Genomic DNA, 72,089 nt, shown 5'->3' with positions numbered 1-72,089 from the left:
TAAGTGTCAAGTGATTAACTCATTTCTTCCTATGATTTATTTATTTAGTTATGACGGTGGGTTCTTTGTATTCAATTTTATGCGATTATGGGATGGCCATCGACTGATTCGCTGGTTTTCAACTGCAAGTAATAATTCCTAGAGATTTAATTTTGATTGGAATGCATATTCAGAATACTATTATCATACATTTAATTTGTACACATTGTCTTGTTAGGAAACGATGGACATGCGGAAGAGCTTTCTAGCATGCATACTCTCCAGCAAAAATAATGATGCCACCATGCCTACTAATGTTTCTGAGTTGATCAAAACGCTCTCAGGTTAGACATAGAGAGGTTTTCTATGTGTTTGTGACAGCACAAATAATATCTTTAGGATATACTATCACAAATGAAATTAATTGAAATGAAGAAAGAAAAACATTAGAAACATTAATGTATAATTACGAACATTAATTACATTCAAGAAAGAAAAATAATAAAAACATTGTATAATTCCAAACATTTGGAGCCCCTAAATACCGGAAAGGAAAAAAATTATATACATGAGTACGTGAAATCAATTAAAAAAATAAAAAAGAACATAACTTTACGAGGACATGCATCTTTGAGTCGTAAATAAAGGTTTAGTGGCATTTAACAACTCACGCTTGAATCTAATGGCACGAGAGCAATTAGGCGAAATTGACTGCAAGTTGACAATTAGATCATACACCAACATAATGTACAATTGTTTTATTAAGTCATTCCCAACATAATGACTTGAAAGGTGTCCATAGCACTAAATAAACTGACACTTAGAATGAAAAACGATGTAGCAAGTGAATAAATGAGGAAAGAGAAGGAAACCATGTCTTGCATGAGACATGGCTTCTACACAACATCCAAGACATCATGTGAGATAAGTAGCATTAAATTAAAGTATGAAATAGTGGTGTTTGCATTGGAAGAGTAGTGTCTAATACTAATTTCTTAATGATGTGGAATTTATAAAAACTATGTGTAGTGTCTTGGGTTGGGAATGGTTTTATACAACGACTAATGCCATTAATATTTCTAATTTAAGGGGAGGCCATGATAACTCCTGAATTGGTATAGGCTACGAGGCAGGGCAATACAAATGCATTTAGGGAACTTAGATGTCCTGCACGAAGGGAGGGATCATATGGAGGCCATACCTCAATAAGTATTAATAGAGCCGCTTGCTGTTCTTGTGTTCTTTTTGAGAGCACATCATCCCGCTGTTCTTGTTTCCGTTTAGATTGCAAATCCTCATGCCGTTCTGATGAGCAAGAGAATCAGATTATGCGGAGTCCATTGCGCTTAGATGCAACATCAACAGTTACTAGTGATAGAGGTCCACCTGAGCCATACTCTATCCGGGGTGTGACGGTTGACGGGGACGGGGTGCTCCACATTGCTGCAAGCATCTGCCATTTCGAGCTTGCCAAATCCATCTTGGAAGGGCAGGAGGACAAAGCCCTCATAGTTATGCTACTACAACAAGAGAACAAGAGAGGAGATAGGCCCCTGCACTGCGCAGCTGCCACGGAGAGTAAAGAAATGGTTCAACTCATTGTGGAAAGAGCGAAATGTATCACAGAGCCGTCCAATTTTACTACCAGTCTGCTGCGTGCGAGAAATTTGGAGGGCCAAACATGCTTGCATAAGGCCATTCTACTCGGTCACACGGAGATCGTCAAGTATTTGGTTTCACAAGATGAAGGATTGGCGCAAATAGTGGACAACGAGGATATTTCTCCCCTCTATTTGGCCATCGCATTACGAAGAGGTGACATTATCCAAGAACTGACAATAAAAGCATCGTGTGGGCCTGCAGGTGCCGTGTCGTATTGTGGGCCCGCAGGGAAAACAGTTTTACATGCTGTTGTTCTCTTCAGTGAAGGTACAGACGCAATCTCAAGTTTTGTTGTCAAGTTTTGAAAGATTTACTAGTACTTGATATCTCGCCGTTTGATTTAGATTAAATTTGCTCCGAACGATGACTAACTCACTAACATTTTACAGAACTACAATTCTAAAGAAAGTCTGCTGCATGCACAATTTTCTTAAAATCTGTCTTTTCTTAAAATTAAAAAACAATATAGATTTGTATTAAAACAACTTCAGTTAAGTTTCTATTGCTCCAAATGCAGCCAATATATTTATAATTTGGGAATTGCTAGATTTTAGTTATATGAAAATCCTTAAAAATCTCAATCAAATTAAATTTGCCTATTATACTATCCATGCAAGATAATAGGTGAACCTCTCTATTTAAGAGATATTCTAAGACATAGTCCGACTTTACTTCTTTCCTTATACTTATAACTCTAAGTCCTAAATCATAAACAACTACGTACACATATTTAACATAAACTCTAATATCCTCGGGGTGACGATGGGGACAATTCAGAGGGGCTCTTTAGGCTTTTGCGGGATAAACTGGGAGGCAACAGACCATGGTAGGGTTGGTGGTGGGGGATGGAATTTATACACTGCGTCCTATAAAAAACCAACCGTTAGATATAACACATCCTAATACAACGAATTTAGACATGTGTCACATCTAGTTTTAGATTTATTTTTTCTGGTAGTGAGGGAGTATGGTGGTTAGGACTAGGAGGCAGGGGTGACGGTGACAGCTGGAGCTACCAATGACGAGGAAAGCTAGTAGGGTGAGGCACCTCACTGTCGTTTGACTTTAGGAAAATAAGTGGCCTGACTTCTGGGCCTGCCGTTCTCGGTGAAGCTACTTGGTGGTGCACGGGTGAGACCGTGGAAGGTGGCCATGAAAATTTCAAGTTGAGTAAATTTCATAAAACTATAGGTATTTTGATCAAATTATCATAAAACTTCAGATTTAAAGAATTGTATCACAAAATTACATATTTAACATAAAATTTATCACAAAACTACAGATTTTAGGTTAAACTAGGAAGCTGGCCCGCGCATTCGCACGGGCATGCATATTATTTTGTTTCGGAAATAGTTCTAACAAAATAAGTTGAAATTAAAGTAAGGTATTTTTCATTCTTAATCGAATTCTCATTGTTTACTTTTTCCTCAAGAAGTCTCGAGAAAGTTTTCATTGCTGGTAAGTTTTTTTACTATCCTGCTAGCCCTCTTTTTAATTGATCAAATATATATCTTATATAGCGCTTCTTTTTAATATGTGAGACCGTACGGTATTTTAAATATTTTAAAGAAAAGATCTAGTCAACATGAATCTTAAAATAATAATTTATTATGAAAAATATAACTTTTAATCATATTATTATAAGAAAGGCTACTTATTTTGTATTGCCACCTTAGAGGTTTATACATGCAGATTGTGGAGAAACCCATGGAGCTACTTTAATGTTTAATATGACTTGTATGAAGAGAAATATAAAAATTTTGAAAGAATAAAACATCATTATGATGTAAAATGAGCTATGTTTTTCTATAACGAAAGGAGTAGATTGATTCAATACTATCTTACGGGTTAAGCGCTCCACTACAATAGTTTTATGTGTAAAAGCTTCAACAATACATTGTGGTTTAAGCACTTCACTAAAAATGTTCCGTGTAAAAGGATTGCAAAAATTATTTTCAAAGATGACCCATGAGTTTGATTCAAGAGGCTCACCAGATAGGAGGCTGCACATTTGAGCCACATGTGAAAAGATGCTCGCAAAAATCATTTGTATAGTTGTGATGAAAATAATTATTCATACAATTCAAAAGTTGGAAATCCTTGTGTGAAAATAATGGTACTTATGCCCATATTATTGTTTGCCAACAATCGATAGAACTTGATAGTTCTTTTTGGTATCTAGTAAAATTGGCTAGATATTTTACAAAGATGCACCTGCTAATTTTTTTCTATATGTTGCATTTTTAATGGGTGCCTTTGTGCATGTGACACTATATATGTTCCAAATAAAAATGTCTAGTGTAGTTCAAATTGTTTTCGGACTGTGGGAAACAACTCATTGTTTCGTGCAAAGTGTATGAGACCTCACATAACCTACAAATAAAATTTCATAGCTAAATATAACTCCGCAGGCGCGATTTACTGCAGTGTGGACTTTTCATGAGTGTCGTCATGATTTAAATATTTTTACTCTAAAATTTATAATTAAGCATTAGGAATTTATATACTTCAAACAATCACTCTTTGTAACTTTTTTTTAGCTAACGTGCATTAGGCATTTAGCATTACACTTTTATGTAAAGTGTTACTCTTAAATTCATCATATTTTAATTGTAACAAAAATAACAAAAATTCTGACGGCCTTAAGAGTATAAATGTCTTTTTCTTGCCCTCATGTGTGTGTGTGTTAGTTGGTTTACACGGTGTGTTCACGTAGCTTTTGCATAATCTTCAATGCGAAGCCTGCAATACCTACCCTATTTTATTTTCTTTGTTTGAAAGAATTAGGAATTTAAACTATCATGGTAGTTTATATGTCTATTGCTATAAGATGGCCTACATGCATTTATAGAGGTATACTGAAAATAAAAGTTTTACTCATAATGACGTGGATAAATCTCAAACTTTTATTTTTATATCATGTGATAAGTTTTAGAGTTGCAATATATGTGGTTTCTACTACATATTTTTCCTCCTGATTAAACCTATGTTTATATGCATCGCGCCGCCATCGGTCCTAGCGGTGCACATGTAAAATCGGTTTACTTGAACTTGCCGGAAAATAAATTCACCCTAAGTTGTTTGTTGCTTATATATGGTATTATATGTCTGGCATGTTTTACAACTATGATCCAGTATATATCAATTGTTGGTTTGTTCTAGGCAATGAACAATTTTGCACAGTACAATATGAATGGGACATATATCCATCTTCATAAAGTTAAAGTTGTGTTGTATACAACATAAATTTGTAGCTCATCAGAGAAACTTTACACGGTGATAGCGATCTCCTGCAACCGCCGCAGGTCCATTGTAGAATTTTTTTCTTTTTATTTTAATTTTGAGGCTCTGATTAATTACATCAATCTAATCTATTAGAGCATCATGTGATGTCTTAGGAGTGTATGTAGGATGCCACGCGATGGTTTAGAAGCGTTTGTAGGAAAAGTTTAATGGGCGTTTATATAAAGTTGTGTGTTTGTGCAACTATATTTTCTCACAATAATAATGAACAACGTACAAATGTGTTTGTAGAACATTTTTGCACTGTGGATATAACGTTATCACATTAAACTTTTTTTTGTAATTAACGAAATAATTTGTTATGACATCACAGGGGTGCGGAGTGAGGTTTGAATGTTTTTTTAAAGAAAAAATAGATCTAACAACCTAAAACTGATTTATGTAGAAATCGATGATCGAATTTTATTTTTTTTTTGGATTTTCTCTAATTCAAGAGTGCTAGGTAGTTATGTAGAAATATTTGTATGATGTTTAGTGTACTATAAAGAGAGTACAAAGAAAGAGCTTGCTCGATCCAGAAGGTTAATATCTATCTATGGATATTTTTAGGCCCATAAAGAAAAAATAATAATTTTAGTTATCATGGAAATAAAAAAAGAGAAAGGAACGGAGGAAGGGTAGGTTAGGTACATGCGTGAGAACACAGCACAAAGGCATGGACAGAGGGAGATTTTTCTTAAGATAGATCTCACGATTTAAAATAATGGGTTCATTGATTTAAATGAAAATCGATGGTCAAATTTCTCCATTTTATTATAATGCCACGTGACGACTCGAAAGTGTTTATAGGGTGCCATGTGTCGGGTTAAGAGTATTTCTATGAAGTTTAATGTTCTATAATTATGATCATCAAGGTATCTATAAGCAATACGTATTTACATGCGTAAATATTGCTAAGATAAATGTAATAGTAGAAAATAATTGATCAACCATATTTAAGTGGAAATTGATGGTTTTTTGTTTTTCCTTCATAATTTATATGATTTTCTCTAATTTATTGGAGTGTTACTTGGTGACTTAGAAGCTTATTTAGTTGTCAGTTATTAAAACACAAAGGAAGTAATTATTAAGACTATAGTTCCACATGACAACATTTTTAATTAAAATATAGGTAATATGGATGTTATATTTTTTATAGATAAGATACATCGTATATTTTATAAAATTTTAAATAGTGAACAACCGAAGAAAATAAAGAGCACTTCTTTTCCCACCGTGAGTGCAAACGTGCATACATAATTTCTTTTTTTATTTTTTCCGATGTATATTGTTTTATTTGTTTTCCTTTAGCAAACCGATTCTGCTATATATTTGTCATCAAATTTCTCCCTCTAATATTTGTCAGATGTAATTATAATACAATCGTAGTGTAATTACACTGTAACTTGCATGTAATTACACTGTAACTATAATGTAACTTGTATGTAGCTTTCAAGAATCTCTCGGTAACATGTTATTTTAGTAAAATAGAGGTCGTGGGAACAAATCCTTTCACATATGTGTGTGCTGTGATTTTTTTCTTCCTCACCAGAATAAATCTTGTAATAGATCTAACAATTCAAAATTACGTGAAACTTATATACAAGTTATATATACTATAGTTACATGCAAGTTATAGTGTAATTACATACAAGTTACAGTGTAATTACACTACGATTGTACTATAATTACATCTGTCAAATTTTTAGTAGAAAATTTGTCGACAAATGTATAGGTAGTCCCTTAGCAAACAGTGTGTACATAGTTTCCTTACGTACGTTCGTACATACGTACGGGGATGCTTGGATGTGGGCCCGTGGGAGATAGGAGATAGGAGATGGAGGTGGAAAAATAAATCTAATATACTAATTAAAAATAGTGGGTCTAGTTGCTTATTAAAGTGACACGTGGCATTTTAGGAGTGTTTTTAGACTCCCATGTGGCGGCTTAGGAGTGTTTGTAGGAAGTTTCATGGACTTTTAGTATATAATAGATAGATATCACAAAAATGCATATTTAATATTGAACTTATCACAAAACTACAACTTTTGGAGTTTAAATCCTTAGCACCATTGTTATGGTGGAGCTATAAACATTATTACTTTGTGATTAAATTGGTTCTAAACCTGTAGTTTTGTGATAATTTAGTTACTAAACTTGTAGTTTTGTGAAATTTACTCTTTTAAGTTTGAGTGTAAAGTTTTAAAAAAATTTGGTTGGAATTTTTTGAAATTTGAACTAAAAGTTTCAAATTAGATTGAAAGTTTGTTTGGTGCTCCATGGTGTCCGGGCTCCATGATTGAAATTGAGTATATACCCAATTCAAATGAGAGTGTGTGTCTATATATATATACACACACATACATACATACATTTATATATATATATATATATATATATATATATATATATATATATATATATATATATATATTGTGAGGCCTATATATTTTAATATGATCTTCGATGATATACTTTGACCATTAATTTATTCCAGGTTATGTTCTCAACAAATATGAAATAAGGATCACATAAAAGTACTTTAAAATACAAATATAGTGATATAACATGCACAATACTTAGCATATATATGATTAGTATGATTATTAGTCAAAATTTATTGAGTTTGATTTTTCTAAAAAAGAGGGCATCCTGTAATTTGGGACGGAGAGAGTAGCACCTTTGAGGTAGCGGTGCATGTGTTTTCCCGATCTAGTAGAGCGCCTGATGTGCACATCTGGTGGAGATGAGGAAGGGACGGGGAAAAATTACGGATATACTTTTTTTTTCAATGATTTATGTTTATATACATATATGAGAAAGATTTGTAAAAATATACCCGTCCAGCGGGGTGGATACGCGGGACCGTGACGGTCCAGCATTTTGGAGCTGTGGGACCATCACGGTGCCGTAGGACCGTCGGTCACAAGTTGCAGATCATAGCGCCATGCAAATGTAATTTAAATTTGTGGGATATTTGGGTGACTGAAGAATAGAGACAATCCATTAAATTTTAAAACCAACTGGGCGGTGAATGTGAAATTTTGTGGGATTTTTGCTCTTTTGATCAACTGCTCTTGTTTCTCTTATATTTCTTTATATCGTTTTACAGATTTTCTTCTACGTTACTCGTGCATGCATGGTTACTTCACATAGGAACAATCAAATGTATGACGGTTGATTAATAATGTAAATGTCATTTGCAGAACTAACCACCATACTGGTGAATTGGGAATGTAGTCTCATAAAAATCCCAGATGAATCTGGCAGGACCCCACTTCACTATTTGGCCGTTGGATGCTTTGGCAGATCATCACACCTGCTCCTCGACTATTTGTTAGTCGAATGCGTTGGCATATTATCACACCTGATGGTCCGGCTCCTCGACTATATTTCAGTCGACAACCCCATTATCGCTGGGCCCTTTTTCAGTATTACTGCCACTAAAACTCTCCTTGCGAAAGATCCATCGTCAGGCTATTGTGCAGATTTAGAGGGATCATTGCCCATTCACATTGCTGCGTTGAATGGAAAAGTTGGTGTCATCCATAAGTTGATACAAATGAGTCCTGGCTGTGAATTATCATGCAATACGTCCGGCCAGACTATCCTACATGTTGCTGTCCGAATGGGAAGACGTAATGTTGTGCGCTATATTTGTTTGAACCCAAACTTGTCAAAAATGATTCTGAATACAAAGGACAAGGATGGAAACACGGCGCTTCATTTGGCTGTACAGAAAGGATGCAGCTGGACTTTCGGCATATTAGTGGGACGCAGCGACGTCTATTTAAGCTTCAGAAACAATAATGGGCACACGCCTCTTGATCTTGCGGTACTGGGCAGCACAAGCCGACTGAAATTTTGGCCAGTATGTTCTATTAACCCCTTGCTCCTCTCCTCCCACACCCTCTGCACTTTCAAACACTATCTAATATATTCCTATTATATCATATACTTTCACACAATATATGATATTGTTGACTTTTTAAAATATGACCATTCATTTTATTTTAAAAAAGAAAAAAAAGTTCATTTTACTCTCCCGAACTATTTCACAAGAACACTTAATCCCCTAAACTATTTTTTTACTCATATTTATCCCCCCCCCCCCCTCCCCCGTCCCCCAACTATTGAAAATGGTTAAATTTACTCCTTATAATAGCATTTCTTTTATATGTTACGCTTTATACAAGTTGTTTTCTCAGCTGAATTTTATTAGAGCCATAGATGACACAATTATCTAACTTGAAAAATATTTTCAATTTTTTTCATAACTGTTTGCTTGAACATTAAAATCATGATGTTTGAATCAGTTTTAACTATTTCCAACCTATGTAAACAGTGAGAAAAAAAAATCTTTAAAAAATACTGAGAAGTGAGTTATAACACATCTATCATTCTTCTAAAATTTCGGTGCAAAATATAACTCATACAAAGAAAAAACGAAAAAGAGAAATGGCGTAAAGAAGTAAAGTGAACTATTTTAAGTAGTTTAGGGTGCAAAATAGGCCAAAATATAGTTTAGTGGGTTAAGTTCTCCAGTGAAATTGTCCATGGGAGTAAATTGGACTTATCAAAAAAATATATAAATACCATTTATTTTGTTTGGGATTTTTTTCATTGTTAAATGTACTTAAAGCATGACTTACAATTTGTACACACTTGAAAAAAAACTGAATAAGATAAAGTATTTAAAAAGTTAACGCCACATATTGAAAACAAAGGCACTACTGTATAATCAAACTAGATGGGTACCCACGTGTTGCTGCGAGAAAATTATGTGATAAAATGGTAGATATGCGTTATAAAATTTTCTTTCTTACTTACTACACGATTTTATTTGATGTGCTTATATATTTTTGTACCTTGATTAATTATCCAAAGATTATAAATGATTGGGTTGTATTATGTTGATTTTAGGGGGGAAGAGTTCAATTTACACCCTTAGTGGGGTTGAACTTTATAGATACTACTCCCTCCCTTCCATATATTGATCATCATATAAGTTTTGTACCAAGACTAAGAAAGACTTAATTAAGATGCATTTTATATAATACGAGTATGTAGTGAGAAAGAATCAAGAAATATACAGACTTTAACCCCTCATATGCACAGGAAACGAGCACTTACCTACCCCGAAATGCCTGCATGCATACTCAATTTGCATACATAGATGCAAAATGTTGCACGTCAAATGAAGGGTCAAGGATTATATGATTATATGATGATCAATTTAGAATTTCTATCTTTGATTATGATGATCAATATGGAATAGAGGTAGTAGTTGGCACCCCATAAGAATGGAGGGAGTAGTTGGCATCCCACACCTTGCGACGGGATTTGTTAGTTTTATTGTCAAACAAATCAAAGTTTTAGATAATTAGGTGCAACTCTATGTATATAAAAAAAGTTGATAATGTGGTTTCATATATAACCTTTGTTATTACAATACTATCCATGCTTTATTTTTGAAAGCATGATTGTTTATTGTTAGGATATATGAATGTTATTTTCATGCACATGGCAATTAGATAGTTTGCACTCTCTGATTCATGTTAGGATTATTCTTCTGAAAATGAGTTTTGTTTTATGATGTGAAAAAATTATATGAAATCAAATTGTTCATAATAAAATAAAGCTTAGTTAAGTAATAATTTAAGTTGTATTCGGGAAAAAAAACTTTAAGTTAGCATTAGCTCTGATGACTCGGGAGGAAAAATATGGTAATTATCTATAGAATGGATAACAGAGCCATGAGGTGGAGTAAAGGGAGGTCAATGGATGACTAATCAATGATGGAATGAGATGAATAGGGAGCTTCTTGATTCAACGGTTTTTATCTTCATACTGATCTGCTGATTTAGAATTATTGATGATGTGGCTTTTTACATAGCTTGATTTATAGGAGTAAATGTCCCTTAGTGGATATCAATTATATAGGAAGATAGGATATAGGATATGTGGTTTATGTACGTCTAGATCACAAGTGCAGTCAGCTCTTTCTTTGCAGTCCTGAATGTATCGATTCAGGGCTGGCTCGTCAAATTTGGAGGCCCTGTACAAAGTCGTAAAGAAGGATAAAAACTTAGTTGATGATATAATATGACAATAATTTATACTCCATAATATATATTCATAGCAAATGTAAAATGGTCTAAAATGATGTACATGTGTATAATATTCACTTGAAAAGTGAAATGATATACCTGCTATGGCAACCGCAAGCAGAATAGAAAGCTCTAGGATTTATATCCAAAAGTTTCTTTTGTACCCCTTGATGTTTTCCTTTCATATTTGACCCATTGTCATAGCCTTGTCCTCTTACATCATCAATATCTAGATCAAGATCCTTTAGTTCTTTCTCTAGCACATAAAAAAATTCCATGCCCGATTTTATCATTTATATCCAAAGAAAACCTAGGAAAGATTCCTCAATGGAAACATTACCTTAGATAAATAACCATATCTTATAATTAAAGACATTTGTTCTTGGTCGCTTGTATCAGGAGTACAATCAAGTATGACCGAGAAATATTTTGCTCAATTTATTTTCTTCATAATTTCTGCCTTAACATCACAAGCAAGCAAATGTATCAACTCATTTTGAATCCTAGGTATGAGATAATGAACATGGGTTTCTTCATTTGTAATACGCCGAATATGTTCTTGAATAAGCAGGTCAAACTTAGCCAACGTTTCTACCATGCCCAAGAAATTTCCGTTGCTATCTTCATACAGTTTGCTATTAGAACCACGGAATGCTAAAAGATTATGCTTAGCTAGGAATTTTACAATGGCAAGAATTCTGAACAAAACCTTTCTCCAATGATCCTTCTCTTTCTTAAGTTGTCGTTGGGCAAATTTATCAATAGTTTGATCCTTCTGCAATCTGTTACGCAATTCATACCAATTGGTCATATTTAAAACATGATCTGGACTTGTTTCATGTTCTCTAAGTCTAGAACTCAAATGCGACCAATCATTGAACCCCTCATTTGTTAATTGACCTTTGCGATAGCGATACTCTCTTCCTTTTGTAAATAATTTGCAATAGAAGCATAATACGCTATCAAGTTCCTTGGAATAAACAAGCTAATCTCTATCATACTCATCTCCGTTTGATAGGTTTCTAGTGTAGAATAATGCAGAAAACCCTCTAGACAATCTATCTTTAGGACCTTTCTGAATTGATAAGTCCCTTTTAGGACCTAATTGAGCAAGAATGTCATTAGGTTCAACAACAGTGGTTTCTATCTCTGTTTCACTATCATTAGGTTCATTGGCAACATCACTATCAAGTGTCTGATCACCGGATGGACCTTGTGATTCTTTTGTAATATATCTAAACATAGCCCCTCTCTGAGATTAAGTTAGATCTTCTATTATTTTTTCTTCTTATGTTCATAACCGGAGTCATATTTTCTATTCCGATTTGTTGAAGACATATCTTCAAAATTAAAATACAGGTTGTAAGGACAAAAATTGATTTAGCGTATATAGTAGATAAACCAAAAACTTAATAATCCATATACTACAACTAGGGAATAGGGATTACATTAACATTACCTGATTAGGACAGGCGACCAGCCGACTAGACTAGGCGTAGGGGACAAGGGCGCCGGGGCTCAGGCGCTGTAGCCTGCAGCCGGCAGGTACTCAGGTAGGCAGGTAGGCTGGGCGACGGCGTCAGGACTCAGCGACAGTGCGGTACAGTGGCAAAGCGCCAGACGCCAACGGAGAGATAGGCGAGACATCGTTTTCTTTCTGATTGGCGCGATGCCGCGATCCAGAGTGCCAACGCGCAATCCCGCTATCGAAGGTGAAACGACAAATAACTGATTTTCAGGGTTAATTGGGCTATCAGTTTACTTATTATATATATATATATATATACATATATATATATATATATTTCAATCACCATGTAAATTTTGGACAAATTAAAACACATCAATTGAGCCCTACCTAAATTTTTTGTAACTTCTGGCTTCTCTCCATTGATTAGAACCGAGAGAATAAGTGCAGAGATGTAAACTGTACATTTGTTCATTGGAGAACCTTATGGAAATCATTCCATGCCTAATGTAGTTATTTTCCATGACATCTTTGAAGGGTGACCATGAGTGGATGCGCAATAGCTTGCTCGACGTTGGAGCTGAACTTGGTACTTTTGTTTGGGATCACCTCTCCCGCGAGATAGCCAAACCTTACAAAGCCGAAGACGAAGCACTGTCCGAACAACTGGACAAATCTGCCGCAGTGATGGCTGCAATCGCGGCGCTTATTTTTAGTACGGCACTTAACATCTTTTTCAACGTGGAATCAGTCTACCACAACGCTGCAAATATTGCATTTCAGGAGAACCATCAGGCAAATGTGGTAAAAACACTCACTGGGTTCTCGCTCGTTGGATCTGCAGCTGCCATCGTTTTATGTGGACTAGCTGGATTTCCCATCTTACATGCCAGACTCCGAATGCCTGGTCTTATTCTGGGATTATTTATTCTCATTATATCATCCGTGTGTACACTGATGGCATTAGCGGCACGGCTGCACCTGGCGAGTACTCCTCTTGCATCGGCCTTTACATGGTCTTTAGTTTATATTTCTGGTTTATGTGTAGTATACTGCTACATGAAAGCCAGTAACCTATTTTCGAGGTTCGACGTTCATGTACGTGCACGATATAACAGGCTTGGTTTCGTCGCATTCTGCCGTAGCTTATTTAAGCACAGATCTCTACATTCTACCGTTCCGATGATCCAAGTCGGAGTCTACGTGGAACTCACCATTTTGATAGCTGCTATTGTTTCCTTGTGGACGTTGGTCGGCATCAATGTTACTCCCTACGTTTTCCATTGATTGTCAGAGTTAGCTTCTGGTTATACTTTGAGCTGTAATATCTTTCATGTGATTAATTTTTAATAAGAGATCAGCGGATGATTGCTCCCAATAGCTTCAGGTTATACTTTGAGCAGTAATACATTTTAAGTGGGTAATACCAACAGCCAAGTGTGATTAATCATCACCAATCATTAGTTCCAGCAACACCCGCGTCGCTCCGCGTTAGGGGCGACATAGGCGGTGAACACCCTGTCACGACTGAAAATAACCCAACAGATTCTCCATTCGTGCGTGTATTATTTCTCGTCCCAGGAGACGATGTACATAGAAGTTGATACAATATCTATCTATTATATACTAAAAGTCCATTAAACTTTCTATAAACGCTATTAAACCGTCAAGTGGCGCTCCTGCAAACACTCCTAGATCGCCACACGGCACTGTTTAATCTCACCGTCGATTTTTACTTAAATTGGTGGACCCAATATTTTAGACCATTAGATTAGATGTATTATTTTAAAAAGTAATACTTTCCTCCTACGTGGTCCGGAAAAAGAAAAAGAAGTATTCAATATGTACGACGTACATCTGAAAGAAAAACGATTAACCTTACCTACTGCTCACTGGATGAGAGAGGAAAGACCATGTACAGCTTATATATATGATGAAAGGTCATTTTCAACCGTTATATTAGATCTATTTAAAAAAAAAACTCACTTCTTCTAATCTCCCGTTCACTACTGCTCGTAAAAAAAGCCCAGAATACCAAGTACATACATAACGTACTATAATAAAAGTAGATTACAGAAAAAAACATAAAAACACAAATTATATACATCAATTTAAAAAATACACCCGCTTCTCTCTCCTTTCCACCTTTTTCCATGTATATGTGAGAACATAATTATATTACTGAAAATAAATTTAAAACAATTATAATTTTACAAACATAGACTATATATATATCATCATAAAGTAACTCTTTACAAATAAGTATAACTGAAAATTAACTCTACAATGTTTAAAGGAGAAGTTTATAAAATTAGATTTTTAACCCATTAAATTAATAATATAAGATAATATTTTACTTTATTTCCAAATAACACATTGTCTGAAGTTTACACCATTATCTTTTATATCTATTAAATTAACAATTTATAATTTATATTGACTAATTTATACTTAACAAACAAGTGGACCCATTATTTGAGACTATTTTTTAGTTAAAATATTTGACCATCGATTTTCATTTAAAGTGATGGATAATAAACCCCCACACATATATATATATATATATATTAAAAAATAAAGCCTCCAAAAACCCCTCTCTCTCATCCTCTACACAACACACGCATGCGCTTGCCTTCTGCACGCACGATAATGCGATGCACCAGATCGAGGCAACTAAGGTGATTTCATAAGGTGATTACGATCACCACAACGCTACCAGTTTGCCAAGGTGGGGACACATCAAATCATCGATGGATAATGATTGTTTTGTTAATAAAGTGAAAACAAATTAAACGTGTGTTGCAGAAGGAAATTAATTAAGTCCAGTGGGTTAAGTTTTTTCAGCATGCAACTCTATGTAAGCTAAAACAAAGGGTTGATTACCCAATTGTAGTTATAATACAGTGGAGTCTTACTCCCTGTTTTTCCTTTCAATCTAGATTTTGGATTTTCATTTGCACGTTTCCCAAGTTTCTAAATGATGCGTTTCGGGAAAACAATTTCTATATATTTTGTTCTTAAAGCGCTTTTTCTATAACAGGGGTGAAACTAGAACGTAAATTACCCTATGTCCCGCACGTATATAATATGTAGTTAATGTTCTAGCCACATGTACGGTTAATGAAGAACATGCTTTGGGCAAATCATTTTGTACTCTACGACCATGGATGAGAAAGGAGCATTGTGGTGTTGCCCTTTATGTTAACTAAACAAATAGACAAATATTGTCTATATGACTTTCACAAGATGATTGGTAAGTGGAGGACACTACTGAGCAATGAGTGGACATAGAGTAACGATAAATAGCGTATAGCTATATATAAGCTATGGCATGATGTGTCACTTTTTCTTTGATTCCGAGTAATAACAAAGGCACCAGTACGTAAGGAGAAAAAAACAAAATAAGCAAACCATTGTTTTTAAGTAATCATATTTTTTAACTAAGTTTTGTTAATTATGATGATAAATCATACTGGACTGATTGATTATAATTTACATGATAAAACTATAGTCTTTGATATAATTGGATTACATGACAAGAGCACACTTTACTACAGAAAACTTCAAAATTTATAAGTACACTACACATACTAATCAATTTATACAATTTTTGATATTTTGCATTACCAAACCAAGCAATTGTGTGGGTGATATGTATCCTAACATACCTTTAAAGTTCTTCAAAACTGTGGAAGAAAAATGAAACTGTTGTACTTCTACAGAGTAAAAAATATACAACATTTAATCTATCCTTAATTTGGTTGTCACTATATCATGTGCCTTCATGAGATGATTCAATCCAAAGAACTTTGATTTCCTTGGTCTCACAAGTTTTGCTTATAGCCATATTACACATTATGTGTACGGATGGTACAAATGATAATTAGCTATGTCAGTTTATTATTAAGTCAATTCAAAAGTCATGCGACCTTAATACATCAACTATTCAAATGTCGATGAATGGTTTTTAAGATGCGTGTGACCTTGAGTTGCCCTTAATTTATACGACATATATCCTATCTTACTATAAAGTTATCCCCCACTAACTCCTTAAGCTTAACATGCAAAGATGCCACATCATCATCCACTAACAAAATACCATATCATCATTCACTAATTAACAAGATGCCACATCATCATCCACTAACAAAATACCACATCATCATTCACTAATTAACAAGATGCCACATCATCATCCACTAACAACCATCACATTTAAACATCATACAAACATGCTATATCTTTATAGTTTTTAATTTAAGAACTTTTTAAATACAAACATGTTAAATTATCATCCAACATAATTCACATAATATTTCAATGTATATCTTTATTATGTTTTATGATATCCTATATACTTATATAGTTCATCCTCACTTAGTTAGTGCTTAAATGATTAATCTATGGTCCAAATTATCTTTCTCCTTTTTTTCCTCTAATTAAGTCATATCACATCAATTGTTTTTAGCCTTTAGATGATTAATCTACGGTCCAAACTATCTCCCTACTTTTCTTCTTCCATAAAGTCATACAACCTTACTTTTTACGTTTGAATCACCATTCTACATACTATTTAAATTTAAGTTATCATAAACCATATTAATTTACTTAATCTGATGTTATCTAGCTATTTTACACGTTATTTTTTTATTGTTATCATATAAATTCCCGCAGCAATGCGCGGGGTTTCACCTAGTTATAAACAAAATATAATCTTACATTTAAACAATATGGATGCCCGTGCATACACGCGGGCCACCTTGCTAGTTAGTTTAACAAAGCAGAAGCGTAAATAATATTTTTATTATATGGGCGAGCGAAGGCCCAACACACTAGGGCGAAGAACATAGGCACGAGCGGACTTCAACTAGTAATTAAATAATACTTAGTGTTCTGCTCTGACCGATTCCAGTTAAGCCAATCAACACCTAATCCCATTCGGCTAGTTTTTTTGGAAGGGCGGGTGATCGTGGTGCGCAATCGGTCCACGCCCGAAGCGCACACGACTCCCGCCATAGCTCCGTCCCCTCCGATAGTGCAACTTATAACAAATACTTCCTCCATCCCATAATATAGTAACCTAGTACTGTATGGGACATTTCATAGGACAATGAATCTAGACATCCTTCTATCCAGATTCGTTGTACTATGAAAAGTCTCATCCAGTGCAAGGTTGCCATATTATAGGGCAGATGGAGTATATTTTAGATTAATTTTAAAAAAATGTTTAAAACAAAAAAAAATAAAAAAATCAAATGCGCTAAAAATATACATGGGTATAGACTTTATACATCGAAATTTATACATTGTAAACTTTGCAAGTACAAACCTTTTTAATAATAAAAATATTTAAATTCATATATGAATTTGAACTGGACATATAAACTTTTGACTCTGAACTTTAAGTGTGCAAACTTTTGGTATATAAAGTTTGGATGTGGCTTCCCTGTTCCTCTTTCCTGTTCCTTGCCAGATGACTATCACTTATTGGTTCGTATTTTCTAGTAGCCTCCACACCCTTGCGCCTCCTTCTCAGCCACGTATAGATGGCCAAAAGGCCCGAGGCCCGACGGCCCGGCCCATGGCACGGCATTTTGGCCCGGCCCAAGCACAGCACGGCCCGACGGAGGTCGAGCCCGCGCCGGCCCGGCCCGACCACCGGGCCGTGCCTGGACCCCTCCACCGGCACGTTGGGCTGGCCCGGCATGGCACGATACAAAAAAAATAGGGGAGTAAAAATAGACATATTATATGCCATGGACGAAAGAATAGGGATGTATATATATATATATATATATATATATATATATATATGTCAGCCCAAAGAGGAGGGACTGAAAATAGACTTATTTTATCTATACATATGTCACCCCAAAGAGGAGGGACAGAAAATAGACTTATTTAGCTATACATATGTAACAGCCCAAAGAGGAGGGAGGAAAAATAGACTTATTTTAAAAAAGGCCCAATGTCCCACCTGTGCCTTCGGGCCGGTACGGCACGGCCCGACAGCTTTGTGGGTCGTGTCTGGGCGGGAGGTGCATCCCATGGGCACGGCTCGATCGGCATGCCCGGCACGAAGTGCCGATCGGGCCGTGCCGGCCTGATGGATGGTGGGTCATGCCTAGCCGTGCCAGGCGTGCCTTTTGGCCATCTATACAGCCACGGCGTTACGTCTCCGTTTCAGCCACGGAAACGTCTCCATTTCCTCCGTCTCAGATACTAGAAATGAACAAAAAAAACCCAGTTCTTCGATGCTTCCCTCATCCCATCAGCCATGGTCCTGAAGCTTCTTGATGGCGGTGGTGGCAGCAGCGGAGGATTCGGTCCCTTTGCTACTGAGCACAAGCGACATGAGCAGATCGGCAACCTCGCCGTCGAGCTCAAGCACCAGCGCGTTGCTTCTGAGCCATCAGCTATGGTACCGAGGTAAGCTAGCTTCATGGGACTCCCTTGCAGTCGAGCACAAGCGACGCGCGAGTAGATCTGCGACCTCGCCGGCGTGCTCGAGCACCACGCAGTGCTTGTCTCTGATCTGCAAGAGCAGATCAGTGATTTGGTCTCTTGGAACTAGCAGGTACTTGTCTCTGATCCTGATCTTCTTTTGTGGTTTTGCTTTAAATCTGTTCTTTTGGTACAGTATCACAATGATATTTTGTAGCTTAACAACATTGCAAAATTATTTTATAGCTTGAAGAAGTGAAGATAATATTTGCAATGTCAGATCCCTACAATGTATAGTTTAGTAACTTGCAAGTGTAAATTGTTTCTATACTTAATATATTAAATAAATCAATTGAACATATAGGGAAAATCAGTGTCATATTGCTGAATCGGCCTCCCTTGATGCAATCCTTGACTTTCTTGAGTCAGTAACAGAGGAGTATGAAATGAATCCAGAACAGCGCTATACTCTGATACGTGTAAAAAAGCGTGGTTATTGGGAACCTCTAGATGATCCTAACCCAAGAAAAAGTAATGGAAAAAGATCAGCGACAATAATCAACGCAAGCAGTTTCTTTTAAGAAAAACGATTATGTGATGAGTATACCGTTACTGTATTGTATGTACTGGTTGTGGTTGCGCTCGCATCTCTACAGGTTGAGGATGCGGTGATTGGGCTGAGACATCATTGATCTTCTTTCTTTTCCTCCGTGATGAAGCTCTGTCTAAGCCGCCAATAGGTCTTACTGATCCACGAATTTCCTTTTTCTTGAGTTTAATACCTAATGGCTTCATAGGCTTCTGATTTTCTTTCGCACCTGCAAAGACAAATTACAACATGCATATTTCAAACAAAAAATATGTGTCGGGTCTCAAAACTAATAACTTGGATCCGACTGAGATTAATGTATCAATCCTTGGATCAGTAAATATTGATACATATAATACAACTGAATTTTCATTGCATATGTTAAATTTTACAATACTATGGGTTTTACAAGAGTAGGTACTCACTTAACTATACTTAGACCTAATGTTATACAACGGAAACTTTAATATATTTTAACTAGGAATGAATAAACTCTAGGGATTTTCTAGGTTATCGGGGTCATCATAGTAATAGTTATAGGGGTCCTCCTCTTGACCCAAATCTGAAAAAAGTGGGTAATAGGAGCAAGGGTGAGTATTCGCAATACTCAGCAAGTTATTGTGGAAACATGTCATGCATTGGTATAAGTATGGAGGGGTTCCTTTGCACAAAGCAATAGTAGACAATTTGGTCAATTAAAGCAAGAATTTATAAAATAAATTATTCAAGTTTCTAACCAAAGTACCATATGAGTCCCGATGCTCAAATCCGTGAGCACGGCTATTCAAATAGTTTCATAATCATTCTATTGCAGTAGATGTACGCTTTACCCGTAATCCATGACTTGCCAATAAACATTAGCTTAGTCATGACCAAGTCATTAGGTTACTAACAACAGTGGCACCTATTCCATGAACTCTAGTCCCCATGTGCTTTGAACGTACGTTATCAGCAGTGTGAAGAGTTCTGGTGTTTCCGGGGTATTTAGAGAGGATTGATTGTATGACACTATGTCATCGCAATCAGGGTTTAAATAAAATCACACACATAGCGCGCAATATATTTACCCTTGCTCGATAAATATAACATTTGCCCTCCTCGGCATAAACTTGCCTCATGCTCGTGGACTTAAAAACAAGAACCACTATACAGAGGTACCACTTTGTTAATTAACATAATAGCTAGGTCTGTACCAATTCGAGAACTGCGGTCGTACAAGTACGTTTGTCACAAGTACTTGGTAACATTTATGGCGACTGAGACAGTACTAGCCACCCGAAAATCAACCCATTCTTACGTACTGTCTCAATCTAAGTATAAAGCATTTTAATCAGATTGTAAGCAAAATAAGCAAAGCTAAATTATCTGGGTTTCTATGGTTGAGTTATGCATATATAAAAGAGAATATTTGAATAGAAGGGCTATAAATAAATAATTTGTAAAATATAGGCTTAAATGAGCAAGAGGTGAACAATAACTTGCCTTGCTCGATGTCCTAAGATTGACTAATATTATCTAGTGTCAGAAAAATCCTCAAGACCTAGGGTTAAATATATAAAATTCAAGTTCAAAAGGGATTCGAATGAAGTCCAAAAATAGGAAAAAATGAAATAAAATGAGAAAATAGTAAAAATAGCCTCAAAAGATAGAGAAAGATTTTAGAAGAATTTTGGTCCAAGTTTCACTAGAATTGGTTTTATATTTTAAAAGATATGGGCTTCTAAAGATTAGGATCTGAATTAAATCTAGAAATTGTGAAATAGTGGTGTGCTGGGGCCCACCTGTCAGTAACTTTCTTTCCCTTTTCTTTTTCTCTCCTTCTTTCCGGAAATGCTTATCATCATATATCCGGGCAAGGAAAAAAAATCGGACACCCCAAAAGAGTGGTAGGTGCATGCAGCCAGCATGCATGCAAGTAAGATAGATCTAAAATTTAAATGATCTTTTCTGTTGAACTATTTATCCGAACTACGAACTAATTATACCATTAGATTTGTGACAATTAACTCTTTATAATGAGATCTCACATGACTATGTTCCGATGATTTTTTTTATTCCAATGTTTCAATAAGTATTTACTGTTGTTTCACTGATTCATTTATAATGTTGCACGTGGTCTTTTTATATGTTTCAGTAAATATATTTTTTATTTTTAAAAATTTCAACAAAATAAAGTATTTTCAAATATGTTGTATCATATTTTTTATGTTTCTCTAGTTGGGATCTAATGTTTCATGTAATGGTGGTTATTGTTGCAGTCTGTAAATTTTATATAGTTATTGTTGCACCCTATATTTCTATATGTTTCAGCAAATAATTTTTTATGTTTTAAAAATTACAAGTGGACGTTTCAATAGTGATATAAATTTTAACAAAATCAATGTTTACAAATATACTGTATCATACTTTCTTTTTATGTTTCACTATTTGGGACATAATGTTTCATGTAACATAGGTTCTTGTTACAGTTTGTAAATTTTATAAGTTACATATCACTGGAACATTTATAAAGTGGGCTGAAACATTCGCATCTATGAATGGTGCAACAAAAGGTTGATTTTTCTATAACACATATATTTTCTTAATCAAAATATATTCGTGTAAGATCTTGTTATAAAGATTTAATTATAATAAATAAAATGGTATAATCAAATTATAGATTAGATACATATTTTAGTTGAAAATTTTGTTTAAAATTTGATTAAACAAAAAAGAGAGAGAGAATGTAGAGTCAAACATATATGTGATGCTGTGCCAAACCTCTGTCACCCCTACCACTCGCTGCACCGCTACTTCTCGCTGCAGGCATGCACACATGCAGTATGCCATGCAAATAGATAGGCAGAGTGTGAGCGGCGTCCGATATTTGGAGAAATAACGGACGTCCGATTCCTAGCTTGCTCGCCTTCTTTCTCCCGTCTTCTTCTTTCTTCTTTCTTCTTCCAACCGAGCAACTGAGAGGAGGGGAAAGAAGGGGCGCCAGGGCTCTGGTGGCTGGGAGGCGGCGACGCCGGCGGCCGGTGGTGTTTCAGGGAGCGGAGCACCTAGGGTGGGCAGTGGCCGGCAGAGGGAGTTAAGGGAATGGCCGGAACGGCGAGAGCAAGACTGTGAAGTGTGAACCGGCAAGAGAGAGAGAGAGAGAGAGAGAGAGAGAGCTCCGGTGGGGCTTGACATGGGACGAAAAAGAAGGGGAAAATTGGAAAAATGGGTTCGCCGGAGTGAGGCAAGGCTGGTGGTGAGAGGATTTGGTTAGTGGTGCTCCGGTGAGGGAGATCGGCCGATGGTGGCGGCAGCCGGTCTTGAGGAAGAGAGAGAAAGACAGAGCTCGAGGGGCTCGGATTGTGAGGAAAAAGAAGGGGTTTCGCCGGCTATTTATAGGCGGCGAGGGGCGGTGGTCGATGGCGGTTCAGGAGGAGGTCGATGGCTTGGCCACGGCGACGGCGGCGCAAAGGAAGAGGAGATGGCGCCGGCTCTGTACTCCGATTGGATGTCGATGGCGGCGCGCACACGTGGTGGCTGAAGGGGATTTGGACGGCGGGGAGGGGGAGCACGGCACGGCGGCGGCGGCGGCGGCGGCGCAAACCGTGGGCGGCGGCGCTCCCATGGCGCACAGCAACGACGGCTGCAGCGCGTGTGTGGCGTCACGCGCGCCCACAGAGAAGAGAAAAGAGGCGGCTGCCTCTTGGACCGACTTGGGCCAAGACAGGGAGAAGGGCCGGAAGGGAGAGAAACGGATTTCAGCCCAAATGAATTATTTAGGAATTTTTGAATATTTTGGCTAAGGAGAAGGAATTAATCTAAGGCCTTTGAAATGTTTTGCAAGGGTTTTAGTACTATGGTAAGGTCTCACAAATATAAGGGTGAACTAAGGAAGTTCTCTAGGTTTTGAATTTGAAAGAAATTTGCTAGAAAATAGGTTAAGGGAATTCTAGGGGCAATACTTGAACCAAAATCAAGAATAAAAGGGGAAATTTTAAAAAGGATTTTGATTTTGCTAAATTAGGGTTAAAATCAAGTCAAAAGCTAGCATGATGCGTCAAATTTTAATTTTATAATTTGAGGATATTACATTGTGATCCAATCATAGGACTAATAATTACTTTATAGAATTGTTAAACGAACCTTCTGAAGACGAGCTCTCTAAATCTGGATTGCATCTAATTTCAAGCATTTCTCTATGTCTTCTGCCAATTTTTCAGCACAATTAGTAGATATGGAATATGTTTCTTCAAACTATGTAGCTCGGGAAGCAATTCTAACGAAACATTCTGCACAATGAGAAGTATCGATCTGATAACTTTATTCTATGATCATCATGCGTGTTACCACTGCCACTTATATGTAGTACTTTTGCATCAATTGTCCATCTTTTTAGTATATACATTTGAGGAACCGATATGATGTTATTGATGTCAAGTACTTTCAGGGCATGAGAGCACAGGATGCCAGCAAATTCAAACTTCTTGCAGCTGCATTTGACACTAGATTCCGATGGTGAGAATTTAACAATGAGCCTTTCTTAAGTGCAATCAGCATAAAGCTGCATAAAGGTAGGCGTGACCAATGAGGGAGCGCCACCCGTCAGCTGAGTAAATAATGAGGTTAATTTACCCCAGGGGTATTACGGTCATTTGGACATTGGCGTAAACTCTAATCGTTAGTTTACTCTAGTCGTGATTCCACACCGGAGGAACGTACGCAGTGTTAGAGTTCGCCGGAGAGGACAAAGGAATCCCTGGAAAGCTAAGAGGCGAGTGGAATGTTCAATTATGTGCTAGTTTTTATGGTTTACGCTCTATATCGCACCGCTATTGTAGATCGCGTTTAGAGAAAGCCATTACATCGGCACACGTAAATAGTGGTACAAATGATCTAATGTAGAAGATCCTAGCTAAAACCAAGCAATTGTGGTTACATCCGTTTACGTTGGTCTATAAATAGAAAATACAAAGTACATAGCCACATAAGATCGATAGCACTCCTCTGGTATACAATATGGGAACGAACAAATTTTATGGTAGGCCAGGCTCACCTAAATTTTGCAGGTAATCCTCTCAACCGTGTACTGAATAACGATAGGAGTAAATCCCAAGGTCAGTCCATTATGAAGCCCATTTTGGCACTAACCGTTTTATATAATAGTCCTTTATATTTCCACTATTACGAGCCAAACACAGCATCGATTTTATTGTTAGCCCCTTATTATTATCCAAAATATTGAAAATGTGATATATATAATTTATAATTTTGTCAAGGTCTTGTCCTCGGGTCACCACCATCCACAGATTGCGGACGTAAACACATCGATTCTACTCATACGTTCAACGTGCCTGTTTATGTGCGCAATCCCATGGTGTGCGTAAACCATCCACGTACGTTGTGAACGCCTAGCGTTAAAGCCTTGTAGGCACGGGCAGGGGTGAACCTTGTAGGCACCTAGCGATCTCTGCGTACGCATAGAGCGTGCATGACTCGCGAAATAGCATATCAGCCATCACATACGTGTAAACCGTGTTGTAGGCGGTACGCTCTATGTACGTTTTTACATCTAAAATCCCGACGTAGGCGTAATGCACACAGCTTGGGCACACTGATGTTGTATGGGCGAGACGTGCGTGAAGGTTTACACGTACGCGTGCTGGGATCGCGAGTTGCCTACATATGGTTCATGCCTGCCCATGCATCGTGGACGTAAACTCCTCCTTCGTGCGCGTACATTAACCTTTCGAGAGTAGCATGGATGTGTTTACACCTGAGATCTACACATGGGCGTGTAGCATGTAGGGCACCTCGCGATGCCCACATACGCATAAACCGCGCATGGCTTACGTCAAATTGACAGGCCGGTCCTTAGTCGTACTGTACGTATGTGCGCGACTGCACCTTCCTCGCGGCCTATTTCCCTGCATCCTGGGCCTGGCTTGCACGATGGGCCTAATGGGCTGATGGGTGCCGGCTGGCTGGGCTGGGGCATGGGGGTGGGGTCGATACATCCAACATCCAAAGTACTTAACACCAGAAATATATAATTGCTAGTTCAACTATATAAACTACAATGTACTTGCATTTTTTCTGCTTCTTCCTCGGTGGCAAGTCTCCAGATGAACTGTCATCCTCGTCCTCGTCTTCGTCGTCGTCATCGTCATCATCATATGATGCGAGCGGAGGACTTCATGTCGGCATTTCAGTCGTCCGATATGTAAGCGCAGGGGGATCGCGAGTTGCCTACATATGGTTCACGCCTGCCCGTGGATCGTGGATGTAAACTCATCATTCGTGCGCGTAAATTAATTAACCTTGAGGACAGGGAGGACTTAAGTGCTCTTGAGGGTTGTCACCACCTTTACACCTACCTCAAACGATATGTGGGATATGCAGTCACTGGAAATTAACTACCTAAACACCACGTTTAAGCAATTAACTACTACTCTAGTGTTTATAACTCACTAAAGTGATCACTATAAATAAGAGAATAATAGTGAACAATGATCCAGTATACTTATAGGAACTAACCAAGAATAATTCTCATAAAGTAAATCTTAATTACTTAGAAGGATATTACTATTAAACTAGAGTAATTAAAAAGGTACAAAAATAAGAGGAGAATTACGACAACTCTGGAATTCCTTCGACTTCTTCTACCTTACTCTATCACTAATCTAGTATACAATAAAGTACAATAGAGACTCTTATAATTCAGCTCAAGCTTGGAGTGTGTGTTGTGAAGTGAGAGAGTGAGGTCCTTACATAGGCAGGTAATGATGGTTATAACAATGTAAAATGTCTGAATGGCCCCGCAACCACCAGCAGGACAACATCTGGAGCGTTCATGCCAAACCTCAGGATCAACGGTGGAGATCAAGGTTCGACCAAACCCTGGCTTGGCCCAACTGGCCCAAGATTTGGTCTGGGCCTCCTCGTAAGTCCCTTATCCATTTCCATAGTACCAACTCATGTATGGTTGAATTTCTTATTCAGTTAAGTCTTAATTTCCTCCCAACTTTGATGGTTTATTACATGCATCCAAATATACACCAACACTCGTGGAATATGGTAAAATTAAATCCTACCACTATGTTGGATGTTTCATTATCTATATATTATGCGGGTATCAGCAGCATAAAATTGGCATTTAACAGCCGCCAATAGTAAGTTACTTTTATCATATATATAAATTACTTTATAATGCTCTAAGTTGATTATTTTTATTATTGTTTTATAAGTCAATTCTTTAATTTATGGACTTTAAATTTAATTTTTACATAGACCATACTTTTCTCTCTACAACGAATTTACTTCTAATGTTGTAACTACTTACCTTCTTTTTGTGCTAAGTTACTTTTATGATTGATGTATATTACTTTTCGACTTTATTCAATTTACTTTTAGACTTTATTAATTTTACTTTCATAAAAGCATTTTCTTATAAATCTTCTCTACACTTTACTTGTGAATTTACTTTACATGGTTTCTTATTTTAACTCAGTCACAATATAATTACTTTTACTACATAGAGTTACTTATGTTGCATAGCTAAATTATTTTTATAATTTAATTAAATTATTTTTAAATTAATAAATTATTTTGATATATTCAACATGGTTCTTGTTTTGTAGAGTACAATGATGCAAATAGATATTGAAAATAATACGTGATTTAAAATATATAAGTTATCAAATAGGTCAAATCTAAAAGTAATGTATATATATGATAAAAGTAACTTGCATCTATAATAAAAGTAATTTACAACATAGATTTTTTTATGAGAATATAATAATGTAAGATCTTGTTGCAAAGATTTAATTGCAACGAACACAACAGTATAATCGGATTATAGATCGGACAAGTAGTTTAAGAGAAAATTCATTAAGAAGAAAAAAATGCATGGACTATTGAGTGTACTAGTAGCAACCAAAGTGAGGTTGCCGGATATGCCTAACCAGTCACGTTCAAATTTTATGCGTATAAATTTACCTAAAAAGGAAAAATATTAGGTGCTAAAAAGGAAAAAACTAATTAGCAAATTCGGTTGTCGTGGGCCGTAGGCATCCGATTCGGTCTTCCGTTTATAGGAAATAACTAGAGAGAGATGTATATGGAAGTCGGGCTGGGAGAATGAGCTGCTGCCGAATCGACCGACCGAGTCCGACTGGTTCTAGGACACCTAGCTTGCTCCAAACTCCCAAACTCCCCATATATGTTGTACTCCTACTATATCGGAGAAACAAAACTAGCTCCACTCCTGCCCAGCCAAGAATCACCGATCCTGCCATGGCCGACGCCGACGCCGACGCGTGCCCCGCCGTCTTCGCCTCGCGCCACCCCACCGAGCAGGAGCTCATCTCCTCCTACCTTCACCCTCGCCTCCTCCTCACCACCACCAAGCCCGCCGCCGCCGTCGCCGCTGGCGGCGTACCGAGCTTCATCCACCACGCCGACGCGTACGCCGCCGACCCGGCCGACCTCACGGCGAGGCACCTCCCGGCGCGCGCCGCGGACGGCTCCAGGGCGTGGTACTTCTTCTCCCCCGTGCGGACCACCACCGAGCGCGGGACGCGGCGGGCGCGCGCGGTGGAGTCCGGGGACGGGTGCTGGCACTCGGAGTCGGGCGTCCGTGCCGTCGTCGACGCCGCCGGCCGCCGCGTCGGGCACCGGCAGTTCTTCTCCTTCGTCAAGAAGAGGGAGGAGGACGGCAAGCGGGTTCGCACCGGGTGGCTCATGGTGGAGCTCGGCGTCGACAACGATGCTGCTTCAGCCTCCTCCTCCAATGAGCTGGTGCTGTGTAAGATTTACATGACGCCACGCATGCCGCCGCCCTCGCCGCCGAGCGCCGTGACGTCGTCGGCGGCGGCGACCATGGAGCTGATGCCACGCGCGCCGCCGCCGTCGGCGCCGAGCGCCGTGACGTCGCCGGCGGCGACGACCATGGAGCTGATGGCTGGAGGAGTACACAAGAGGAGGAAGATATCCGATGAGATTGCAGCTGCCGCAACACCGCCGCATCCACAACAACAACGACGACAGCGCTGTGTTCCAGACAACGACGGATCAAAAGAGAGCTCCGGCGAATCATCATCTGTGGTCATACTCGATGACGACGACGACGATGCTGATGCTCCGGAAGATGGTGGTGCTGTCAGATCAAAACTGAGGTCGGACGATGGCGTCATGCTGGCCGATGCTCGAGACGACGAACAACACGCCGCAACATCCGACTCCATGGCCGGAACATCCGGTGGCGCCGTCACGGGAGGAGGACACGGAAAGCTTCTTCCCGACCTCAACGTCGTCGCAACCGTGGCGCACGACGACGAAGGCCGCCACGCACGGGGCGCACCGCGGCCACAAGACGGCGGCACCAGCACGACGACGACGATGGTGGCCGGCGCCGGCGCCGAGCGCGGCAGCACGGCGGGGTACCTGCCAGCCGCCGCCACCGGGTACCGTCGCACGCTGATGCTCTTCTTGGAGGAGGACGACGACGCCGTGGAGGATGAGCAGCAGCAGCAGGCCCCGCCGCTGCCGCCCGCGACGTCGACGGCGACGACGACGAGGACGGCGGCGGAAGCCAATGTGCAGCGGCAGCGGCAGCCACCGTGTTGCACATTTGTGGTGCACCCGTGCGCGGCGCACGCGAAGATGCGACACGGCGCGGCCTACGGGTGCGGCTGCCGTGTGACCGGCGCTGTCCGGAGAGGCGGTTACCATCTGCCGAGACGTGCAGTACATACTACGACTACGACTACTACAACTACTCCTACTGGACAGTAGTTTATATACGACTTGTTGCTCGATCCCTCCCGTCCTAACAAGAATGCGATTGTAGCATTCAAATTTTGTACTGTACAATAGAGAATGTAACCACACAGGATGTAACAAGAGTGCTGTACTTCCCCTCTACCTATCATCGTTTTGAAACATCTTTCTCATCTTACCTCAGTCACTATCCTAGCCTCAACCACATAATACGATTTAACTCAAGGGATATCTTCCCTACTAATTTATTATCTTCTGAATGGTGCAGTCGCCTGCAAATTTGTAATCTATCAGTCGATCCCTGCCGTCGATTCTACATTAAGATCTGTTGCACACTATCGGGCTGGTGGGGAAGACTTTCTGGATATGGACCGTATTTTTCGTGGCCTTTAATTTTTTCCCCCAGCCCACGGGCTGCTCCACCGCACCCACATTTTTTAGGGGATAACTCCACCGAAAGCCGACGGTACATTTTTCGTGCCTTCTCTCTTTGTATCCGTTGCGTGTGTCCCGACGGTACGGCCGTGAAAGCTCTCAATTCCTTGACTCGGCTCCAAGTTCGTCACAGCTAGTTATATATCTATAATTTCTATATAGTTACTACCCACTAACTCCTAAAACTCAACATGCAAGTGTGCCACATCATCACCCAATAACAATTATTATCTAGAGTATTTTAAATATCATGCTAACATGGCATCATTTGTATTTTTGTTTTATATTTAAAACTCAGCATGCAAGCAATGTCAAATCACCAACTTCACATCATTTTCACATTATTTAAACATATATGTCTATCACTTTTATAATGTATAACATGTATTTATCCACATATCCCGCAGCAAAGTGCGGGGTATCAACTAATTTTGAAAAGACAGCCGCCATTGTTTGGCAACTCGAGGGGAAGGGATGGAGAGTTTACACTAGGGAATTGATGATGAGATTAAGATAGAAATTTGATGTTTAATTTCTCAATATCTTGTTTGCTCGACGTGGCGGAAATTGATAGGGAGTTTAGTTGGAGGTTAGGTGATTAATGAAAATGGATGGCTAAGATTTGTTTAGGCAAAGTAAAGGAGGAATTCCTTCCCAATTACCACCCCTACTCATGTATTGAAAAGGAGGGAGTTCCTTTCTTAATTCCCCATTCCCATCTCACCAAAATTTCCATGTCTCCCAATCAAGGAAAGCAGTTAATAGCCTCATCCCTCTAAATTCACAATCCCTTCTAAAAACTCTCTCCAACCAAACAGGCGTCTGAGTAGAGGCAGGGCACTGAAGGGGATCTGGTGTTCAAATCCATCGCCCCCTTTTGTTCCTTGCAATACGATTTGTCTACCAGCGGCGGCTGTGAGTGGCAGCGCCTAATTAATTCACGCGCAGGGCTTTTATCGGATACATTTTAGGGGTTAGGATTCATCAGCTGTCATCGGCATGCTTTTTTCTGTGTTTACTGTGTGATGTTTCCTTGCTGTTGTGTCTTTGCACCAGGAGGGGAGGGGGAAGCGGATGACCGAAAGTGACGAGGCGGCGAAGCCGCTATGCATCTAGACGTGAATCGCACTAAGGCTTCTGTTTGTATTTATGAGGGACGCATATCCTCTACCTAGCTAGTAAAGTCACGGTGTAACTTTACTTCATCTCTGCCATCCAAATTAACTTTACTTTATCAACAACTTCACTTTAACTATTTAACGGTATTTCTATTATCTAGAAAGGTAGCCCACACGAATGCGTGGGCATGCAACGTAAGTTGTATTTGAGACACTTATGCAAGCGGAATATTAACTGTATAATATTTGCACGCCATGCTTCAAAAGTATGATTTGTTTCATAAATTTTCTTCTTGGCATTGCTTAGATAATTTTTCTAACCTATTAGAGTAGTTCCAATTATCTAAGGCAATTATTATGCAATGTTTATTGCAATAGTCGTTTCAATTTAAGTGTAAAGTAAGAAGTAAAATTTTTCCCAATTGGTTAAATCTACTCCCTATTGATATTTTTATATTTTCTATTTTATTTCATACAAGTCTTATTTGAAGTATAAAATTTGTGATATGATAAATATAGTAGCATAGCAGTACACTTTTTTCTTTATCAACTTTCATAAAAAATTCAATCGCCTTTTATATAAGTTGGTAAGGCCAGTATATATTCTCATTGTTCAATAATTGGTGGATTGGATAGGACATGAGGCTACACTACATACATGGGTTTGTAGAGTCCAATAGGTGTGGCACACAATCTAATTGTGAACACTATTTTGCATGGTATGCATGGCTTCATGCAGCCTAGCGTGAACACGATCGAACAACTAAATATATATAATCGTGCATGCATCATTATATCATTATTTTTAGAATGTGGTATACTATGATTGCTTACATGATTTACATACTTTTGCATAATTTTTTAATCAATATTAGGAATTATGTGCTTGAGATCGACTAGTATGTTATTTAATTTTTGTTTAGCTATCCTGTACTTGGCATGTATTAAGTACATTTAGATCATTATATATATATATATATAAAGCTCATAATTTATATCTAGTTGCTATAATTATGTTGTATTCTATCAAACCATAGAAAATCAGTGTTCCAAGACCAAATAAATTATTTCATTATTTTTCATTTCTAGCATGAAAATTGTTTGGTTGCTATACGGTCTTCTCGTAATTCGTAGTAAATGTGTTCCATGCCTAAAAAATAAGGCCTAGATATGCTCGTTGTGCCTTGTCCCACCTATTATTGGTTTATTATTCTTAACTCGTCAAGACTGGTCTACTAACTCTCTCCCCACTTCTCTTTCTCTCCCATGCACTTGTTTGTGCATGGAAATATTTGGTTCCAAAGTCTGAATAAATTTATTACAATTTGTGTGTGTCTGGTATATGACAATTGTTTAGTGACAATAGTTTTCTTGTAGCTCCTAGTCACCCTTGCTCCATGGTTGTAATATTTGTGTAGATGGTGAGATGTATTTGTTGTACCTATGAAGGATGTATACGGTCCGTTGTAGTGATGTTTACATAATTGATCAAGTTTAGTTAATAATTTTTTTGTTATCCTGAGATAGATATGATTCATCTTTTTAATGGTTTGTGCAAAAAGAAATAAATGAAATTGTGTTCATACCTAAAAGGTGTAGAAGAATATCTATATATGATATATGATATATGATATATGATGGCGCAAACATGTGTCATAAAATTATTTTGTAGTTTTTTATTCAATTCGGACAACATGAAAAAGGCAAGTGTTGTCCACCATAAAAATATTCTACCAATTCAGTTTAACTATACATATTTTTAGAATGATCTATGTAATGATGTAATATATGTTGATATTTTTATCATACTTCTTTGCTATTTGGATGACATATAGAATTCGTGGGTTGACTATGATATATTTCTTATATAGAAAAACATAGGCATACGAAACTTAATTTGTTTGTTTAATTGCAAATAGAGAAATAGTTAAATTAGATATCAAACATGTAGCGTGTAGCTATAGAATTATCATCATTTAAAAATTAAAATTATTAATTATTTCTCTTTTAGTTGGATAGCTAAATAATAGGAACGGGGACAGGAATGAAGAGTGCCAGTTCAAGCTAGTGGGAGGAGCAGACATTGATAAACGCATGTGAGGGGAGGGGGAGGGGGAGATAAAGGGCCCTTTGTTTTCTTTGAGATATATTTATTGGGTCCACAGGTGAAGAAAGTAGATGGAATTGTTTGTAAATGATGTGGTGTTTAATAATTGTTTATATTATTTGGTGCGAAAGGGCATAAAAAGATATAATACGGTTTTGTGTGATAATTTTTTAATTAAAATATTGCTAATATGTGATGTAATATTTTATCTATTATAGATAAGATATATGTGCTATATTTTAAATAGATATATTAATTGTTTGTTTTTCTCAATGGTAGGTGCCTGCGTACGTACATGTTTTTTTTTCTTTGCCATCGATAGTTATGGCTGTCAAAAAAGCTCGAGGCTTGCAGGCTACTCGAACTCGGCTCGTCTTAGTCTCGGCTCGAGCTCGATTCGACCATCGTACGAGCCAAGCCCGAGCTTGCAGAAAGGCTCACGAGCCTCATCGAACCGAACTCGAACAACTCGATGAGCTCACCTGCTCACCTACAGTCAAAAAGTGACATGCTATTTTCTTACTAGTATGTTTGACTTGTTTTATATCTATGCACCACGGGCTAGCAGCAAGCCCACACCTGTCTTATATGGAGTATTAAATTATTCATACCAGCCTAGTACTCCTACTAGCACTAGCACACTTCCCAATAAAAAGTTGCATGGCTAGATTCGTGTGTATCTCTATCCATGCTAGTAGTACAAGCTCTCACATGTTATCTGCCCGGTGCTAGTAGTACTCCTACAAGCTTGCATGCTGTCCTGTGCGTGTACATACTCCAAGCTCGAGAAAAAGCTCAAAGCTCGAACAAGCCGAGCACGAGCCTAACTGAAAACTCGAGACTTGACGAGGCTCGGCTCGAGCTCGACTCGAGTCTATACCGAGCTTGAGCTCAGACAAACAAGCTCGCTCGAGCTCGACTCATTGACAGTCCTATCGATAGTGTGCTTGTTTATTGCATATTTTTTCTTCTGGGTATGTACGTACATATGCTTTTCTTCTTTGTTTTCCTGGTGAATATGTCTTCTAGGTATGTACGTACATACGTTTTATTGCATTTTTTATCTGCTTTTTTCTCTTGGGGCCACTAGCAGGGGAAGTGAAGGATCGTATATACGTACCGTATAATAAATCTAACAGTTAAAAATAGTGGGTCCATCGATTTATTAGAATGTGATCTAATCTAACGGCCAAATATAATGTACCTATACTAATTTAAATGAAAATTGAGGGCTAGATATTTTTAATATATTAGAACGCCACATGGGGGCATATGAGCGTTTTAGAAATCCCATGTGGTGGCTTGAGAGCATTTATAGGAAGTATAATATAATGGACTTTTATTATATAAGTAGGAAGGTGGCCCGCGCGTATGCGCGGGCACTTGTATTATTGAAAGGTAAGATTTTTATTGTTTGTTCAAATATTTTGTCCGATAGATTAAGGGCAAACTAAAGTTCAGATACTGTTATTTTGTAATAATTTAAGGGTTCTATTTTTCTTAAGGTATCTTAAAAATCTATTCACAAACTTTAGTAGAAGATGGATTAAGTACTTACGACTTTTGAATCATGTTCTTTTTCTCGAGTAAATAATAAACTATTGCTTGTAGTATGGCTACAAATGAAAAAGTGAGAGCAAGATACTTAAAATTATTGTGATTAAATCGTCTCATGAAGGTGCATAATACAATAAGAAAGGGAGGGAAGCGTATACATGGAGAAAAAGAAGAAAGGGAAAAATGGAAAAAAGGGAGGGGAAGCATAGGTACCTACGTACATAGGTGCATACCGAAGGTGGAGAGGTGGAACCTTGTAGTATTTAGTTTGTTCTAATATCAATTTAATCTAATGGTTTATAATATTGGACCCATCGATTTAAGTGAAAATCAAGTAATAGATACTTTGTTTTTTTCTTAGAATTTCTAATATTTTCTCTAATTTATTAGAGCACCACGTGGCAGCTTGACGGCATTTTAAGAAATTTTAATGGACTTACCACATGTAATTAGAATATTTTTTTTCTTAGAATTTCTAATATTTTCTCTAATTTATTAGAGCACCACGTGGCAACTTGAGGGCATTTTAAGAAATTTTAATGGACTTACCACATGTAATTAGAATATTAACCATGTAATATATATGTATGGGATATATGTTAATATTCATTCTAGCTTCGTCCATGTTTATATACATATCTATTTACAATTGTTTATAGTAGCTCTTACAGATTCATCTTACGACTTTGATTATGCGTTGATCACCAATTTACTGATCACCATGACTCGCATGAAAAAAATTATGTACTACTTAGGGTTTAGGGTTTAGGACAACTGAAATTGATGAATTATCTGATTTATGTGATAGCTATTTGAGATTATAAATGAATGAATTAACTTCTAAAAAGTTAAAAAGATGGTTAAGGAAAGCACCATTTAGGAACTTGGAAAGCGTGGAGCGTGCAAACGAAAATCCAAAAGATGGAATCATGGAAAAAATAGGGCCTTAAACTCCCTTATAACACTCTTATCCTAGTAAAAGTTCTATTAATATTCGTTAATATTGTCTCACATTTATAACATAATGATTTCTTTCAATTGTACGAACAAATAATACAAAATCTGAATACAACATAACACAATACATTATAATTATTATGTAATCAACTATTGATTTCGGCTTAAACAGAGCTAAGTGTTTCCACGGTGCTTAATTCTTCTCTCACTGCATCACACATTTAATTTTCTTTTCATGTTATTAACAAAATCGGTAGCCTGAGATGCCTCAGACATGACGCTTTGTCACACATGCGAAAGGAAAAGGTGTAGACGAGCATTATGCAGCGGGCCAAAAAGAGAACTTTATACGCTTTAGTTATTAATAATAGATCCGATGATTTAAATAATGGGTCGTACTTGTTCTATTGTAAATGTAAATTAGTTAATATATATTTTAAATTGTTAATTTAATGGGTACACAATATAATGGTGTAGACTTTATTTTAAAACAATGCATTATTTGAGAATAATAGTCCAAAGTAGTTATAAAAATAGATCCAATGATTTAAATAATGGGTCTATCTGTTTAAGTGCATGTATATATTAGTTAATATAGATTTTAAATTGTTTATTTGATAGGTACACAATATAATTTTGTAAATTTTATTTTAAAACAGTGTATTATTTAAAAATAATAGTACAAAGTAATGAGTACACCGGTTTAAATGGAAACTATCTTACATTATTTAATCGGTAAACATATAATATGGTGTAAATTTTATTTTTAAAGATTATAGAGCTAATTTAGTTACTTGTGTTTATAAAGAGTTATATGATGGTATACTCTTTGTTTGTAAAATTATCAATTGTATATAAATGGAAAAAAGAAGTAAAAAAGGAAACAAAAGGGAGGGAGGCGTACGTACTTACATACCCATGTACGTACGTGACCTATCTATGCACGTATAAAGAGGAGAGGTGGGATCCATAGTATTTGGTTTGTTTTAAGATCAATTTCATCTAACAGTGTATAATATTGGACCCACTAATTTAAGTGAAAATGAAGGGATAGATGTTTTACTTTTTTTCTTAGAATTTCTAGGATTTTCTCTAATTTATTAGAGCGCCACGTGGCAGCTTGAGAGTTTTTGTAGGAAGTTTAATGGACTTTTAGTATATAATAGATAGAAGATAGATAGATAGACAACCCAATAGATAATTAGATAATAGATAGAGTAGAAATTCAGATGTGAATGCATTTTTTTCTATTCTAGGAGGCCAATGTATACCGGCCGGGCACTATTACAGAATTAAGTGAAGGATCAGAAGAAAAGCAAATATTCAGATTAATCACTCCAACAAAGATACTATTTGATTTTTTTTTCTTCACCGTCAGCATGCAGATACTAGAGTGTCATTTTATCTATGAATCTGGAGCACTCTATTAGGGATATAGAGGTAATACGCTTTTGTTCAGTGTGGCCCCTTTAGCATCATTGGCCCTTAAGAATCAGTGGCAAAACGAAGATCACTGCAAAGGGCCAAGAAAACCAGAACGCCACCGCGACGGTTTGCAGGCCGACGATTAGCGCCGCCAAAATGTCCCCTCTAGACAGCAGCGCGAGCGTCATCCAGCCAAGCATCCAAACCTCGAAATTTATGTAGAACAGACCAACGGCAGCGGCGACGCAGACAGCGATGACGAGCTTAGGGGCGACCCGTTCCAGCATCACGTACGTCGCCGTCAGGAAGGCGGCGCCCACGGACCTGACGCTGCTGTGCAGGAGGCCCATGGAGAGCTTCACGCAGCGCTCGCGGAAGGCGAAGTCGAGCGGCGTGTAGCCGGCGTACATCAGGCTGAAGGTGGCCATCCCGGAGAGCATGAAGGCGAGCGTGTTGGCGGCGACGAACGCGTCGAAGGCGTAGGTGCCGGCCAAGGTCGGCGTTCCGCGGCGTTCGCCGTCGTCGTCGGAGGAGGATACGTAGCCTCCGGGCATCGTGAACGTTGCGGCGAAGGTCACGGTGACGATGAGCACCGCGCCGATGGTCAGGTTCTGAGCTGCGTCTTTGTATATCATGGAAAGCTCCCCCCTCTCCTCCTTCTCAACTCGCTTTTCGTTTACGCTGTCGGTTGGGTTGTCACCCGATGGATGATGGCCGGCCGTATGGGTCAGGGACGAAGACATCATACACTGTGGATTCTGCAGCAACGTACAATCTGTTTTGTTAATTGGTGTAACTATCTACTCTCTCCGTTTCAGAATTAAATTGCTTCAAGTTTGACTATGTTTATAGAAAAAAAGAAGTGACATTTTCAACCCAACACAAATATCTTATGAATGCATATTCAATTATAGATTTAATGAAACTAACATGATATCGTAAATATTACTATATCTGTATACAAACTTGATTAAACTTGGAGTGGTTTGACTTTAACCAAAGTCAAAACGACTTATAATAAACAGGAGTAGACACATATACTACAGTACAGTAGGTACGTACCACTGGATAATTCAGACCTTTCAGATGGTCCTTAAGACGTGCAAGATCAACCGGAGTATACCCCATGTTATTTTTCACATCTAGCAGCACCCGCCTGTCAATCAGTAGGAAGAAGAAGATCATTATGTCGCAAACATGGACGGCCTGATGCAGCGCGGTGTTGCCATTTTCATCCTGCATGTTCATGACGGCGGATCGTAACCCAGGTGAGAAACGAGCCAACGCGACCACTGACGGACACAGGTTGTCGACGGCCACATGGAGGAAACTCCTGCCCGTGCCGTCTCGCAAACCCGCGGAATCAGGGCAGAATTCGATCATCAGCTTCACGGCAAATAATCCGGCTACACCGCCCAATGCAGCAGCCACATGAATCGGGTAAGATCCCTCCTCGTCAGGCTGATACACACAGGATCTGTCGTGCTCCAGTAGGAGCTTAACCATAGCCCGCATCGATAAACGATTGGTGGATGCGGCGAAATGGAGTGGAGTCCTCCCCTTTTCGTCCCCTTGTTTGGCGAGGCCCCCATTCCATCCGAGTATCATTTCTGTTGGACCTAAAATTAATTTGGAATTTTCATTCAGCCCTAAATATATATAAACCTGAAACTTAATTGGAATTTTTTTATAACAGTTGATAACCAAAATTTGACAAACTAAAACATGTAGAGAGTTTAGGGCTCCGATCGGGGCGCCCGATTGGACGGAAAAAAAGAACAATCTAATGTTGCAGTTAACCATGGATCAAAATATTCGCTCTCACGTATAATAAAACATCAAATTTTCAACAATTAACATATATATAATCCTATAAGATTTTGTTGAAAATATTTAATTGTTTGTACACAAATGAAACCAAATATGATTGTTATTGAATTATCCTAGTTGAGAAATCCATAGAGTAACCTTTGGTGCTAGTTGATATTGTTGAGTGATCTTTGAGAGATTCTAGTTCTATCTAATCCACCCGCTATCCCACTCCATTCTGTTGATCCATGTCATATAGTACCAGAGTTTAGGGCGATGGCTAGTCATCATCGTCGTCAAGAGAACTCCGACAATGACAATGCCAAAGGGGGGTTAATGTCACGCCCTAAAAATCGCCTAATTTAAAAATACGTTGTTTAAATCATTCTTTAGAAATTAAATTAAAAGCCTACAAGCTAAACTCTAATAATCTAGGAAAATTTTCAACATAAAAAGGAGCTAGATGAAATTTTATTAAATACTTTGCTTGTTCCTCTATTTTCTAGAATTTTCTGGGAATTATTTGAGCAAGGGAAGTATTTTTAATAATTGGAACAATATTTCACAAAATATTTTAATTAAAAAGTTCAAAAAACCCTTCCTTAAGTTGTTGGGCCGTTTTTGGCCCAACACTCCCTCTCTCCCGCGCGGCAAAGCCGGCCCAGCCCGTCGCCGCCGCCCCCTCCTCTCTAGGCACTGACATGTGGGGCCCACATGTCAGGCCCTTCTTCCTCCTCTAGCAGCCGGCCGGCCGAGCCAAGCAAGTCGCCCGAGCCGCCCCTTTTCTCCCTCAAATCCGCGTCTAATCCGGCCATCCCGAGTCCGATTGTTAGGGGGGTTTTTATCCCCACATCCTCCTCTATCTTTCCCCTCAAGAATCGGAGCAAATGGTTGAGTATCTTGCCCGAATCGAACTCGTTTCGAGTTTATCTCCAAAACCGAGTTTTTGATTTCCCGGATCGATTTCTTGCGGGAGGAGTCCGATCTCTTCAATCCAAGGCTATAAATAGGACCCCATAGTCCTCCTCTTTTGTTTGCCCCATCTCCCGAGTTCTCTCGTGCTCTGTAGCGCCGTCGCCACGCCGAGAAAGCCGCCGCCGTCGCCGGCCGACGCTCAGCCGCGCCGCGCCTTCGTTTCCGTCGTCGCCGCCGCTTCCCCTCGCCGCCGTTAGGTGTGCAAGGAGGTGAGGAACCTCGGCCGCCCTCTCCCCGCTGTCGCCGGTCGCTGGAGACCCGTCGCCGCCGTCGACCGAACCGCCGCCGCCGCACAAGCTCGCCGCCGGCCGTCATCGGTCGTCGTTAGACGTGTTGGTGAGCACCGTTGCGTTCGTCTCGTCGTCCTCTACGTGTACATGTCCTCCAAATTCGCAGCCGATCACCCTAGCTCCGGCGAGGGTGCAAACCGAGCCGGCCACCATTGATGATGTCATCATGACATCATCATCTTTTCCTTTTCCCTTTTTCTAATAGATTAAATCTTCGGAAAATCATAACTAAATAATCGTAGATCCGTTTCAGGTGGTTCAAGTTGCTAAACTTTTCTAAAATTGAGATCCACATGCTAAAAATATCCACATGTACTGTTAATGCTTGTTTTTGTACTGTTTTGTTGATTTTTGTTTAATTGCTTTAGTTTCCGACGTTCCGGAGGAGAGCGTTTCTGTTGAGGAAGGTTCCGAAGCGTTTGCGGAAGCCCAAGGCAAGTCACACAGATCCCAAACAACCCTTTGAGCATGTTGAACCCGTTTAAAGCTATTATTTTATTTCAACTATGCATTATTTTTCGAATGTCATCGGGTGGTGAACCTTTCCCAGTTAGTTATTGGCCGAAGATGACTTTATTTTCCTATGGGTTATAATTTGATTAGCGTGAACCTTATATATTGGATTGGTTCAGCTAAATGCTATACGTATGTTTGCTTAGCCATGCCTAGAAACATTAGCTAACTAAAGGGGTTAAATATAAATTATACTATACTGTGATTATTAATGATGGTTATAATAAATGGTAGCTCACGATGGTTAATCGTGTGATGTTAATTAATTGATAATTAAAACCTGGTTAAGGTGGGTTGTGAGCATATGGTTTTGATGGTTGTGCTCATGACAATTAAGGACCGGTTCGCGAGCTACTGTTGTGAAACATTTATCGTGCCAACCACAAGCCAGCGTGGGCAACGGCTTTATCTTTTGTGTAGCATGATTCATTATAGTGTGCCAGACTGTGAAGCGGCGAGAAGTCCGTGGGGGTCGCTGGGGAGTCCATTGCCTCTGGTTTTGAGGGGGAGATTATGATCCAGGAACGGTGCACTGTGGTGAGTTGTGTTGTGCGAGGGGTATTGTCACAGTTCTTTTCCGAGGTACCGTGGTGGTACTAAGGCGCATGGTAACATGTTGTGGGATTGTGTCTTGTGGGTACAGTGGTACACCTCTGATCAGAGTTTAATCTATTCGAATAGCCGTACCCGCGGTTATGGGTGAGTTGAGCGATGTTTTTCGTGATTAGTCTCATATTACACATTAAATGGTAACGATGTTAGTTAATGTAACTCCTGGTTTGGAATGGTATATTCCTAGTTTGGAGGTTTAATTTGTTCAACTGGGGTTGGTTGTTCAAATGAGTTTGGGCCTATGCAACACGGGTGTGTTGTATGGTGTTTATTTAATATTGATTAATTATACAACTGTTTTACTATTCTCTTAAATATTTGTTAAATGCTGTTATGCCAATGAGCTATATTATGCCATCCTTTGTTATCCTGTGCACTTGCATATTTGCTGTGTGGCTTGTTGAGTATGTCATATGCTCATTCTTGCAATATTCAATCATCAGAAGAGGAGTATTTCAGCGAAGGTGATGATCCGAAGGATTGAGCTTGTTCTGGTTAAGATGCCTGTGGAGTGGAGTCGCCATAGCTGTTCCGTAGTTTGTCATAGTTTTATTTTTTTTCCGCTGCGTAGAAGGTTATTCTTTGAGAGGAACTATCTACCTCTGTAATAATTTATTATTTGCGAATATTAAATAGTTATTTATTTGTACTCTATTATCAATTTGTTATTGTGTGCCTCGGTTGATTCCTGGACGAGGGTTTAACACACATGTAAGCGTTTGGAATTTTGGATAGAAATTCCGGGCGTGACAAGTTGGTATCAGAGCCACCTTGACCTTAGGATGAGCCAAATGGTAAACCTTAAGTAGCCTTCAAAATATTTTGAAAAAAATAGAACTGCTCTTCTCTATTCTCTTATAAATTAATTAAGTTGGCAGCACATGCAAGGTTATGCACAAAATTAATTTAATTCATTTTCTTTTCTTTTAAAAGAAAAAAAAATTGTTCTTCTCAAAATGTTTCTTATTCCACCTTAGTAAACTTCATTGATTAGTCGGCACTGTACATCTATTATGGTATCGATACAATCATGATAGCACTAGTACTACTCATCCTTCTTATGGTGACGCTGTACCGTGCTTATAATAGATCATAAGTATTTTAGTTTTATTTTAGTTGTTTGTCAAAAAAATTATTTGTCTCTGTCCAAAAAGTTAAAAATATATATATATAATAGCTTAGTATGTGTCTTTTCTTTTATTTTTCTTCCTCTTTGGTCAAATCAGTTAAGTCTAGATGGTGCAGCTAACTTAAAAATATGCATTAATTCCTCCCTTCTATGTTTCTTTAGATGCCGCCCCATTCACCGAGAAATTTGATCAAGGTGTTAGGATTCGTCAGGGAGCTGAGGTTGATGGCTTTTGAAGTAGGCTATGAAGTTGCTCCTGAGTATCGCCGGATTTCCCATGACCCCAACGAGGAGAAGTGTCGTGTTCATGTGACGTTGGCTAGTGATCGTGAAGACCTTCCGTCCATTAAGTTCGAAGCTGGAGGAAGATCGTACAGCCATGCTTGTCAAGAAGCAGCTTTGGTGGCCATTGGAGAGTTGCGTCAACGCTTTGAAGAAGAGTTGGATTCATCAGCTTTCCAGTATCATCCTCACAAGCCTCATGGTCAAGACTATGGAACCTATACCAGTCCTGATGGTGAAGAGAGTGCCACTCTGATGCATGCGGTGCACATGCTTAGTGCTATGGATGCAGTAAGTGTGGAGCGAGACAAAGCAGCTCATGACAGGGAAAACTGGAATCGAGGCAAGATTTGCAAGTTGGAGAGCAAAGTGTACCGTCTACAGAAGGAATTAGCTGAACTTAAAGGAGAAACGCCGCCGCCAACACCCAAGCTTCACCTCACTGCAAGAAAGAGAACCTGTCCGCCACCTCGTCTCCAGTTAGCTTCGAAGATTCGCGTGATGAGTGAAGCTGTGCCCGATCGTGCTGAACCTGTCATCGACATCGTAAGTGATGAGGAAGAAGAGGAAGACCCTGAAGAAAGAGAGCCAGCTACTCCAGAAGAAGAAGATCCATCGCTTCGTTCCGACGCAAGGCGAGATTAGTCGCTTAGTTAGATCGTTGCCGTAGTTCGCTGTGTTAGATTGCTTGTTTAAGTTTGCTTGTGAGTGTGTGGGTTTTAGTTGTTGCTTACATCATTGGTGGGATGTAACAGCATGAGTCTAGTTCTTTTGCTTGTCAGAGTGTAAGATAGTTGGTGAGATAGTGTTAATGCAATTTAAATGTAATCATACACAGTTAAGAGCAATATAGAATTTAAATTAATTAAATAACTCCGTTCTAAGGGTGTCTCTCTGTCGTTCTTTCCTGTTGTCTCTGCTTATCGTCAGATGGTGAACACGCGCACCGGAAGTAGAAGTGGAAGTGGAAGTGGAAGTGGAGCTGCTAACAATGGAGGAGATCCCACGCTAGCTCAAATTCTGGCCCAACAAACACAACTGATCAACCTGTTAGTGCAGCAGGCACAGAATCAGCAGGCAAACAATCAGAACCAGAATCCACCCCCACCTCCCCAAAACAAGCTGGCAGATTTCTTACGTGTGAGACCCCCTACCTTTTCAAGCACCACCAATCCAGTAGAAGCAGGAGATTGGCTGCATGCGGTGGAGAAGAAGTTGGATTTGATCCAGTGTACTGAGCAGGAGAAAGTTTCTTTTGCTTCGCATCAATTGCATGGTCCTGCTGCTGAATGGTGGGATCATTTTCGCCAAGGCAAGGCTGAAGGAGAGCCTATTACTTGGCAGGAATTCACGGCCGCTTTCAAGAAGACACACATACCAACGGGTGTTGTAGCCCTAAAGAAGAGAGAATTTAGAGCACTCAACCAGGGATCTCGTTCGGTCACCGAGTACCTCCATGATTTCAACCGTTTAGCTCGTTATGCTCCGGAAGATGTTCGCACCGATGAAGAGCGTCAGGAGAAGTTCTTGGAGGGACTGAATGATGAGTTGTCTTATGCCTTGATGTCTACGGATTTCCGGGATTTCCAGCAGTTGGTGGACAAGGCGATTCATCAGGAAGACAAGTATAACCGGATGGAGCAGAAGAAGCGCAGGGCTGCCCAATTCAAGGCACAACAGGGCAGTAACCAGAGGCCGCGTCTCGTTACGGGACCTCAAGCTCCATCGTACCCTCAAGGAGGATCTTCATCAGTTGTCCGCCCCCAACGCCAGTTCTACAACAACAATACTGGTAATCGTGGCAATGACAACCGCAACATGGTTGCTCGTCCTGCAGCAACTCCAGCTCAGAACCAGCCCGTCAGAAAGGAACAGGGAAGCAAGCCAGGGGTGTGCTTCAATTGTGGTGATCCAGGACATTATGCTGATAAGTGTCCTAAGCCTCGGCGCGTGAAGAACGCTCCAGCCCCGAACAACTCCAATGCTCTAGCACCAAAGGCACGTGTTAATCATGTTGCAGCAGCAGAAGCTCAGAATGCACCAGATGTGGTTTTGGGTACGTTTCCTGTTAACTCTATACCCGCATCTGTGCTTTTTGATTCCGGTGCTACACATTCCTTTTTGTCTAAAAGTTTTGCGAGCAATCATGGGATGGAAGTTATTAGTCTTGGGAGACCTTTACTAGTTAATACCCCAGGCAATCAAGTATCTTGGACACAGTATTGTCCTTCCGCTACTATAGAAATAGAAGAAGTTCCTTTCCCATCCTCGCTTATCTTGCTAGAATCCAAAGATCTAGATGTTATCTTAGGAATGGACTGGTTATCTCGTCACAGAGGAGTTATAGATTGTGCCAACCGTAAGGTGACTTTAACCAGTAGCAATGGGGAAACCGTTTCTTTCTTTGTGGCCTCTCCTAAATATCATGGTGTGATCTTAAACCAAGTTGCTCTACAAGAGATCCTCATAGTACAAGACTACCCAGACGTGTTTCCCGAGGATTTGCCAGGTATGCCACCTAAGAGAGACATAGAGTTTCGGATAGACTTGGTACCTGGAACCAACCCTATCCATAAGAGACCATACAGAATGGCAGCTAATGAGTTAGCTGAGGTGAAGAGACAGGTGGATGATTTGCTTCAGAAAGGATACATCAGACCCAGTACTTCGCCATGGGGAGCACCAGTCATCTTTGTGGAGAAGAAAGATCATACTCAGAGAATGTGCGTGGATTATCGAGCGTTGAATGAGGTTACTATCAAGAATAAGTATCCTCTACCCAGAATTGATGACCTATTTGATCAACTGGAAGGTGCTACAGTTTTCTCCAAGATAGATCTCCGTTCTGGATATCATCAACTTCGAATCCGTGAGGAAGATATACCAAAGACCGCCTTCACAACTCGGTATGGTTTGTTCGAATGTACCGTTATGTCATTTGGACTCACTAATGCCCCGGCCTTTTTCATGAATCTGATGAACAAGGTGTTTATGGAATATCTGGATAAGTTTGTCGTGGTGTTTATTGATGACATTCTTATTTACTCCAAGACGAAGGAAGAACATGAAGAGCATCTTCGTCTAGCTTTAGAGAAACTACGTGAGCATCAGCTTTATGCCAAGTTCAGTAAATGTGAATTTTGGTTGTCCGAAGTGAAGTTTCTTGGTCATGTCATTTCATCTGGAGGAGTGGCAGTAGATCCAAGCAATGTCGAGTCAGTGTTAAGTTGGAAGCAACCCAAGACGGTTTCAGAAATTCGTAGTTTCCTTGGACTTGCGGGGTATTACCGTAGGTTTATTGAGAACTTTTCAAAGATCGCCAGACCAATGACTCGTCTGCTTCAGAAGGAAGTGAAGTACAAGTGGACAGAGGATTGTGAACAAAGTTTCCAAGAACTGAAGAAAAGGTTAGTGACTGCGCCTGTGTTAATTTTGCCTGATTCGAGGAAAGGTTTCCAAGTGTATTGTGATGCATCCCGACTCGGTTTGGGTTGTGTGTTGATGCAAGAAGGAAAGGTGGTTGCCTATGCATCTAGGCAATTACGTCCTCATGAGAATAACTACCCAACGTATGACCTAGAGTTGGCAGCTGTGGTGCATGCATTGAAGATTTGGCGTCATTATCTTTTCGGTAACCGTACAGAGATGTATACGGATCATAAAAGTTTGAAGTACATTTTCACTCAACCTGATTTGAACATGCGTCAGCGAAGATGGTTAGAGTTGATTAAAGATTATGATATGGAAATCCACTATCACCCAGGGAAAGCAAATGTTGTAGCCGATGCTCTTAGCAGGAAAAGCTACTGTAATATGTCAGAAGGTCGACATTTACCTTGGGAGTTATGCCAAGAATTTGAAAAGTTAAACTTGGATATAGTCAGCAAAGGTTTTGTGACTACTTTAGAAGCTCAACCTACTCTGTTTGATCAAGTTAGAGAAGCTCAAGTGAATGATCCTGATATCCAAGAAATAAAAAAGAACATGAGAAGAGGAAAAGCCATCGGTTATGTAGAAGATGAGCAAGGAACTGTGTGGTTAGGAGAAAGAATTTGCGTCCCAGATAATAAGGAGTTGAAGGATACTATCATGAAAGAAGCCCATGAAACTTTGTATTCCATTCACCCTGGAAGCACTAAGATGTACCAAGACCTAAAGCAACAATTCTGGTGGGCCAGTATGCGACGTGAGATAGCAGAATATGTGGCTCTATGTGATGTATGTCAGCGGGTCAAGGCAGAACATCAGAAGCCAGCCGGTCTGTTACAACCGTTGAAGATTCCAGAGTGGAAGTGGGAAGAAATAGGAATGGATTTTATAACCGGTCTACCCAGAACGTCGGCAGGACATGATTCTATTTGGGTAGTGGTTGATAGGTTGACAAAAGTCGCTCACTTCATACCGGTCAAAACAACCTACACGGGGAATAAGCTTGCAGAGTTATACATGGCCAGAGTGGTATGTTTGCATGGCGTTCCTAAGAAGATAGTGTCAGATAGAGGTAGCCAGTTTACTTCGAAGTTTTGGCAGAAATTACAAGTAGAAATGGGTACCCGTTTGAATTTCAGTACCGCTTATCACCCTCAAACAGATGGTCAGACGGAAAGAGTAAACCAAATTTTAGAAGATATGTTGAGAGCCTGTGTTCTAGATTTTGGTGGAAGTTGGGATAAGAATTTGCCGTACGCGGAATTCTCATATAACAACAGTTATCAAGCTAGTTTGCAAATGGCTCCGTATGAAGCATTATATGGCCGAAAGTGCCGTACGCCGCTCCTTTGGGATCAAACCGATGAACGTCAAGTTTTTGGGACAGACATATTGCGAGAGGCAGAAGAAAAAGTGAGGATTATCCAAGAAAGGTTGCGCGTTGCTCAGTCACGTCAGAAGAGCTATGCCGACAATCGTCGCAGAGATTTGGCTTTCGAAGAAGGAGATTATGTATACCTCCGGGTTACGCCGTTACGAAGTGTTCATCGTTTCCAAACCAAAGGGAAATTGGCACCGCGTTTCGTGGGACCTTTTAAGATTGCTAGTCGAAGGGGTGAGGTAGCTTATCAGTTAGAGTTGCCTCCGTCAATGGCGGGAATACATGACGTGTTCCACGTGTCTCAGTTGAAGAAATGTTTACGTGTACCTACGGAGGAAGCAGATTCTGATCGTATAGAGCTTCGAGAAGATTTAACTTATGTTGAGAAGCCAGTCAGAATCTTGGAAGTAAGCGAGAGGAATACCAGGAATCGCGTTATACGGTTCTGCAAGGTTCAGTGGAGCAATCATTCAGAAGAAGAAGCCACTTGGGAGCGAGAAGATGAATTGAAGTCAGCTCATCCTCATCTCTTCGCCAGTTCTTCTGAATCTCGAGGACGAGATTCCGTTTAAGGGGGGTAGGTTTGTCACGCCCTAAAAATCGCCTAATTTAAAAATACGTTGTTTAAATCATTCTTTAGAAATTAAATTAAAAGCCTACAAGCTAAACTCTAATAATCTAGGAAAATTTTCAACATAAAAAGGAGCTAGATGAAATTTTATTAAATACTTTGCTTGTTCCTCTATTTTCTAGAATTTTCTGGGAATTATTTGAGCAAGGGAAGTATTTTTAATAATTGGAACAATATTTCACAAAATATTTTAATTAAAAAGTTCAAAAAACCCTTCCTTAAGTTGTTGGGCCGTTTTTGGCCCAACACTCCCTCTCTCCCGCGCGGCAAAGCCGGCCCAGCCCGTCGCCGCCGCCCCCTCCTCTCTAGGCACTGACATGTGGGGCCCACATGTCAGGCCCTTCTTCCTCCTCTAGCAGCCGGCCGGCCGAGCCAAGCAAGTCGCCCGAGCCGCCCCTTTTCTCCCTCAAATCCGCGTCTAATCCGGCCATCCCGAGTCCGATTGTTAGGGGGGTTTTTATCCCCACATCCTCCTCTATCTTTCCCCTCAAGAATCGGAGCAAATGGTTGAGTATCTTGCCCGAATCGAACTCGTTTCGAGTTTATCTCCAAAACCGAGTTTTTGATTTCCCGGATCGATTTCTTGCGGGAGGAGTCCGATCTCTTCAATCCAAGGCTATAAATAGGACCCCATAGTCCTCCTCTTTTGTTTGCCCCATCTCCCGAGTTCTCTCGTGCTCTGTAGCGCCGTCGCCACGCCGAGAAAGCCGCCGCCGTCGCCGGCCGACGCTCAGCCGCGCCGCGCCTTCGTTTCCGTCGTCGCCGCCGCTTCCCCTCGCCGCCGTTAGGTGTGCAAGGAGGTGAGGAACCTCGGCCGCCCTCTCCCCGCTGTCGCCGGTCGCTGGAGACCCGTCGCCGCCGTCGACCGAACCGCCGCCGCCGCACAAGCTCGCCGCCGGCCGTCATCGGTCGTCGTTAGACGTGTTGGTGAGCACCGTTGCGTTCGTCTCGTCGTCCTCTACGTGTACATGTCCTCCAAATTCGCAGCCGATCACCCTAGCTCCGGCGAGGGTGCAAACCGAGCCGGCCACCATTGATGATGTCATCATGACATCATCATCTTTTCCTTTTCCCTTTTTCTAATAGATTAAATCTTCGGAAAATCATAACTAAATAATCGTAGATCCGTTTCAGGTGGTTCAAGTTGCTAAACTTTTCTAAAATTGAGATCCACATGCTAAAAATATCCACATGTACTGTTAATGCTTGTTTTTGTACTGTTTTGTTGATTTTTGTTTAATTGCTTTAGTTTCCGACGTTCCGGAGGAGAGCGTTTCTGTTGAGGAAGGTTCCGAAGCGTTTGCGGAAGCCCAAGGCAAGTCACACAGATCCCAAACAACCCTTTGAGCATGTTGAACCCGTTTAAAGCTATTATTTTATTTCAACTATGCATTATTTTCGAATGTCATCGGGTGGTGAACCTTTCCCAGTTAGTTATTGGCCGAAGATGACTTTATTTTCCTATGGGTTATAATTTGATTAGCGTGAACCTTATATATTGGATTGGTTCAGCTAAATGCTATACGTATGTTTGCTTAGCCATGCCTAGAAACATTAGCTAACTAAAGGGGTTAAATATAAATTATACTATACTGTGATTATTAATGATGGTTATAATAAATGGTAGCTCACGATGGTTAATCGTGTGATGTTAATTAATTGATAATTAAAACCTGGTTAAGGTGGGTTGTGAGCATATGGTTTTGATGGTTGTGCTCATGACAATTAAGGACCGGTTCGCGAGCTACTGTTGTGAAACATTTATCGTGCCAACCACAAGCCAGCGTGGGCAACGGCTTTATCTTTTGTGTAGCATGATTCATTATAGTGTGCCAGACTGTGAAGCGGCGAGAAGTCCGTGGGGGTCGCTGGGGAGTCCATTGCCTCTGGTTTTGAGGGGGAGATTATGATCCAGGAACGGTGCACTGTGGTGAGTTGTGTTGTGCGAGGGGTATTGTCACAGTTCTTTTCCGAGGTACCGTGGTGGTACTAAGGCGCATGGTAACATGTTGTGGGATTGTGTCTTGTGGGTACAGTGGTACACCTCTGATCAGAGTTTAATCTATTCGAATAGCCGTACCCGCGGTTATGGGTGAGTTGAGCGATGTTTTTCGTGATTAGTCTCATATTACACATTAAATGGTAACGATGTTAGTTAATGTAACTCCTGGTTTGGAATGGTATATTCCTAGTTTGGAGGTTTAATTTGTTCAACTGGGGTTGGTTGTTCAAATGAGTTTGGGCCTATGCAACACGGGTGTGTTGTATGGTGTTTATTTAATATTGATTAATTATACAACTGTTTTACTATTCTCTTAAATATTTGTTAAATGCTGTTATGCCAATGAGCTATATTATGCCATCCTTTGTTATCCTGTGCACTTGCATATTTGCTGTGTGGCTTGTTGAGTATGTCATATGCTCATTCTTGCAATATTCAATCATCAGAAGAGGAGTATTTCAGCGAAGGTGATGATCCGAAGGATTGAGCTTGTTCTGGTTAAGATGCCTGTGGAGTGGAGTCGCCATAGCTGTTCCGTAGTTTGTCATAGTTTTATTTTTTTTCCGCTGCGTAGAAGGTTATTCTTTGAGAGGAACTATCTACCTCTGTAATAATTTATTATTTGCGAATATTAAATAGTTATTTATTTGTACTCTATTATCAATTTGTTATTGTGTGCCTCGGTTGATTCCTGGACGAGGGTTTAACACACATGTAAGCGTTTGGAATTTTGGATAGAAATTCCGGGCGTGACAGTTAAGCAGGGGGACCCTATCTCACCACTTATGTTTGTGCTAGCTGCTGACCTCCTTCAATCAATGATCAAGAAGGCACATAAAGGAATTTTCACTATGCCGATAACAAAACCAGATGGTAAATTTCCAGTGATTCAATATGTAGATGAAAAAGACAATCCAAAAGGAAATCTTTTGTCAGAAAGGGATCTTACAATCTTTTGCCCAATCAACAGGTCTTAAAATAAACTATCACAAATCTTACATGATACCCATCAATGTTCCTAAGGAAGATAAGGAAATTTTAGCAGGAACATTTGGCTGTAAAACTGGTTCTATGCCTTTCACTTACTTGGGACTCCCGGTGGGAACAACCAAACCTAGAATTGCTGAGTTTGCCCCTCTTATTGATCGAGTGGAAAGAAAACTACCTTGCGTTAATTACAATGTTCTTAAACCATGGTCAGAGGTTAAGCTTGGTTAGCTATGTACTCTCCTCTATGCCAACATACTATATGTGCTCACTTAAGCTACCCGAAAAGGTTATTGAACATATCGATAGAGGCAGGAGACATAGTTTATGAAAGTAATCTTCTAATTTAAATGTGGGACCTCAGTCCTTAGCAGCATGGGACATGGTATGCAAACCCAAAAACAAAGGAAGTTTAGGCATCATCAATTTGGAATACCAAAATATTGCTCTTCTAATGAAGCATTGTGACAAATTTTACAATAAGAAGGACCTTTCCTTAGTTGAGACTGATCTGGAACAAGTATTATCATAGTGGTGAACCCCACCAGGCAAGCCAAAAGGAGATCTTCTGTCTGAAAGGGATCTTACGATCTTTTGCCCAATCAACATGTCTTAAAATAAACTATCACAAATCTTGCATGATACACATCAATGTTCCTAAGGAAGATAAGGAAATTTTAGCTAGAACTTTTGGCTGTAAAACTGATTCTATGCCTTTCACTTACTTGGGACTCCCAGTGGGAACAAGTAAACCTAGAATTGTTGAGTTTGCCCTTCTTATTGATCAAGTGGAAAGAAGACTACCTGTCGTTAATTACAATGTTCTTAAACCATGGTCAGAGGTTAACCTTGGTTAACTCTGTACTCTCCTCTATGCGAACATACTATATATGCTCACTTAAGCTACCCGAAAAGTTTATTGAACATATCGATAGAGGCAGGAGACATAGTTTATGAAGGAAATCTTCTAACTTAAATGTGAGACCTCAGTCCTTAGCAGCATGGGACATGGTATGCAAACCCAAAAACAAAGGATGTTTAGGCATCATCAATTTGGAATACCAAAATATTGCTCTTTTAATGAAGCATCATGACAAATTTTACAATAAGAAGGACCTTTCCTTAGTTGAGACTGATTTGGAACAAGTATTATTATAGTGGCGAACACCCCTCCCCCTCCCTGTTGTACGAGAAATGGGATCCTTCTAGTGGAAGGACATCTTTAGATTGAACACAATATATAAAACTATCTCCTAAACCCTTCCCAACAAAGGGGATAGTTTTCTCTTTTGGAAAGATCGCTGGGGAGATGACATCCTTCAGGAATCTCTATCATCTCTCTTTTCATTTGCATCCAATGAATACACCGCCTTGCAAGCTTTTCAACAACAGGAATTTAACCAGAATTTTGCCTTGCCACTAACTCCCCCTGCTTTGCAATAGCTCCATGCTCTGCTGGTCACACTTGACTCTGTAAATGACAACAATGGGAATGATATATGGAATTATGGGCCTGTTTAGTACAGCTCCAACACCTCAATTTAGCTCCAGGAGTTGGGTCTGGAGTGGAGTTGTGGAGCTGCCTAAACCCAACTCCACAACTCTAAGTCATTTTGTGAGAGAGCTCCACCCAGCTCCACTCCCAGTTTTGGTGGAGCTGAAACTGTTTGGCTGAGCTCCAGCTCTAGGAGAGGTGGAGTTGGAGTTGGAGCTGTGCCAAACAGGCCCTATAAGTGGGGATCTCATCTCTTTCAATCCAATCAAATGTATTCCCTGTTTTTCTCACATCTACAGCGATCACTTGCTATCAAAATGATCTGGAAGAGTAAATGCACAGTAGTCTTCCTAACTGCTTTTGATGAATAGACTAAATACGAGATAAATGTTGCAACGAAGACAAGTAAAACTCCAGAGTGGAACAAACTGTGTAATGTGCAACCAAGCAAGTCCAGAAGATGCCCTTCATCTGTTTTTCACCTGCTTGTTTGCCCAGCAGTGCTGGCAATTTTTGGGAATCCACTGGGATTTCAACCTTGAATTTATGCACATGATTCTTACGGTGTCGAGACTTCGCGCAACCTTTTCTCGTTGAGGTTATAGGACTTGCATGCGCAATATTTGGACGAGAAGAAATAATCTTATGTTCAACATTGCTCCAGTTTCCTTTCTATCCTGGAAAAATGGCTTCAAGGGGGATTTTGATCTTCATATGCATAGAGCAAAGATATCTGATAAACCACTCTAGCAATTATGGATTAGCTTACTTTTTTAATCCAATTTTTATTTTCCTTTTTTCTCTGCTGCTCCTCCCCTCTACATATTCCTGTGCATTCCCCCCTTTTCCATTTTGTATTTTATCCTTTCATTAATATTAATGTAGTAGGAGCCTCTTCAACTGTTTTACATCAATAAAAAGTAGTAAGCCTGGGAATTAAGGAGGAAAATGCAGTAGGCAAAGATGTCCAGTGTTTTCGATACAAGAACTGAGGTCATAGGATGCAAGATTGTCCAAACAGACATAGGCCTCGTTTTTTTTTTCTCCAACAAAAGTTAGATGAAAATTTGGATATTCGTGCCATGCTTTTCAAACCGCTAATTAAACAGTATGTTTCGTGTGAAAACTTTATATATGAAAGTTGTTGTAATATATCATATAAATCTATTTTTCAAGTTTGTAATAATTAAAACTTAATTAATCTTACGTTAATACTATCTCGTTTTAATCTTCATCATCTACAGTACAAAACACCACCATACTCTTGCCATAGATGGCAGAAAGTGTAATGTTGGCCGTAGGAAAAAGGTTTTACCAGAATGACATCCGGTAGGTGAGATTTGGTAAAATGCTACTTTTGAAATTTACGCAACACTCTATAATGCATTTTTCTCCTCTTTAGGTGTTTTTTTTTTCCTGTCTTGCATTGTGAATGAACGAAAATGCCCCTCGCGCTGTGTTGAACTGTTTAGAGGGGATCGTTCTCTTCCTCTCCACCCGCAGTGCACCAATGAGCTTGAGCAGCCTCGCAGCCGACACGATGCCTTGGTACCAGCTCCACCACGAGTACAATGGTGAATTAGTGATGTTGTTATTTAGCACAAATACGTTTCTAAAGCACATTTTTTTATAAAAAAAATTCCATCTAGAAACATTCATCCGAAGAACTTATATCAAAAAAAAAATTTTTGTCCAAAAACAACTTTCACCAAAGAACTTTTATCCCAAAAAATTTCATATGAAAAAATGTGTATTCTGAATGCACATGAGCCAAACAACAATCCTAATACTATGGTGTGTCTAGGAGAATGCATTGATACAAAATTTGAATAAGGAGTGAACTGAGCATAGCTCATCCGGTAAGGTCCCTAATCACTCTAATTGAAAGGTTAATACCAAAACACGCTGTCACTGGGCCACGTAAGCAGAAAAATAATAGCCATCCGATATGAAACGCGAGAAAGAAAGCCGTTCGATAGAGTAAAGGAAAATTCCTGATGGTGAGTTTGTGACACTTCAGGAGCTATATGCTTCGACCGGAAGGCTCCAGAACCACCGTGCAGTCATAGTCAGACTCGCACAGAAGGTCTCACATGATGCACTGATGCTCACATAAGGCGGCAAGAAAAGAAGAGATGGTGAGATGAGGAGGTGACAACGACTTGCTGCCTTGCCGCCGCTAGGCTCTCTCGAGAACTGTCACAGCACTACTGGAGAAACTATCTTTGTCAGTCGACCCAAATCTACAATAGTCACGGTTTCATTAAAAACCGGGACTAAAAAGGATTTGGGCCGCCAAATTGAGCTTCGATGCTTGTGATTTGGCAAAGAAGCTCGGGATCATCAGGGTTTGCTGCCTCTCCTCGATCGCTCCTATCGTCGTGTCGTACGTGCTGCCGTTGTCATCACCATCACTGCCACTAGGCACTTAAGGTCTGTGTCTTCTCCATCTTCCTCGCACAAATCCAATCCAGGTGACCAAGGAGCTCAAGGATGGGTCTAGGCGCAGCCTGGAGCCGGCCAGCTCCATTCTTCTTCCCCAGCATAGATCCACCGCTGCAAAACTCGAGCTGTGCCTGCTACTACAGAACACGAGAGGGATGGAGATGGAGGCAGCAATGTCCTAGATGCTCAGCCACAGCCTGTTCCTCCCAGCCTGCTAATAGCTAGATGCGCAGCAAGCAAAGCAAGAAAAGAGAATGGGGACAGGATACATAAAGACGGGTCAAATTCTCTTGCTGGACAATATAAGGGCATGTACAATTCTCTTCGTTGCCATACAAGTAAAATTGATGACGTGGAAGAGAGAGAGGAAAGAAAAGGAAACATAGTTGCTACGCATGACAATGGCTCAGAGTCGACTCTTAACATTTATTAATGGAAATTTTGTTGCATGGGGATGGACAAAAGGAAAGAAGGGTAGTAAAAAAATATTTTGGTGCATTAATGGTTAAGAGTTTTTGTTGTCTCAACTATTGTAGGAATATAGTCTACAAGTGATATGTATTAATTGAGAGAACATATCAGACTCTACCTTTGTACATGCCCTAATGGTGCATACGTAACTATTTAAAAACAAACTTTTCAAATCAAAATTCTCAATGATATTAAAATATTACTTCTTTTATCTCAAAATAAGTTTAGTTTTTACCCATCGCACACATACCAATACAAATCAAAAGACTATAATATCTCCACTTTATCAAAGCTTAATGCAATTTTTACTCTATTTATCTACTTTCCATACATTTATCATGTACTTTCACAAACATCAATTCAATGATTACTAAAAACAAACTTATTCTGACAAGGAGGAAGTATAAGAGTAGGTTAAGGGATGCATGATGGAGTATTGGAGAGGACGGTAAGACTATCACTAAATCAGCATTAAAGAAGACCGTTATATATAGTCACATAAATAGAAAGGGGAAACAGTGGAGAAGAAGATGAATAGAAACTCTAACCTTAACCATTGCACACTCACTGTTTTGTTTAGCTCAAAGCTCATGCAGCAGCGAAGAGGGTGGATATGGTCGCGCAAATAAAGAATAAAACAATGATGGTGAAGGTGAATATAAACCCTAACCCTAGCCGATGCAATCATTGTCTTGTGCAGCTAAAAGATAGGTTTCACATTTCAGATTACAAGTCTATTTACAATAATATTACAAATAACATGTTTCAAAATTCAACCAAGAGGGAAGCAATGATCACGCAATATGTTTGGTAAAATATTGGAAACTATAATAATTTTCTCAAGTACAAATCATGATAAATTTGTTAATGTGATAGTGACACTTCTCACAAAGTATATTATTAGTGGATAATTACAAAATTTAAGCTAATTACTTAGAAAATGCATAAACAGGTCTAAACAACATAAAAACTAACAATTCTAATCAAGAGGGAGGTCATAGTCACGCAAATATGCGACTTATAATAGACTAGTTTGGTGTGAAACATGTATGCTCATCTGGTAAGGTCCTTAATTTGTGGTGACACATGTTCACCCAAATTTAAGTCCTAGACACATATCGTGATGTCATAAATATCAAGATATATTAGTTCAGTCTTTAAATGTCAGGTGTGTGTATGCATATATAGGTATGAGTGTGTGCTAATTTATATGATTACATTTGTCTTTACCAAGTTTCGAAAATCTCGTGTTTTGGCGGGCCTACATCATGTTAGGACTGACATGAGTCGGTATATGTGTCGATTTAATAAAACGACGGAAATACCTTTATCTCTACTATTATAAAAATTAAAGATGTTTTTATCGGTACTTTTGGTACGCCATCCGTGTTTGAATCGGTTTTTAAGTTCAATCGCTTTTGGAAATATAGATTCGTGTTTGAGTCGGTTTTTAATTTTGTTCGTTTTTAGAAATATAGAAGAGGTCATATAAGAAATCTCTTTAACAAACTTGCATGCTAACTTGAGATGATCGGACCCCTAATTGCGGCTTATGATTTTATAAAAAGAATATCCAAGTGAATTCCCACGGTGAATTTCACTTTAGCTAAACTGTACAACAATAATAAGATTAAAATACTCTTCACCCGTTGTAACGCACGGGTATTTTTTTAAGTTAGAACAAAAGCTAGCTTATGTGCAACACCAACCTTGAAAAGTAGGAGTATAATCATTAACCAACGACAGAGATATTACGGAACTAATTTATAATCCGGATCGGCTAAAACTCACCTTTGCCAATGAGCACCGCGACATGCAAAGCGTTTCGGCCTTGAGGTCCAGAGTAGGACAGCTGTTCGTCCCTCTCGTGCAGCTTCTTCGCAACCTCAAACCGTCGCAGTGAGATGGCCAGGTACAGCGGCGAGGTGCCTCCTTCTTCTCCTGGAACACGGGCAAGCTCCGTATCGTGGGAGAGGAGCTCGTCGACGACGAGATCCCTGCTGTTCGAGCGGATCGCCTCGTGCAAGGCCGTCTCACCGCGCTTGTTCTGCGCTCTCAGGAGGAGCTCCACCGCCGCCCTCTGCCTCCGCCGTTCGCCGCCGTCGTCGTGGTCGTCGTGGTCGTCGTCGCCGGCCTCGTCTTTTGCCATGGCGATGAGGCGGCGGACCATGTTAACGCTCCCAGCCCTGGAGGCGCGATGGAGGGGCGTGTCGCCGTTGCTGTTGCGGGCACGTATGAGGTGCCTGGCTGCGCCGTGGATCACCCCGGCGCAGTCGAGGAACACGTCGTCGTCGTCGTCTCCGCATGCCGCCGCCACCGCCGCTGCCGCCACGACATGGAGCGCGGAGTCCCCTTCGCTGGTGACTCCCTCCAGGAGCGTGTTCGCAGCTGCAGATGGCGCCGCCGCCGCAGGCCGGTCGACTTGGAGGACGACTTGTGGCGGTGGCTGTGCTGTGTTCACGGCGAGGAGGCGTTTTAGGGTCTCGATGTCTCCATGTCGAGCAGCCATGAGCAGCTTAGGATTCATGGTGGCCGGCGCAGCTGGTATTGCGTTCATCTTTGAGCTAGCTAGTTAGCGCTCTCTATGCTGCCTCTCTGTGAATTAGACAGTCCCTTTTCTTATACAACTGACGGTGTCTTTAGCTAATCCAAGATTACTATAAGTGTGATAACCAACAAGTGATTTGTTTACAACTATCCTGTTTTAGGACAAGGGACAAAAGTAAACTTGTTATATATATGTATATATCATCAATCATCGATGGCTACATTCTTCACCATAAAATACTGAAAAAACAGGAACGCATCGTTCTTATACTCGTTCAGTTATGTTTAAACTAGGGCCGTTCAACTGATAGCTATAGTTGATAAGTCATTAAGTCACATCACAATAATTTGTAACAACAAAGTCGCACTCACACAAGTCGTATATCTGTCTTCAAATTAAGGACCACTTGGAGGTCGGGAGTAAAATTGAACTTATTGCGGCGTGACCTCGAAGACATGCCAATATATAGAGAGGTTGGGTGACAGGAAGGAACAAAAATTACAATTTTTATTGTAACTAGGAAGGTAGCCCGCGCATTCGCGTGGGCATGCGTCGTATGCTAAGTTTGAGATAGTTATAAAATCAAAATATTAACCGGAGAACATCTGCCACGATTTCTCCATATATTTTTTTCATCGGCATTAATTGTTTCATAATTTTCTAACCTATTAGCTTTATATTGTACTATCATATTTTTATATTCTTCCTCATCATTTGAAAAGAAGGTAGACTTATTTTCTTTAGAAAACATATCATCAGAAGTAAAAGTAAGGTGTTTTTTAATTGCATATATATTATGATAGTTTATTATGGGATAAATTGGGGACTATTAGGGAGGACAATGAGAAGAGTCAGGGAGACAGAGAAGATAGGGACGATCAACAAAAGAATATATTGGAACCGTGAGGGTATCATTGCATGTTTTATTTAGTGGAGACATTTTTTATTAAGTAATTTGTACACTTAAATTATACTATCAAATTTTAGTAGTATATAAACATTTTTCGTCTTTTAAATTTGATGAGTGTAGTTGGTTATTTGACACATTGAAAAAATAGACTCAAAACACGTCATAGACACATTGAAAATACGTAGAACATCGTTATCATTGTTATCATGGATCTAATTTAGCTACATATATGTTTCTAGATTAATACAGAATAGCACATTTGATATCGTATTTATTGAAAAAAAATTCATCACTGTCTTGATGCATAGCATATCATTTCTATAATTAAAATATAGTTAACATAGGTCTTAACTTATTAATTTAATCACAAATATTATAAATATTCAAACCAGTTGAAAATTAGATGCACAGTTAAACAGTTATATTTATTTGAATGTTACTTTTAAGTAGTTAACCACGGTATACTCTTGCTCTATGTACGTACACTATATTTTTTAACTAACTTATGTGCGTACACTTAGAGAGAGCAAAAAAAAAAGGTTCGTTATTTCTGGATCGCTCCAAGGCACTACATAGGCCTGTTATTTTACAAATCTAATTTAACTATCTGACATAAATAGTGGATCCATCATCTTTAGTTGAAATCGACGGACGGATATTTATCTTTTTTTTCTTTTTTGTAACTTGGGAGTTATAATCTATCTAATTAATATTTTTTATTTATATATTAAGTGTTAGCTAGAAAAATATGAAAGGTCAGTTAGAAAATAGGAGAGGAGAAGAGATACGGAGGGTGGATGGAGTACGGATTATGTACGTGCGCAAATACAGTGCGGGGTGTTGTACACCAGATTTTTTTAATAGAGGTATAATGGTTAAAATTGAAGGGTCCACCTATTCAAAGGAAAATAATGATTAGATGTATTTCTTTTCTATCAGAATTTTTAAGATTTTCTCTACTATATTAGAGTGCCATGTGACGGTTTAGGAGCATTTATAGAGCACCACGTGGCGGTTTAGAAGCGTTTGTAGAGGATTTCTCAAATTTATTTGAGATCCATGTAGCGGTTTAAAAGCATTTGTAGAAAGTTTAATGTACTAGATAGATTTAGAATATGGTTTAAAGAACATTGATTGGATATTTATATAGATCTTTATTTAACTAAATATATTTATATTTGTGAAGTAATATATTTTATCTAAAATTATATTTTAAAAACTGTTGATTTTTATGGAATTATGTGTTTTCTATCTTTTTTTCCATGTGTATGTTTTTTTTTTTGGTTCCAGCAAGATTAGGAAAGGTCATGTACATTAAGTTTGTACGTATGGAAAGATCAGCAGTAGTATCGTACAAACACATACGTACAGATCACGAGGAGGTTATTATTTTTTAATAATAGATCAATCTAATGGTGTAAACTAACAGGACCACCAATTTAAGTGAAAATCAACGGTGAGATTAGATAATGCCATGTAGTGACTTGGGAGCATTTGTAAAGCGCCACGTGGCGGTTTAAGAGCGTTTGTATAAGAAGTTTCATGGACTTTTAGGATATAATAGATAGATAGATTTTGGCACAGGCATGCTATATTCCATGGGTACATACTGATAATTTGTTGTAATTTATTATTCAATTAAGGTGGTTGTAATATTTACTCGAACCACTAGCGTGCCCGTACATTCTAGCGGGATGAATCATCCGGGATTCATTTACTCGATTTTTGCTGGGTGTTTTTTCATTTGCTCGATTTTTTTTTTCTGGGGGAGATTTTTTCCTGGTTTCCTCGTGCTGCAGTTATATTTTCAGCTCATGGAAGAATCGGGCATTTAACCAAGTATATTTTTTATTTCTTGCATTCTCTTCCTGTCTTCCACCTAAATAGTATTTTTGGTGTTCCGTTTTGTTCTTTCGTAGTTAATTATTTGAGAGTTCTGATAGTGAAGAGGTCGAATTGAGACCTCCTCTGCATCCTTTTTTTCCCCAGTTGTTTGATTTTTGGATTAATCTTGGATTTCAAGAAGTGACCGAAGTCATACACTTTGAGATTCTTCAGAATTACAACTCCGAAAATTACTTTGGAACACGAGTTTTGGTGACCTTGATCAAAGCTCTGCAAATGTCAGTCTCAGATTCTATTCTGCTGAGCAGTCTGACACCTTGACTTTCTTGTGGAATCTTAGGGTCTGTTTAGATTCATGGACTAAAGTTAGTCTCTGTCGCATCGGATGTTAAGACGCTAATTAGAAGTATTAAACATAGATTAATAACAAAACTCATTCTATAAACTTGGACTAATTCACGAGACGAATCTATTGAGCCTAATTAATCCACCATGATTAGCCTATGTGATGCTACAGTAAACATATGCTAATTATAGATTAATTAAGCTTAAAATTTTATCTCGCGAATTAGCTTTCATTTATACAATTAGTTTTGTAAGTACTCTATGTTTAATACTTCAAATTAGTGTCAAAACATTCGATGTGACAGGAACTAAAGTTTAGTCGCTGGATTAAAACACCACCTTACGAAACAACTCCTGCAAGTTATTTGATAAATTTGTCTTAGTGGAGCGAAGGCCTAGTAAAATACCAGTATACCACCATGGAACAATTTGGTGCTGATTTTATTTTTAAAAAAAAAACTTCAAAAGAGAACAGGGAGTTCCTGTTTTGTATTTATTAAGAAAAGATTTGGTCTAGTTTTTAAGGGAAATTAGGTGCTAAAATATAGTTATGTGCAAATACGCGTGCGTCCTTATTGTTTTGACTGAACTTGAAAAACTGTAGTTCTTTCATGAAAAAAGATTTGTCTCCTTTTTAATCATTGTCATTACAGTTTAGTCACTCTGATATTAGCAGATTTCAGGAATTAGCTACCTGCAAGATTCCAAAACATTCTGTATTTGGAGCAGGTTTTTCTTGTAATTAACTACTTAGCTGCACATTTTACGTATATTTCGCCGCACATTCCAAAACATTTTACTTCCACTACTACAGAAGTGGTCTTTCCATGCGGGCGAAAAGGATTTTCACATGCGGTTGGCCCGACCGCATGCGCGAAATCGTCTGTAAAGATCACAATCTTCGCATGCGGCCAGGGCAACCGCATGCGAAAATGGATCTCCGCATGCGGGCACTTAAGCCGACCGCATGCAAAGAGAAAAAATCACAGAAAAAATAGAATTAAAAAAAAGGAAACCCTGGCCGGCCGACCGCCCGCCCCGGTTCCGCCGCCGGCCAACGTCGCCCGCCCGCCCCTGCCTCCAGATCCGGGCGGCCCGAGGCCCGCCGCCACTGACCACGTCGCTGCCCGCATCGTTGTCAGCCGCTCCTGCCGCCGCCCGCCTAGGTTCCGCCGCCGGCCGCCGCCGCCTCCAGATCCGGGCGGCCCGAGGCTCGCCGCCGCCGGATTCGGGCGGGAGGAAGTTGCGCCGCCGCCGACCACGTCGCCGACCGCTCCCGCCGCCAGATCCAAGTGGGAGGATGCCCACCACCCGCGTCGCCGCCCGCATCGCCACCGACCGCTCGCGCCGCCGTCGTGGAAGGCCAGAGGTCTCCAAGGCCGCCCGCTCGCCAGATCCGTTGCCGTCGAGGAAGTTCCGAGCTAGGACGCCGATGCCGCACACCCACTCGCCGGATCCGCCTCCCCCACTGCGCGCCGGCCGTCGCCGTAGCCGCAGCCGCTCCCTGGGGGGCGGATCCGGCCCTCTCGAGGGCGGCACCGCCGGATCCACCGCCCGTTGACGCCATCGCTGCCCGGCGGCGCTCTCGGAGAGGGAGAGGGAGAGGAGAAAAGAAAGAGAGGAGAGGATAGGAGAAAAAGAGAGAGAGAGAGGGCAGGGTAAAAGAATAGAGGGGAGAGAGAGAGGGGAGATAGTTGGAAAATATTTGAAGTGGTGGGAGGGAAAAGAGAGTGGAGGGAGATGAAAAGGTTGGGGTGATATTTTTGCATGCAGACCACCTAAGGAGCTGCATGCGTAAATAGATTTTTGCATGCAGTTCCTTAAGTGGGCCGCATGCGAAAATAGTCATTAAAAAATTAATTTAAAAATATAAGAACTTCGAATCAAATTATATGATATTAAATGAACTCATATGAAAAGGTTGTTAAAAACAAAGTTGTAGAAGTCGTTGAGATCTACCAATTTTCTTTTGGTTATTTCTCCATCCGAGTTTGATTGAACTATATAAAATTTAAATTTTAAATTCAAATAATTTTTCGGATAGTAAATGATTTCAAATGGAAAAGTTATCAACAACCAAGTTATATAACTTATCAAGATATACAACTTTTGTATTGGTCATTTTTCTATATGACTTTGTTTGAATAGTTTGAATTTGAATTTCAAATTATGACAAATTCTAACAATATTTTCAAATACTAAATGATTTCAATAGAAAAAGTCATCTATAACAAAGTGGTATAACTCATCAAGATCTATAACTTTTATTTTGGTCATTTCTTTATCCGACAAAGTGATTTGTAAGATTGTTCACAAAATGAACATATCTCTCTAAAAGTTTTATGAACTATATAAGAGATATGTTCATTTTGTGAACTATCTTATAAATCACTTTGTAGGATGAAGAAATGACCAAAATAAAAGTTATAGATCTTTATGAGTTATACAACTTTGTTGTTGATGACTTTTTCAGTTGAAATCATTTACTGCTTCAAAATATTAAAAAGTTTTGAAATTCAAATTTTTAATTGATAAACACAAAGTCACAACAAAAAGTGCCCAAAATAATAGCATTAAGAACATAATAACATGATAGAGCATGATTTTAGAAACATTTAGGAAAAAGAATCATCCAATTTGGAGTTCATATGAGAGAGATACACTAGTTTCAAATTTTATTTTCGCTTACGGCTCCTTAAGACGCCCGTATGGAAAAATCGATTTTTCCATGCGGGCACTTAAGTGAGCCGCGTGCAAAAATGACCTTGTTTTTTCATGCGGATCTCTTAAGAGGCCTATTTTTTCATACGGGCGTCTTAAGCAGCCGTATGCGAAAATGTCGTTCGATTTTTGCATACACCACTAGTTATGGTCCCCATGGAAAAATGATGGAGCCTCGTACAGAAAAATCACTTTTGTAGTAGTGTTCTGTGCGAACACAACTAAGTTTCAACGAGGAACACATCCAATCATCGCATGGGACATTAAGCAGTAAACACCCACTGTTTGAGTATCACGGATCTGACTAAAATTTTGTTGAAAGTCCATCATCATGTGCATAATATTTATGGGTGCCAAGATTTAAACCCTAAACCCTAATGGATGAAGTCATGTATCTACTACTACACCATCTCATCACTAATCTCCTGCTTGGTATTATCTTCCCATCTTAGCAATGCGACCTCCTCTGTCTCTTTTTCCCGTCTTCCACCTAAGTAGCATTTTTGGAGTAACTTAGAAGTTTCAACAAATGGCCGAAGTAACACACTTGTTCTTTACAACTAGGAAGATAGCCCGCTCGATGCGTATTAGTTTGTTCTGAAAATAGTTCTAACCAAATTAATTGAAATTAAAGTAAGGTGTTTTCTATTCTTAATTGTGTGTTCAATGTGTCTCTTTTTTCTGAAAAAATCTCGACAAAATTTTATTCGTAATAAATGTATTTTTTTTACCACCATGTTAGCCCTCTTTTTGATTGCTTCATATATATGCAATTCATTTTGCATGTGAATCAATAAAGAGAAAAGTTCTTAAAAAATATTTATTGTATTTTGAATTTAATGATTGAGTGATTCTAATTTTGAATTTTTATTCGAATAAAATCATTATTTTATTCTAAATTGTCTTTTTTAGGATTTTAAACTGTACTTTAATATCGTATCGTGTTGTATTTGGACTCTTCTTTTAATACTTACTTTATTATTCCAAATTTCAAATATTTATAACTTATACTTTTATATGGATTCTTATATTTTATATTCTACGTGAAATCTTGTTATATTTTTATAGTTTTATTATTCTTTTTATTTTTGAATGTGTATTTTAATAAAATTGCTTGTTTTATTTTTTTCTGAATTTAATTACGAACTCCTTGTAGGCCTTGCGGATCATCTCGTCGACGACCTCATCGGTGAGCCTCTCCTGATGCATTGGACATGATGTGGTGGGGCTCGGCGGCAGAGATGAAGCCGTTTTCTAGTCCTTGCCGAAGACGCGGAACGTCTCCCTTGGCCCTCCTCTCAGTCCTTGTCCTTCACCTAATCATCTAGCACGCTATTAGGCCAGGAACTCATGGAAGTCGATGTTGTCATTGCCGTCGGAGTCCACCTTGCTAATAATGTCTTGTAGCATCGCCTCCATTGACCAAAGTATATATACATCATGGCCCATTATAAGCTCCTTGGTGGTTATTGAACCTAGACTTTACACTCAAATATTTGAATTCATTCATTGTTTTTGAAGTGCTATTTTGCTCAAATATTTGTAGTCAGAACGGCCTCATTATGTAACTTTTATATAGTAAATATGGGTGTCGAGGGGGTGGTCCCTCGGACAGTGAGGGGTGAAGTCCCCTCCCCAAGAGTGAAGATCTGACTAGGGGGTTTGCAGTGAGAGGTACGGACAATCTGCAATCAGAAAGGATTCACGGGGCCCGACCACCCTGCGCAGAGAGGGAGACAGGAGATTATAGAGGTTCAGGCCATCCGGAGGTGTAAAACCCTACTCCTGTGTTGGTGTTTGTCGTCTTCCCTAGATCATCTAAGAACAAAGGAGGCCCTTTCAGGCTACAAAGCGAGAGTACTGATCTAAAGAGTCCAACCCTTCATCCGTATCTGGTCCCCTTACTTTTATAGTCCAAGGAGAGGATCACATTATTATAAATCTACTCTTTGTCTTGTCTTATCAGCAATCTTGTCGTTGCTGGCTGGTTCCTATCACAATATTTAAGAAACCCTTCGAGTCGTGCAATTCGTATTACCTCGGGATCTGTCTGAGACAGTTGGGCTCTCGCCAGTGTGCTCGTACGTGGTGCATGGTGGGCCTGACGAGACCCGACCTGCCCGAAATAGCGCCACGGTTGCTTCTTTGCCCGTTTGGCTAAAGCAGGTGGCGCAGGGCATGTGCGACGCGTGTCCAAGGCGCCACCGGTCCTAAGTGACTCAGCGCAAATGTTTTGTCCACGCCCTTTCAACTCTAGACTGGCTGGGGATCCCCCGTAAACTTGTTTAATTTATGGCGGGGCATGCTACTTCACAGCTGGCTGTGGAGCACGCACAACTTCCCGGCAAGTTCTGATGCCGCGCCCTCCCGCGTTTAAAGAAGAGGTTTGGTTATTCTCGGATGAGCTTCTTGAAGATGTCGTTGATGAAGGAATATTCTAAGATTATGTATCTTGTATGTCTCGACACTCCTCTAGGCAGAGGGGCGTGAGCCCTACAAGGACCAAGGTGAGCCCGAGGCCCGGAACAAGGCCGGGCCCGAGGCAAACATCAGTTTAAACCTTTATGTTTGGTATGTCTCGACAGTCCTCTTTCTCGAGTAGTGCATGAATTGTGCATGATGAGTTTATACTCGAGGAGGAAGACTACCCTGTCGTTGACTACGTGTTGATTATCCATGCCGCCAAGTCGATGATAGCTAGATAGGTTAACCCAAATATTATACTTGTGTGATCCAGATGAATAAAGAGCAACATCGGCTTTGGCCAACAGGAGTATAAAAAGAGTAAATTTCACAAAACTACAGATACTACGAACAAATTACCACAAAACTACAGATTTAAGGAGTTGTATCACAAAACTACACATTTAGCACTAAATTTATCACAAAACTACATATTTAAGATGAAGTGTCACAAAACTATACGTTTAGTAACTAAATTATTATAAAACTACAGGTTTAGAACCAATTTAATCACAAAGTAATAATGTTTATAGCTCCACCATAACAATGGTGCTAGGGATTTAAACTCCAAAAGTCGTAGTTTTGTGATAAGTTCAATATTAAATATGTATATTTGTGATACTTAACCTAAAATCTGCAGTTTTGTGATAAATTTGGTGCTAAATGTGTAGTTTTGTGATATAACTCCTTAAATCTGTAGTTTTGTAATAATTTGGTAAAAATACCTGTAGTTTTGTGAAATTTACTCGTATAAAAATCCTTGTCTCCATCTCTTTTACCTCAATCTTGCATATACCCTTATACCAATTGTCAGGGTTACAGGTTAGGCATACCCTTTACCCTTCGATATACGTTACATATCGGTACGGCATACCCACGCGCATACGGATATTTCTTGCGTACACTAAGGAAATCCTTCACGGAGTCTACAGATGGGAAGAGTCCTACTCGGACAAGACTGGGTCATCAATGTATCGTATAGGGTCTGTTATCTCCGAGTTCTACTTGGAAACCGCCTGACCTGCGATATAAAAGGGACCCCCCGGGGAGGACCTGAGGCATCGAATCTCAGAGCCAACACAACCCTCACAGCCTACGAAGTCGGAGCCTGCAAGGAGCCGAATCACCGGGGATCTAGTCGAGCCAACTCGACCACGATCTCGCCGGATCCGTCAAGTTCCATTGTTCCCTTTGTAACCTATTTTTCCACCATATAATCCCACATCAACTGGATTAGGGCTATTACCTACCAAGGGGCCTGAACCAGTATAATCCTCGTCTTTTGTCTGCTTGATGTCGTATTACGTAGATCATTGTATCAACGTACCCCAATACCCTCTATATCAGGTCTACGGGTACCACCCATCGACAGTGGCGCGCCAGGTAGGGGTATTGGCTATCGATGATGTCGGCACATCAGCGCGCACCAATGCAGAAGCGGAGAATCAATTGACCACTCCAGCCCAGCACATCAGAGCCGTCAACGCTATACTGAGGGAAACCCCCTACGATCCCGTTCTGAACGACGATCTTGCGCGTTGGACAGAACAACTACGGGAATCAGTGACCAACCTCAGCAACGCGTTCGAAGAAGCCGTTGCCGCAGCGCACCCAGAGCAGCCACCAACTGGCGATGCCAATGGTGAAAACCCTGAATGGAGGGAATCGCCTCAGCGAGCTCCCCTCCACCTCGCGGCACTAGCAATCTCCGAGATCACATCAACAGCCGCCGAGAGGCACGACGCACACGAGACAACGAGAATCATTCCCGACGTCATGTCTCTTCACGGCGCCATGATAACGAAGATCGAGGAGACCGCTCAAACGAGGACCGAGACCGTGATAACCGCCACAACCACCATGATCACAACGATCGCGAACGGCGGGTGCCAGACGATACTGGTCGAGGACGTCACCATAACGACGACGATGATGGAGACCGGCGCCGAGACAACAGCTAGAGACGACGACAGGATTCTCGAGATCCAGGCCGACATCCTCGTAATCGTACGCCGGAGCCAAGCGACCCATCGTCATCGTCCTCGTCTTCCTCATCATCAGACAGACATCCACGAAGGACACACGATCGCCGACAACCAACCGCCCCCAGCGCTGGGTGTAGGGCTTTCAGTCGTTCCCCGCGTGATGTCTGATGGCTTGAGAGATTCCGACCTGGAGCAATAGAAAAGTACGATGGGAGCACCGACCCAGAGGAGTTCCTTCAAGTCTACTCCACAGTACTCTACGCTGCCGGAGCAGACGACAACGCGTTGGCGAATTATTTGCCAACTGCGTTAAAAAGCTCTGCACGTTCATGGCTGATGCATCTTCCACCCTACTCAATCTCCTCGTGGGCAGACCTATGGCAACAGTTCGTCGCCAACTTCCAAGGAACCTACAAGCGCCACGCGATCGAGGACAACCTACACGCGTTGACACAGAACTCGGGTGAATCCTTGAGGGAATATGTTCGGCGCTTCAACGAGTGCAGAAATACAATACCCGAAATCACCGACGCTTCTGTAATTCGCGCCTTCAAATCCGGTGTCAGAGATCGCTATACTACCCAGGAGTTGGCAACAAGACGCATCACAACTACTCGGAGATTGTTCGAAATTGTTGATCGATGCACCCACGCAGATGACGCGCTAAGACGCAAGAATGACAAACCGAAGACCGGGGGAGAGAAGAAACCAGCCACAGACGCGTCTGAGTCAAGCAAGAAGAAAAATTGCAAAAATGGGAAAAGGAAAGCTCAAGCGGAAGTCCTCGCAGCAGAATACGCGAACCCTCCCAAGCGTCCAGACCCACAGAGTAGCGACACAAAGAAAGCATGGTGCCCCATACACAAGACGGACAGACATCTTTGGAAGATTGCCTTGTTTTCAAAAAATCGCTCGAGAAGCACATTGCATTTGAAAAAGGCAAGCGAGTACGCGTGGTCGAAAAGGACGCGGAGGCGGTTCCTCAGGAATCGGATTCAGCATATCCAAACTCCGACCTCCACATTTCACACATCTTCGGAGGTTCCACAACGTACTCCTCAAAGCGAGAATACAAGAAAGTGGAACGCGAAGTCTGTTCGACATGGCAGGGGGCTGCACCCAAGATGAAGTGGTCTGAGCAGAAGATAGAGTTCTCCGAAGAAGACCACCCCAAGACCGCCGTCATCCCAGGACGATATCCGATCGTGGTCGAACCCACTATTCGGAACATCAAGGTCGCGCGAGTCCTCATCAACGGTGGCAGCTCAATCAACCTTCTTTTCACCAGCACTTTGGACGCGATGGGAATTCCGCAAAGCGAGTTGACACCAACTAATCAACCCTTTCATGGAATTATTCCCCAATCCTCGTCCAGACCATTGGGCAAGATTACGTTGCCCGTGACTTTCGGCCAAGCCAACAACTTCCGAACAGAGCAGATCACCTTTGATGTCGCTGAATTCGATACAGCTTACAACGCCATCATCGGGAGAACTGCACTTGCGAAGTTTATGGCCGCATCTCACTACGCGTATGAACTGCTCAAGATGCCGGGACCGAAGGGAACAATCACTATTCAAGGGAACGCAAAGCTGTCGGTACAATGCGACAAACGGAGCCTCGACATGGTCGAGCAAACACCCAGCCCACCCGCCACGACTGAGCCACCCAAGAAAGTGAGCAAGACAAACAAGACGCCGAAACCGGACGGCGCAATCAAGATCGTTCCACTCTCCAGTGCCAACCCCGACAAGACCGTCAAGATCGGGGCGACACTAAGTGAGAAATAGGAACTCGCGCTCATCACCTTCCTCCGCGATAATGCTGACGTGTTCGCTTGGCAGCCGTCCAACATGCTGGGGGTCCCCAGGGAGGTGATTGAGTACAAACTTATGGTACGACCCGATGCCAAGCCAGTAAAGCAAAGACTGCGGAGATTTGATCCAGGCCGAAAACAAGCCATACGAGAAGAGCTCGACAAACTTCTCAAAGCTGGCTTCATCAGAGAAGTACTTCATCCAGAGTGGCTAGCCAATCCAGTCATGGTGCAGAAGGCCAACGGAAAATGGAGAATGTGCGTCGACTTCACCGACCTCAATAAGGCATGCCCCAAGGATCACTTCCCTCTTCCTCGAATAGATCAACTGGTGGACTCAACAGCCGGCTGTGAGCTGTTGAGCTTTCTCGACGCTTACTCTGGCTACCACCAAATCAGCATGGCAAAAGAGGACGAAGAGAAGACAGCATTCATCACGCCATTCGGAGTATTTTGCTATGTCAAGATGCCGTTCAGACTAATAACCGCAGGGAATACTTTCCAGCGCACGGTCCAGTGCGCATTTAGCGACCAGCTCGGTAACAATGTCGAGGCCTACGTCGACGATATCGTTCTCAAGACCAAGACAAGTGACTCATTGATTGACGATCTGCGGGAAACGTTCGACAACCTCCGACGATATCACCTCATGCTCAATCCAGAGAAGTGCACGTTCGGAGTACCGTCAGGCAAGCTGCTCGGATTCCTTGCCTCTGGCAGAGGAATAGAAGCAAATCCCGAGAAGATCAAGGCAATTGAGAACATGAAGTCGCCCACAAGACTCAAGGAAGTACAAAAGCTAACCGGATGCATGGCAGCACTGAGCAGGTTCGTCGCTAGGATGGGAGAACGAGGGCAACCTTTCGTCGCTCTGCTGAAGAAACAAGATAAATTTGTATGGACACAGGAAGCCGAAGAGGCATTCGTTGCACTCAAGCGCTACCTATTAAACCCCCCTGTACTTGTTGCTCCCCAACCTAATGAAGAATTATTCCTCTATATTGCCGCCACGCCATATTCCGTTAGCACCGTCATTGTTGTCGAGAGAGAGAAAGTACAACGGCCAGTCTACTACATCAGCGAAGCTCTCCACGGCGCAAAGACAAGATATCCACAGATCCAAAAGCTACTTTACGCGGTCATCATGATATCAAGGAAGCTACGCCACTACTTTCAAGCCCACAGAGTCACAGTTGTCTCCTCCTTCCCTCTCGGTGAAGTCGTGAGAAACAGAGACTTTGTCGGCCGCATTGCGAAATGGGTAGTCGAGCTGAGCCAGTTTGATGTCCACTTTGCGCCACGAATAGCCATCAAGTCCCAGGTACTCGCCGACTTCGTAGCCGATTGGACTATGCCTGATAACAAATCAGACAACCAAGTCGACAACGAAACGTGGACAATGGCGTTCGATGGTGCACTCAACAGCCAAGGAGCAGGGGCAGGATTTATCTTGACGTCTACCTCCGGAGATCAATTCAAGCACGCGATCCACCTCAACTTCAGGGCGACCAATAACACAGCCGAATACGAGGGACTACTCGCCGGGATAAGAGATGCAGCTGCACTTGGGGTCAAGCGACTAATCGTGAAAGGGGACTCCGAGCTAGTCGCGAACCAGGTGCACAAAGATTATAAATGCTCTAACCCCGAGTTATCCAAGTATCTCGCAGAAGTCAGGAAGCTAGAGAAAAGGTTCGATGGGATCGAAGTCCGACAAGTCTACCGCAAAGACAACATCGAGCCAGATGACCTAGCACGACGTGCGTCCAGACAAGAACCGCTTGAGCCCGGCACTTTTCTGGACATCCTGACAAAGCCATTAGTGAAAGAGGTTAGCGGCGAAGTTAGCTCGGACACCCCCGACATTAGCTCGGAGGCCACAAAGGCAGAATGCGCCGTTGCCGATATCGAGACCACAGACGACTGGCGCATCCCACTAATCAAATTCATCAATAGCGAGGAGCTGCCCGAGGACGATACAGAGGCCGAGAAAATAACCCGTAAAGCAAAGATCTACTGTATGGTCGGCAACGATCTATACAAGAAAGCGCCAAACGGGGTACTTCTCAAATGCGTCTCGTCCGACGACGGCAGACACCTCGTCCTTGATATACAC

General features: G+C 40.3%; 4 protein-coding genes across 4 annotated transcripts in view; 2 read left to right on the top strand and 2 right to left on the bottom strand.

The window, feature by feature from the left end:
- LOC127784720 (uncharacterized) overlaps positions 1-13,788 on the top strand; it is a 16,709-nt gene extending 2,921 nt beyond the window's left edge. The window contains exons 5-10 of the mRNA XM_052312062.1: positions 49-124; positions 218-323; positions 1,264-1,908; positions 8,130-8,244; positions 8,356-8,794; positions 13,039-13,788. Of these exons, the coding sequence (XP_052168022.1) occupies positions 49-124; positions 218-323; positions 1,264-1,908; positions 8,130-8,244; positions 8,356-8,794; positions 13,039-13,788 (2,131 nt within the window). The remainder of the gene's footprint in view (positions 1-48; positions 125-217; positions 324-1,263; positions 1,909-8,129; positions 8,245-8,355; positions 8,795-13,038) is intronic.
- A 14,017-nt stretch (positions 13,789-27,805) lies between these two features.
- LOC127784717 (uncharacterized) lies at positions 27,806-29,305 on the top strand. The gene has a single exon (XM_052312058.1). The coding sequence runs from the start codon at positions 27,806-27,808 to the stop codon at positions 29,303-29,305; it is 1,500 nt and encodes a 499-aa protein (XP_052168018.1).
- A 7,634-nt stretch (positions 29,306-36,939) lies between these two features.
- On the bottom strand, positions 36,940-38,404 carry LOC127784716 (protein ACCELERATED CELL DEATH 6-like). The gene is made up of 2 exons (XM_052312057.1): positions 37,952-38,404; positions 36,940-37,647 (listed from the first exon to the last, which is right to left on the bottom strand). The coding sequence occupies exons 1-2, from the start codon at positions 38,402-38,404 to the stop codon at positions 36,940-36,942; spliced, it is 1,161 nt and encodes a 386-aa protein (XP_052168017.1).
- Positions 38,405-52,311: 13,907 nt separating this feature from the next.
- On the bottom strand, positions 52,312-57,897 carry LOC127784715 (uncharacterized). The gene is made up of 2 exons (XM_052312056.1): positions 57,132-57,897; positions 52,312-52,400 (listed from the first exon to the last, which is right to left on the bottom strand). Exons 1-2 carry the CDS (start codon positions 57,895-57,897, stop codon positions 52,312-52,314), a joined length of 855 nt encoding a protein of 284 aa, XP_052168016.1.
- Between the last annotated feature and the right edge of the window lie 14,192 nt (positions 57,898-72,089).

Source organism: Oryza glaberrima, chromosome 9 (assembly GCF_000147395.1).
Source record: "Oryza glaberrima chromosome 9, OglaRS2, whole genome shotgun sequence".
Lineage (NCBI taxonomy): Eukaryota > Viridiplantae > Streptophyta > Magnoliopsida > Poales > Poaceae > Oryza > Oryza glaberrima.
The sequence above is the reverse complement of the archived record's forward strand: the minus strand, read 5'-3'. Positions and strand labels throughout refer to the sequence as shown.

Excerpts from the sequence above, each read along its gene's own strand:
- LOC127784716 (XM_052312057.1), bottom strand. The coding sequence starts at position 38,404 with ATGCGGGCTATGGTTAAGCTCCTACTGGAGCACGACAGATCCTGTGTG. Across the intron at positions 37,648-37,951 it reads AAGGTCTGAATTATCCAGTG|AATCCACAGTGTATGATGTC; the intron begins GTACGTACCTAC and ends ACGTTGCTGCAG.
- LOC127784717 (XM_052312058.1), top strand. The coding sequence starts at position 27,806 with ATGGCCGACGCCGACGCCGACGCGTGCCCCGCCGTCTTCGCCTCGCGC.
- LOC127784715 (XM_052312056.1), bottom strand. The coding sequence starts at position 57,897 with ATGAACGCAATACCAGCTGCGCCGGCCACCATGAATCCTAAGCTGCTC. Across the intron at positions 52,401-57,131 it reads CGCGGTGCTCATTGGCAAAG|AGTCAAGTGTGACCAGCAGA; the intron begins GTGAGTTTTAGC and ends TGTCATTTACAG.